General features: G+C 44.4%; 1 protein-coding gene across 4 annotated transcripts; it reads right to left on the bottom strand.

Moving 5' to 3' along the window:
* Positions 1 to 19,341: 19,341 nt before the first annotated feature.
* On the bottom strand, positions 19,342 to 31,214 carry LOC123444547 (small RNA degrading nuclease 5). 4 transcript variants are annotated; one of them, XM_045121309.1, is made up of 16 exons: positions 31,013 to 31,214; positions 30,828 to 30,942; positions 29,999 to 30,055; positions 29,850 to 29,915; positions 29,162 to 29,295; positions 28,920 to 29,023; positions 22,367 to 22,474; positions 22,206 to 22,276; positions 21,939 to 21,998; positions 21,666 to 21,721; positions 21,298 to 21,358; positions 20,943 to 21,210; positions 20,622 to 20,803; positions 20,239 to 20,528; positions 19,965 to 20,090; positions 19,342 to 19,841 (listed from the first exon to the last, which is right to left on the bottom strand). In XM_045121309.1, the coding sequence occupies exons 2-15, from the start codon at positions 30,891 to 30,893 to the stop codon at positions 19,967 to 19,969; spliced, it is 1,647 nt and encodes a 548-aa protein (XP_044977244.1). In that variant the 5' UTR covers positions 30,894 to 30,942; positions 31,013 to 31,214; the 3' UTR covers positions 19,342 to 19,841; positions 19,965 to 19,966. The 4 variants fall into 4 exon arrangements, with proteins under 4 accessions (XP_044977244.1, XP_044977243.1, XP_044977241.1 ...); XM_045121308.1 differs by having other exon boundaries at positions 19,342 to 19,844; XM_045121306.1 differs by having other exon boundaries at positions 19,342 to 20,090.
* Positions 31,215 to 72,089: the final 40,875 nt, after the last annotated feature.

The following is a 72,089-nucleotide window of genomic DNA, read 5'->3' on the forward strand; positions in this document are numbered from 1 at the left end:
GCACGGTATGAACCCAAAACCAAGCACTTCTCCCATTGCAAGAATTATAGATCAAGTTGGCCAAACGAAACCCACAACTCGAAGAGAATTACAAGGATATGAAATCATGCATATAAGAGATCAGAAGAAACTCAAATAAGATTCATAGATAATCTGATCATAAATCCACAATTCATCGGATCTCGACAAACACACCGCAAAAGAGGATTACATCGGATAGATCTCCATGAAGATCATGGAGAACTTTGTGTTGAAGATCCAAGATAGAGAAGAAGCCATCTAGCTACTAGCTATGGACCCGAAGGTCTGTGGTGAACTACTCACACATCATCGGAGAGGCAATGGTGTTGATGAAGAAGCCCTCCGTGTCCGAAACCCCCCTCCGGAAGGGCACCAGAACGTGCCCCAGATGGGATCTTGCGAAGACAGAAGCTTGCAGCAGCGGAAAAGTATTTTCGTGGCTCTATCCCGTGGTTTCAGATTTTTCGGGGATTTATATGCAGAAGAAGTAGGGCAAAGGAGCCATGAGGGGCCCACAAGCCTGCTAGGCGCCCCCAGGCCGCGACTTGGGGGCTTGTGGCCTCCCCTGGGACCCTTTGCCCTGGTTCTCAAGCCTCCTGTGTATCTTCTGTTCCGGAAAAAAATCTTTGCGGAGGTTTTATTCCATTTGGACTCCGTTTGATATTCTCCTCTGAAAAAGGTCAAAAACACGGAAAAAACAGGAACTCGCACTTGGCACCGAGTTAATAAGTTAGTCCCAAAAAATATATAAAATGCATACAAAACATCCAAAGTTTGACAAGATAATAGCATGGAACCATAAAAAATTATGGATATGTTGGAGACGTATCAAGCATACCCAAGCTTAACTCCTGCTCGTCCTCGAGTAGGGAAGTGATAAAGACTGAATTTTTGATGTGGAATGCTACCTAGCATATTTGTCCTTTGTAACTTTTTTCATGTGACATGAATGTTCAGATCCGTAAGATTCAAAATAATAGTTTGCTATTGACATGAAAACAATAATATTTCAAGCAAAGTAGCAAGGTAATCATGAACTTTCGATATAACAAGGCCAAAGAAAGTTATCCCTACAAAATCATATAGTCTGGCTATGCTCCATCATCCCCACACAACGAATTTAAATCATGCACAACCCCGGTATTGGCCAAGTAATTGTTTGCGCACTCTTACTTTCTCAAACTTTTTCAACTCTCACGCAATACATGAGCGTGAGCCATGGATATAACACTATAGGTGGAATAGAGTGTGGTGGAGGTTGTGATGCAAAAAGGAGGAGATGGTCACATTGACTAGGCGTATCAAAGGGCTATGGAGATGCCCATCAATAGATATCAATGTGAATGAGCAGGGATTACCATGCAACGGATGCACTTAGAGCTATAAGTGTGTGAAAGCTCAAAAGGAGAACTAGTGGGTGTGCATCCAACTTGCTTGCTCACGAAGACCTAGGGCAATTTTGAGGAAGCCCATCATTGGAACATATAAGCCAAGTTATATAATGAAGATTCTCACTAGTATATGGTGGTGACAAAACAAGAGACTCTCAATCATGAAGAACTTGGTGCTATTATGAAGCACAAGTGTGGAAAAAGTTAGTAGCATTGTCCCTTCTCTCTTTTTCTCTCTCTTTTTTTTGGGCTCTTCGGCCTCTTTTTTTTTTTTTTGTTGGTGGGAAACTTTGGCCTCTTTTCATTTTTATTTCCTCACGTTGAACAATGCTCTAATAATGATGATCATCACACTTTTATTTACTCCGACAGTGTACCGAGATGTGCAACGATCTAGCTTAGCGTATGACGTTGAAACATCTCGCTAGCTATCTTACGATCATGCAATGGCAATATGAAAGTGACGGCGCAAGTCATGAGACGGAACGGTCGGAGTTGCATGGTAATATATCTCGGAATGGCTATGAAAATGCCATAATAGGTAGGTATGGTGGCTGTTTTGAGGAAGGTATATGGTGGGTTTACGCACCGGCGAAAGTTGCGCGACACTAGAGAGGTTAGCGATGGTGGAAGGTGAAAGTGCATCTATACCATGGACTCACATTAGTCATGAAGAACTCACATACTTATTGCGAAAGTTTTTATTAGTAATCGAAACAAAGTGCTAAACGCATACTCCTAGGGGAAGGGTTGGTAGGTGTTAACCATCGTGCGATCCCGACCGCAACACAAAGGATGACAATCAATAAATCAATTATGCTCCGACTTCCTAACATAGCGGCTCACCATACATGCATGCTACGGGAATCACTAACTTTAACACAAGTATTTCTAGATTCACAACACCCTACTAACATAACTCTTATATTACCATATCCATGTCTCAAAACTAATTGAGAGGAATCAAACTTCAATTTACTAATCAATGCACATGATTATGGAAGTTTTATTATATCCTCTTTGGATGCCTATCATATTTAGGACTACTTTCATAGCACAAGCAAACTACCAAGTTACTCAGAGAGAGCACTCTCAAAAAGATATAAGTGAAGATCGAGAGTTCTTATTTCTCCAAAATATGACACCACCATGCTCTAAAAAGATCTAAATGAAGCACTAGAGCAAAGTTATCTAGCTCAAAAGATATAAGTGAAGCACATGTGAGCTAAATTGCCTAACTCAAAATAATAACAGCGAAGCTCAATGAGTATTCTAGCAAATTCACGATGAGTGCATGTATCTTTCAAAAAGTGTGCAGCAAGGATGATTATGACACAACAAAAAGAAAAGACTCCTATAATACACGACGCTCCAAGCAAAACACACATCATGTGGTGAATAAAAATATAGCTCCAAGTACTGTTACCGATGGATTGAAGACGAAAGAGGGGATGCCTTCCCGGGGCATCCTCAAGCTTAGGATTTTTGGTGTCCTTGGATTTGGATTGGGATGCCTTGGGCATCCCCAAGCTTGAGATCTTTCCACTCTTTATCCCATTGTCCATGAGAACATCACCCAAAACATGGAAACTTCACAACACAAAACTTAAACAGAAATTCATGATATCATTAGCATAAGAAAACAAACTACCACCTCTTTTAGGTACTGTAGAAAACTTGATTTCTATTTAAATTGGTGTTATATTACTGTATTCTCACTTTTCCATGGCTAGTACCCCCAATACGATCCATAGTTTCATCAAAATAAGCAATCAACACAACAAAAACAGAATATGTTAAAAAACAGACTAGTTTGTAGCAATCTGTATACTTCGTATACTTCTGGTATCTCAAAACTTCTGAAAAATTACGAACATTTGGGAAATTGGCATATCAACCAGCAGCAAAAAAAATCAACTCAAAATCTCTTTCTGGATAAGAATGAAAAATAATTTCGTGAGCGAAAAGTTTCTGTCATTTTCAGCACGGTCAAACAACCATCACTGTCACGCCCAAGATGCGACCCTATCCTCAATTTGGCACGAAGGCCTCGTCAGGGATAGAAGCGCATCTCGTCATGTCGCAAGAATGGATATCGTTACAAGTACATGTACTGAAAAGAAGAGATATATAAAGAGTTGGCTTACACTCGCCACAAGCTACATCAGAGTCACATCAGTACATTACATAATCATCAAGAGTAAGAGCAGTGTCCGACTACGGACGAAAACAAACGAGAAAAGAAAGAACGACGTCCATCCTTGCTATCCCAGGCTGCCGACCTGGAACCCATCCTAGATCGATGAAGAAGAAGAAGAAGCAACTCCAAATGAACAACCAACGCGCTCGCGTCAAGTAACCTTTACCTGTACCTGTAACTGGTGTTGTAGTAATCTGTGAGCCACAGGGGACTCAGCAATCTCATTTCCAAAGGTATCAAGACTAGCAAAGCTTAATGGGTGAGGTATGGTTAAGTGGTGAGGTTGCAGCAGCGGCTAAGCATATATCTGGTGGCTAACTTACGAGTACAAGAAATAAGAGGGGGAAGATCTACGCATAACGGACGTGAACTAGTGATGATCAAATGAATGATCCTGAACCCCTACCTACGTCAATCATAACCCCACCGTGTCCTCGATCGGAGAAGGAACTCACGAAAGAGACAGTCACGGTTACGCACACAGTTGGCATATTTTATTTAAGTTAACTTCAAGTTATCTAGAACCAGTGTTAAACAAAATATCCACGTTGCCACATAACCGCGGGCACGGCTTTCCGAAAGATTTAACCCTGCAGGGGTGCTCCAACTAGTCCATCACAAATTACCACAAGCCGCATAGAAATCCTCAATCACGAAGCTCGCGATCTCGTCAGATTCCCTAGTGGAAAAACCTCAACTCTGAGATTACCCAAAGCATCACCGGAATCCCGATGCACAAGATATTTCGTCAAAGGTAAAACTAATCCAGCAAGGCCGCCCGACGTGTCGACGATCCCGATAGGAGTCGCGTACCTCGTTCTCAGGACACGACGGATGGGTCACACTAGGAGAACCAAACCTCGGGTTGCCCCGCGGTGGCCCCGTAGTCTGCCAATTTGGACCAACACTCATGAGGAGCACTGGCCCGGGGGTTGATTAAATTATCCTCGGGGTCCGGAAAGTCCCTATGCAATTTTTATTAGGTGTTTAGGCAAATGTAGTACCAAAGTTGGGCCTTGCCAGACCAGTCTTAGTCTAAAACGAATTATCAAGGGGGTCCCCATAACAATCCCGATCGTGTTAGGAGCGCTCATTTATGGAACATAACACCGGTAGCCGGAAACTAAGGGGGCAAAGGTGGAACAAAACACCAGGCTAGAAAGGCCGAGCTTCCACCTTTTACCAAGTATATAGGTCCATTATATTTAATAGCATTAATATGGTGATATAACAAGGAACCCATGCTTTCACATGGAAGCATCTGCACCTGCAACTAGCAATGCTATAAACAGGGTTAAGCAAGCAGTAACATAGCCAATTAGTGGTTTGCTAGGTTGAACAGGTTGAAGGTATTCATGGCATCGTTGAGAGGCTGATATTTAACATGTGGTAGGCAACGAGACATAAACGACAGCAGCGGTAAAACTAGCATGGCAATGATAGTAATGGTATCTGGGGAAATGATCATCTTGCCTGAGATCTCGCTTGGAAGAAGAATGCCTCCGTGAAGCAGACGAACCGACGTAGTCGAACGGGTCCTCACAATCCGACACGCTGCGGAACTCTAACGAGATGAAGCAAACCGAAAACACAAATCAACACACGATATTCACCACACGATGCATGAACAGCTGAATACATGCAATACACGGCAAGACAATTCACACAATCAAATACTACACATTAAGTGAAGTCCAATATGCAACGAGCTGCATATTGACGAAACTCCACATATGAATTATTTAGTTCACTCCCGGTTATTTACACGGTAATATTAATGTTGTCAAACATGGAAAGAGGTGAAGCGCAATTAAACTACCTATCTAGGCATCTTAAATGAGGTCAGAAATGACATATAGCATCTCCGAGACGGCCTCACATGTTAATTTACAATTCTGTCCAGATCTGAATTAACACATTTAATTGGTTGTTAAACAGCAAAACAAATAGGTTCACGTGATTCTACGCATCAAGGCAAGCAATCTACACATAAAGAACATCTCCAAAGGAGCTACGGATCAAAAGATACAAGCACCGCAAGATATGATGACATGAATGCAAAATGTGTGCAACGGCGGCTACGAGCACTTCAACATATGCAACCAGCAAGAGAAAATGAAACTACACGAGATTCTAGCAAGTTTCATGTAGGACACGAGCAAAACGGAGCTACGGTTCAAAAACTACGAGCAAAACAAGAATTAACTACAATCTGCCAAAATCAGCCACATAGCATTTTCTACACCCCACAATTACGGCTACACAACTCCGATATGCACAAGCAAGGCATGGCACGGAAGAGGGCAATAAACACTACTACAAGCAACTAACAACTACTAGCATGGCAGCAAGGAACACTAGGGAAAGCAGTCACAAAATGGCTTCCCACACACTATTTCAGACTTAGTGAAAATTACACCTCATGAAAGTGCAGTTTTCAGCCTGAAGGCATATTGACAGCAGCAAAACCATAAGCTATAGGGCTCCAAATGGCATGAAAATTTACAGCATGCTAGAGAAACACAAGGGATACAACTAACTCCATTGGACCAACCTCAAAAGAGCTACAGACCACAAGATGCAAGCAAGACAAGACAGCAACAAAATAATAACAGATTCCAGACTTAGAAATATTTCAGCTCCTCTAAAACAGCACTATTTCTAGCAACTTGAGAGCAAGCAAAACACACCTAAACATGCATTTCTATTGCAACCAAAAATACCAGGGGCTAAACAAAACATCCAAGATCAACTCTCTAGTTGACAACTCCGTCAAACGACGCACGGAATAAATCCTACGAGTTAAACAAAAGGGCAACATAGCAAAATATCTCGCGAACTAACTTACTCAAAAGCTAAAACTAATTGCACAGAAAAATCACATGGATTTTTCTACCCCGGAAACATATAAAATATGTCGGGTTTGCAACACAAATAACGCCACACATTAATGCGAGAAAATAACCTATATACGGGAAAATAATCTAGCGGCAATCCCTACACGCCAAAATACGAGTGACCGTTCTAAAATACACGGAAAAATAGCTCCTAAAACGTAGGCATTTAATCTAAGGCATGCGGGCTATCCGGATACGCACGAAAATTAAACACGGGCAATATACTATTGGGTCAGCACGTAAATCTAGGCATACGACACGTCAAACAACGTCAAATAAATATGCAAGTCTTATAATCGGGTTCTACGTGAGAAAATACACGTTTTACATATATAATACTCTCCGATCCGACACTCGGATTAAAGACTACACGTGTTTGAAAATATGCTCCTTTCTGAAAAAGAATTAAATAGCCGAAATTAATAAAATCCTACGCGGGCCAGATCTGACTATTGGGCCGAAATAAAGCATTGGCGCCACATACTAATACTACGCACAGGTGAACACAATAAAGGGGCGCATCGGGGGCTCACCTAGCTGGGCCGAAAGGAGGAGGCCGGCCAGGGAGGCGCTGCGGTGCTGGGCCTCGTCTGGCGAACGAGGCGGCCCAGGTGGCCTGCGCTCGGACGGGGGCGCTGGCGCACGTTGCCTACCTCCCGTGCTGGAACCTGGCGGCGGCCAGGCAGCACTCCGGCGAAGGAGCGCCGACGGCGAGGGGGGATCCTGCGAGGACTAGGCGGCACGGGCGGATCCGGCCACCGGGGCTCCATTCCCGGTGGTGCCGGCGCGAGGAGGAAGCCGGGCAGGGAGATCGACGGCGGCCGGGATCTGGCGACGGTAGTTCACTGCAGGGAACCTCCTCGCGCGACGGCGGCAAGGCGCAGGGCACGGGCAGGGGAAGGCCGGCGGCGGCGTCGCGGGCAGGCGGCGCCCAGCGGCTGGAGGGATGGCGGCGACCCCCGGCGAGGCGACGGGAACGGCGGGGCGCCACGGGAGGCAGGAGGAGCTGCGGAAACGCGGGGAGGCGGCACGCAGATGGGCTGCTCCGGGCCCAGATGGGCTCGGGCGGGGCCCGAACTGGGCTAGGAGGGCCGCACAAGGAAGGAGACATGGAAGGAGGCGGCGGGGAGCTGGTTGGCTGGGCGCGGATCCCAAGGAGGCTAGGGTTAGGCCATATTAGGAAGGGGAGTGTGTCTATTTATAGACACGGGGCTAGGGTTGTCCGAATCCGGCCCCGTTTTCGCCCACGCGAACGGAATCGAACGAACTCGAGCGCGGGGTCGGCTAAGTGACCGTGTAGAGTAGGCTAGCCGGGGAAGAGAGGGAAACAGTGCGGCACGGCAGCGCGATTTGAAACACCGATAACCGTCCGACGGTAGACCGAATACGGTGCCGCTACGGTCGACCGTTCGGGTACCAGACGGACTCCGATTGCGACGAAACTTGACAGGCGGCCTACCTATATTAAAATAACACCGGACGTCAAATTCCAGCTCAATCGGAGAAAGTTTTATACACGCTTTGAAAACAGAGTTACGACGGTGCCGCAGGCGCATGCGTGTGCGGTCAGGCTCGGAACGAACAACGACGTTAATCGGCAACTAACAATGGATGCAACGTTAGAAAACTGGCGGCAACGGAGATGCCGATGCAATGCAGATGATGCGAATGATGCGATGATGAATGCGACAAACAAACGAACCACACGACGAAAAACGGAATAAAAGGGGAATCTTCTGGAACGTCGGCATCGGGCTGTCACAATCACCAAACTAGTCATAAAGGTTTTACTTGGCTCAAACACAAAAAGAAACACAAAAAACACAATCATAACAGAATTATGATGGTGTGGACGCAACAAAACAGAAAGCAAAAAGCAAAGATAAATTCATTGGGTTGCCTCCCAACAAACGCTATTGTTTAACGCCCTTAGCTAGGCATAAGGCGATAGAATCACGTATCGTCGTCTTTGGTACTCAAACCATAAGTAGCCCTCATCATGGATTCATAAGGCAATCTTATTTTCTTTCTAGGAAAATGTTCCATGCCCTTATTTAATGGAAATTTAAATCTAATATTCCCTTCCTTCATATCGATGACAACACCAATAGTCCTTAGGAAAGGTCTACCAAGAATGATAGGACATGTCGGATTGCAATCAATATCAAGCACAATGAAATCTACGGGTACATAGTTCCTGTTTGAAATAATAAGAACATCATTGATCCTTCCCATAGGTTTCTTAATAGTAGAATCCGCAAGATGCAAATTAAGAGAGCACTCATCAATCTCATTGAAGCCTAGAACATCACATAAAGACTTTGGAATAGCGGAAACACTAGCACCCAAATCACACAAAGCATTGCATTCATAGTTTTTGATCTTGATTTTGATAGTAGGTTCCCACTCATCATGAAGTTTTCTAGGGATAGAAACTTCCAATTCAAGTTTCTCTTCAAGAGATTTCATCATAGCATCGACGATATGATCGGTAAAGGCCTTGTTTTGGCTATAAGCGTGTGGATAGTTTAACATGGATTGCATCAAAGAAATACATTCAATCAAAGAGCAACTATCATAATTGAATTCCTTGAAATCCAAAGTATTAAATTCATTACTACTCAAAGTTTTGATATCCTCTACTCCACTTTTAATGCTTTTAGCATCAAGATAGATAGACTCCGAATCATTGGGGCGTTTTTCAACCAAAGTGGATTCATATCCAGCCTCATCTTCATTAGGTTTGACATTATAAAACAAGGATTCAATGGGAGTCACACCAAGCACTTAAAGATCTTCGTGATTCTCATAACGAGAACACACCTTTTTAAGCCATTCATGTCTAGCACGAATTTGGGCGGTTCTTTCTTTACTCTCATTCATGGAAATACACATAGCTCTCAAAGTTTCATCCATATTGATCTTGGGAGGAGCACATCTCAATTTCAAAGCATCAATATCAAGAGACATTCTATGAACGCTCCTAGCCAAATCATCAATTTTGAGCAGTTTTTCTTCTATGGACGCATTGAAAATCTTTTGTGAGTTGATAAACTCTTTAATATTACTCTCTAGATCAGAGGGTAATTTATTGTAATTTCCATGAGCATTGTTGTAGGAATTGCCAAAGTTATTCCTACCAACAAAATTAACATCCAAGATCTCATTGCTACTCTCAATCAAGGAAGACAAGGGCATATCATTTGGATCTAAAGGAGCACCTTTACTAGCAAACAATTTCATTAACTCATCCATCTTAGCACTCAAATAGTTAACTTCTTCTATAACGTGCACTTTTTTACTAGTAGGTGACCTTTCAGTGTGCCACTGAGAATAGTTTGTCATGATACTTTCTAGGAGTTTTGTGGCTTCTCCTAATGTGATTTCCATGAAAGTTCCACCGGACGCGAAGTCCAATATATTTCTAGAAGCAAAATTCAAACCAACATAGAAGATTTGTATAATCATCCAAAGACTCAAGCCATGGGCGGGACAATTTCTAATCATCAATTTCATTCTCTCCCAAGATTGTGCAACATATTCATGATCTAGTTGCTTAAAATTCATGATATCATTACGGATAGAGATAATCTTAGACAATGGAAAATACTTGGATATATAAGCATCTTTGCACTTGTTCCAAGAATCAATACTATTTTGGGGCAAAGATGAAAACCAAGTTTTTGCTCGATCTCGCAATGAGAACGGAAATAGCTTCAATTTAATCACATCATTATCCACATCTTTCTTCTTTTGCATATCGCATAACTCAATGAAGGTATTAAGATGGGATGCGGCATCTTCACTAGGAAGGCCGGACAATTGCTCTTTCATAACAAGATTCAGCAAAGCAGCATTGAATTCATATGATTCCGCACTAGTGGCGGGAGCAATCGGAGTACTAATAAAATCATTATTATTAGTATTCGAGAAGTCACAAAGTTTGGTGTTTTCAGTCATTGTGACTTCAGCAAGCAGACAAGCACACAAGCGAACAGAAAGCAAGCGAAAGAAAAGGGCGAACGAAAAAGGCAAATATTTTTGTAAACTTATGTTATTGAGAAGTGGGGGAGAGGAAAACGAGAGGCAAAAAAGTATATGCAAGAGATGAGTTTGCAACGGTTACTTGGATAAGCTTCACTTAGAACAGTCCCCACTGCCATAAATTGACACGTTGGAGGAAGACTATTCTTGACTTGATGCTCTCCGGCAACGGCGCCAGAAATTCTTCTTGCTACCTCTTGAGCTTGCGTTGGTTTTCCCTTGAAGAGGAAAGGGTGATGCAGCACAGTAGCAGTAAGTATTTCCCTCAGTTTGAGAACCAAGGTATCAATCCAGTAGAAGTATCAAGCCAAGTCTCCAAAGTACCTGCGCGAAAATAGCAAACTTGCACCCAACGCTACAAAGGGGTTGTCAATCCCTTCACGATTGATTGCAAGGTGAGATCTGAAGGTGGAAAGTGCAACAAAGTAAAAGTTAGGGCTGAAAATATGATGTGAAGTAGACCCGGGGGCCATAGTGTTCACTAGAGGCTTCTCTCATGATAGCAAGTATTACAGTGGGTGAACGAATTACTGTCGAGCAATTGATAGAACCGCGCAAAGTCATGACGATATCTAAGGCAATGATCATACATATAGGCATCACGTCCGTGACAAATAGACCGATACTTTCTACATCTACTACTATTACTCCACACATCGACCGCTATCCAGCATGCATCTAGTGTAATGAGTTCATAACAAACAGAGTAACGCCTTAAGCAAGATGACATGATGTAGAGGGATAAATTCATGCAATAGATATAAACCCCATCTTTTTACCCTTGATGGCAACAACACGATGCGTGCCTCGCTACCCCTTCTGTCATTGGGTGAGGTCACCGCACGGTATGAACCCAAAACCAAGCACTTCTCCCATTGCAAGAATTATATATCAAGTTGGCCAAACGAAACCCACAACTCAAAGAGAATTACAAGGATATGAAATCATGCATATAAGAGATCAGAAGAAAATCAAATAAGATTCATAGATAATCTGATCATAAATCCACAATTCATCGGATCTCGACAAAACACCGCAAAATAGGATTACATCAGATAGACCTCCATGAAGATCATGGAGAACTTTGTATTGAAGATCCAAGAGAGAGAAGAAGCCATCTCGCTACTAGCTATGGACCCGAAGGTCTGTGGTGAACTACTCACGCATCATCGGAGAGGCAATGGTGTTGATGAAGAAGACCTCCGTGTACGAATCCCCCCTCCGGCAGGGCACCAGAACGTGCCCCAGATGGGATCTTGCGGAGACAGAAGCTTCCGGCGGTGGAAAAGTATTTTCATGGCTCTCTCCCGTGGTTTCAGATTTTTCGGGGATTTATAGGCGGAAGAAGTAGGGCAAAGGAGCCATGGGGGGCCCACAAGCCTGCTAGGCGCGGCCCCCACGCCGCGGCTAGGGGGCTTGTGGCCTCCCCCGGGACCCTTTGCCTTGGTTCTCAAGCCTCCAGCGTATCTTCTGTTCCGGAAAAAAATCTTTTCGGAGGTTTTATTCCGTTTGGACTCCGTTTGATATTCTCCTCTGAAAAGGTCAAAAACACGAAAAAATAGGAACTGGCACTTGGGACTGAGTTAATAAGTTAGTCCCAGAAAAGATATAAAATGCATACAAAACATCTAAAGTTTGACAAGATAATAGCATGGAACCATAAAAAATTATATATACATTGGAGACGTATCACCTTGCAGGAATAGATCATCACCATCACCGGCGCGCCGTCACGCTGTCAGAGAACTCATCTACTTCCCCGTCTCTCTTGCTGGATCAAGAAGGCGGAGATCGTCATCGAGCTGTACGTGTGGTGAACGCGGAGGTGCCGTCCGTTTAGCGCAAGATCGGAACGGATCGTGGGACGACGGTGATTTGAATCACGAAGTTGTACCACTACATCAACCGTGTTTCTGAACGCTTCCCACTTAGCGATATACAAGGGTATGTGGATCCGATCTCCCTCTCGTAGATGAACATCACCATGATAGGTCTTCGTGTGCGTAGGATTTTTTTTGTTTCCCATGCAACGTTCCCCAACATTAAGTTCATGGGAAAACGGAGTAATGCAATAAGCATGATGACATGATGTAAACAAGATCTATTTATGTAGAAATAGACCCCATCTTGTTATCCTTAATAGCAACGATACATACATGTTGTTTCCCTTTCTGACACTGGGATCAAGCACCGCAAGATCGAACCCATCACAAAGCACCTCTTCCCATTACAAGATAAATAGATCAAGTTGGCCAAACAAGACCCAAATATCGGAGAAAAATACGAGGCTATAATCAATCACGCATATAAGAGATCAAAGAAGGATCAAATAACTTTCATGGATAAAAACATAGATCTGATCATAAACTCAAAGTTCATCGGATCCCAACAAACACACCGCAAAAATACTTACATCATATGGATCTCCGCAGAAAGAGGAAGCCATCTAGCTACTAACTACGGACCCTTAGGTCTACAAAGAACTACTCACGCATCATCGAAGAGGCACCAATGGACATGATGAATCCCTCCGTGATGGTGTCTATATTGGATCTGGTGTTTCTTGACTCTACGGCGGCTGGAATTGATTTTCCGCCCCCCTTCTTAGGGTTTCTGGAATATTTGGGTATTTATAGAGCAAAGAGGCGGTGCGGGAGGCCAACGAGGAGGGCACAACCCATCGGGGCGCATCTGGCCCCCGGGGCGTGCCCTGGTGGGTTGTGCTCCCATCGGAGCTCCCTTGAGGTGCGTTCCTGGCCCACTGGATGTCTTCTGGCCCAAAAAAATCCACAAAAAGTTTCACTGCGTTTGGACTCCGTTTGGTATTGATTTCCTGCGATGTAAAAAACATGCAGAAAACGACAACTGGCACTCGGCACTATGTCAATAGGTTAGTACCAAAAAATGATATAAAATGATTGTAAAACATCCAAGAATGATAATATAACAGCATGGAACAATAAAAATATATAGATACGTTGGATATGTATCAACTTCCTTTGATGTTTTTAGGGTAGATGAGAATTTATAAGCCAAAGAACGGAGTGAGGAGGGCCACGAGGGAGCCACAAGCCATCAGGGTGCCCCACCAAGGTCGCGCCCTGTTGGCTTGTGGGGCCCTTGTGAGGCCTCCACGCTTCGTCCAATGCTCATTGGTCTTTGTTTCGTACAGAAACATTCACCAAAAAATTTCAAGGCAATTGCAATTCGTTTGGTATGGAAAACCTGAAAAGTGAAAAACATGCAGAAAATAGCAACTGGCACTGGGAAGTGGATCAATAGGTTAGTGCTCAAAAATAATATAAATTGGTAAATAAATACCCTAAAAGTATTCTAGAATGATAATATATCAGCATGGAACAATCAAAAATTATAGATACGTTGGAGACGTATTAGTATCGAGTACAGAGTTGATCTATCTCGAGATCGTATGTTGTGGTCCTAACCTTAGGAGTAATGAACGTAATCTGTCCTATGAACTAAAGCCCTCTGGTTTACATAGATACGAGGGGTGCTAGGGTTACACAACGTCGGTTACATCAAGGAGGGAACATGCCGACCACCACATGACCATGGAGTACATGCCAAGTCTTTGGAAGAGTCCGTCTCGAATACAACATCACTTCATTTATTCGGAGTCCAATAATGATGATAGAACGGCCCAGACTCCGACCCATTGAAATAGGTAAGCGGCCCGAGGACCCCTTCGTCCCAGACTCCCTTAGCGGGGCGGGCTGGTGCAGATCCGGTAACGCGGCGGTCGTGGTCTGGCTGGTGGTGCGGGGTGGCGGCATGGTGACCTCCCTTCTCCTGAGTTGGGGCCGGTGGCGTGCGGGGCTGGTCGGCTGCACACACGATGACGACTCCGCTGACCTAGGTTTTGTGCTCGGGTGGGACGGATGTTGGCCCGAGGCGGATCGGAGTGTTCTCCGGGTAGGTGAGGTTTAGGCTCGGTCGGGATGTACCCGTGAGTGTTGTCCTGGCGGGTGCAGTTGATGGTGTTGGTGGTCCTGACTCTGCTTCTTCGTCGTGTCGTGCAACACCGATGATCTCGGATTTGCGTCGTGCAAGCTCAGCTGGGCGACGGTCGTCGGCAGTCCTAGGGTCGTGTCCCCGGGTCCATCGAGGCTGGCTGGGGATACAGGCGTAGGCGCCTCGTATTATGGAGGTGCTGACCCAGATGGACTGATGTCGGGCTAGGTGTGGAAGGGCGGCCTTCTACCCTACCTGTCGGTTTTGGTGTGTTGTGTGGTGGATGGCGGATGGGGTCCTGGGACAGGGATGCCGGGGTAGCGGCCCAGGGAGGTGGTCCCCATGAGTGGCTCTCCGGCGTGGCTCATGGCGGCGATGGTGGCTTCTCCTCTTGGTGGTGTGGGCAGCGAGAGGTCTAGCGGCAGGTGGCTCGGGCACGTCACTCGTGGCGGTGCCCGCATCTAGACCTGGGAGTTGGATTGTGTCATGTATGTCATGGATATCTCCGTGTGACATGGATGAGTTACCGAGCGAAAGCACCGCACTTTGGCACAGACGACGGCAATGCCCGTGGATGCCATTTTCTTCTTGAAGACGTCATTGTGGTTCTCCTCTCTGTATCCAGGCTCCGGGTGAAGACCCTTGTCCATTCCATACTCGGCAGCAGCGATGCTCTGCGCCGTTCTCCCTCATGTGGGCATTGTCGCGGAGCATGGGTGTGCTAGGCGTGGCGTGGCGTTGTACTCTGTCTTTCCTTTGTTCTTATTTGGTAGCGTATTCTATCCGTATAGATCCCAGGATTTGCTCCGTAAGGGGTTACCTCTCCACTTTGTATCATTCGACTGTATACTTTGATTGTTGCTTTATATATAAAGCGGGGCGTGAGCCTATTCCGAGAGGCTTAGCTTTTCTACTGATTGCAACACCAAACTAACAGCCCAACACGAACCAACTTGCGGTTGGATGGTTAGAGTGACTATGGTATCCCCAAGCCACGAGGGTTCAAATCTTGGTGCTCGCATTTATTCCTGAATTTATTTCATATTTTTTGGCGATGTGCATTCAACGGGAGGAAATGTTTCCGTCGACGACAAGGCGCCTATGGTGACTTCGTAAATCTCAAGATCATATGTCGGCTTAGTATCTTGAAATTGCTCATAAAAGTATGGTGTGCGTGTATGCATTCATAAGGATGAGTGTATGTGCATGTATATGAATGCTTGCGTCTGTGATGTGTTAAAAAAACTAACATGCCAACCCAAGCATTTGTAGCACCTAGGGCCAGTCCTTTTTACGTCACAATTCTCCATAATGTGATTCTGGAAACAGCACACAGAATTGTCTGGCCACATAATCAGTTGTCCGGTTCTTTTCTATGATTCTAGTCTGTGATTGTTGTATGTGTTGTATGATGAAATGTCAGAAATGCCCTTAGATTGAACTGATATTTCTCATAGTTTCATGTCTAATATGAACATGGAAGCGGGTTGTAAATTTCATATAACTGGAATGTGCCGCACTATCTCAAGTTGCTTTCAGATGCTTCACTTTCTCCATCTACAACATCCCATGCCAATGTTTTAATGTATACAACATCCATATATGAATGGAACAGTAGCACACAGAAGATCTGTCATCTACAAAATTCACAGCGAAGCGAACAAGCAAAACAACAGCCCACACAGCGAACAAGCAAAACAACAGGCTAGCTGTTGACCGCACACAACGAAGCAGCAGCAGCGCAGGCGTGCTGCATCCCAAAGCGCGGTGGTGGCCTGGTTGTTGGCCACACAACCTGTCCGTCGTAGGGAACCGCTCGCCGACGGATCAGACGGTGCCACGACGGGGCATCCGGCTGGCGGCGCCCTCTCCTCCTCCCGCGGGTAGGTGGCTGGGGATCGAGGAAACCCTATCGGGGTGGTGCCCGGGGAGTCAAGCGACAAAGGCCAACCAGATTTGTTTTCGCTCGTGAGCTGTCATTCGGCCGGAGTGGCATTTTGCATGTAATTCGGTGCTCCAATAGGGGTAGAGACCTAAAACAAACTGTTACCTTTTGCGGGATCGACCAGAATCGTGGTTTTCTGGTGATTTTTGTTTGCATGCCGATTCTCGTATGATTTTGAAGAAGCAAATTGAGTTCTTTTGCGATTTCCGATTCTCCAAACGTGATTGCTGCGAATCACCTCAAAAGAACTGGCCACTAGTAACTTGTATTTTCGTTCTCACTTGACATGGCACTCAATCTCGACGGTGTCCTCTTCTTATGGTGTGTGTGGCCTTGTTGATGCAAGTCCATAGTGTGGCACTTTTATGGACATATTGTAACGGTTTTCGTCCGAATTTTCGTTAGTTAGAGCATCTCCAGCCGTTTGGCCCCCCAGCGCACCCGACGGATGCCTTTTGGCGTTTGCGCCGACGCTTTTTCCACCCTCGGGCGAGCAAATTTCCAACCGCGCCCCCAGTTAGAGCATCTCCAGCCGTCTTTCCTGCTGCCAAAAAAATGTCGCTAGTTCGGCGATCATCATGCCACAAGTTGGCGATCAGCATGCCACAGTTCGGCGATCATCATGCTACAAGTTGACGATCAGCATGCCACAATTCGGCGATCAAACACGCCCATTAGTTCAGTGATCAAAAGGAATGAATCATAGACATGGAACAAATCAAATGGTCGGCTCCTCTGCCGCGGGACTGGCCGGGGTCGGCGTGCGCGTGGGCGTAGTCGGGCTCGGTCTCGGTGTCGGCGTAGTCGGGCTCGGTGTCGGCGTGATTTCTGTGCTCGGGCTCAGGCTGGGCGTCGTCGTTGGTGTTGTCCTCGTGGTCGCCGCCAGCGCGGGCATCTCATTTAAGATGAGGCCGCGCTCCACGAGGTACCACGCCTTCACCTGCTCGTCCATCTGCCGCCATCAAGAATGACAGGTCGGTGTTCCTCTTCTTCGCGACGACGTTGGTTCTCAGAAGGTCGAGCTTGTGTCCTGCTTCGTCATCAACGTCAACCACTGCACGTCGGATTTCTCCTCCCTCTTGGCGGTGTTGTTCTTGGCGTCGGCGTACATTGCTCGATCGAAGATTGCAGCCGTTCGACTACGGGGTCATGCCCCTCGTTGTCTTGGCTCTTTTGTTGCCATCGGGGCGCCCTTCTGCCGCAGCCGGGGAAGGCGTGTCCGGATAGTAGGCCCCCTTGGCCTTGGCGAGAGCGAGCCGAACGTCCCTCCACTTCTCGCGCGACTCTATCCTAGAGAACACGTGAAGGAACTTGAACTCTTGGTCCTTGTTGTCTTGGTGATACATGTTGAACATCCTAACCATCTGCATAGCCGCGGACAAAACGTGTCGGCAAAGTACACGACGACGCAATGAACTGAGGCCGGCAAACTATGTCCATACCTGACCCTCGATGTTGGTGCCGCTTTTCGGGCGACCAGCGGCCTCCTCGACGATCACATGCCACTTGTTGCAGGCCGTATGGATCGCCAACAAGTGGTTCGACATGGCCTTCTCGTCGCGGTCCTTGTGGATGCTGACGAAGTCGGGGTCGACCAGCTTGCGTTCGTCGAGCGCCGTCTTGATTCTCCTCCAGTACATGTCGATGTTCTGATTCGTGCCGGTAATCGAGTCGGTGCTGACGGTCTTCCTTGGACGTCCACTTTACGTGAGGTTCGCCCGTCCCGGCTTCGACGCCCGCTTCTTCTTTCTCCTTTCAGCGCTGGTTCTGGATCCGCCTCCGCGCGTTGTTCCTCCCCATCCTCATCCTCCTCGGCGTCGTCGAGCTCGTCGTCCATGTCGACGGCAATGTCCATCCTTTCATCTTGCACGTCGAACCCCAGACATGACACGGTGGCGACGAAGCCGCTCATGATGATCTCGTCCATGTCGGCGTCGGTGTAGCTAAATTGTGGCGCCAAGCCAAGTACAAAGGGTAGGGCAACCCGGCGCGGGCGGGGCTGATGAGTACGCCAGCGGCGAGTAGTTGTACTTGGTGTTGAGACCAACGTTGAACGCATGGGAGGGAGTAACTGGTCGGGGTTGAAACCGGAGGGGGAGGAACGCTGCGGCGCGCCATGCGGGAAGGTGATGTTGGGGTTGAAACCGCCATGTGTGTCGCTGTCAGAGTAGCCACACGAGGGTGCGTACCCCTAGGAGGGCGGCAACGACAGAGAGAAGTTGGCCGACGACGCGACGCTCGCTCCCCCACGCGACCTGCGGGTAGTGGTCAGGCTGATTCATCATCTCCGTGCAAGGCACCCTGTCCGTGCTCGGCCGTCGCCGTCGCGTCGCTAGCCTTCTTGGCGATGAGACTGTTCCGCCGGTCGGTTGTGATCGCCTCCCGACGCTGGACATTCGTATTCCACACGATGTTCGACACGCCGGCGGTCTTACATCGACATCCTCAACTTTGGCTGGGTGGAATCGACAGCAGCAGCGAGGCAAGGGGCAGAATACCTCTTCGATGGCATGACAGCCGAATGAAGGGAGCAGGAAGAGAATGACGGGAGCGACCAGGGAGAAGGGGAAGCAATGAGGAAAATGGAGGGAAGGTGGAAAAAGCGACAGGAATAGGCCCATCTATCGCCGACAACACGAGCCTTTTCACTTCGGCCGATGCCCTAGACAACCACCGACAGGCTGGGTTCGGCTCGAGTTCACCGGTCATCATTTCGACCCAAATCAGCGATAAACGAGGAATTGGGGGCTTGGCTGGAACGATTTTTCACCATCGACACTAAAAAAGACGCACTACGAGGCCTGTTGGGGGCGAGTGGAGATGCTCTTAACCAGGCAACTCCATTCCACCTTTTTTTTAACGAATCAAGCCTTAAAAGACCGCATTTAAATAAAAAATGGTTAGCCCGAATCTTGTGCCACAAAAACCAAAATGGGCTGATTACATAAACGTTACCGCAGATTATTCTGAAGAAGGCACGGGTGCTTGTGCCTACGAGAATGTCTTGCCCTTCCTTGCAGGCGGCGGATGCTATGAACTTGGCGGGACGAAACTGCTAGAATTAATAATTACCATCCGGGCCCACTAAATTATCATCCCATCCCAGCCAACCAAAAAACTCTACAGTACAACTTATCATCCCAGCCCACCAAAAAAATCGTAAGGCATGCCCCCGCCTTCGAAGCCGTGCTTCAAAGCTAAATCCCTGGATTAGCCTCAAGTTTTCATGTCAGTCGGTTAGGATCAAATCCATGCATAACTCCATCCTTCATAAAATTAAAGAAGCCGTTTGCAGGTACATCATCAATCTTCAAAAGTGACAGTGTCAGTCAGGATGCACACCTGAATCCATCCTTCCAGCAAGGCTGCAACTACTGAAGGGTGTGTTTGTAAGTTACATCAATCTTGAAAAATGGTTGTTAACAGTGCAAGCTCAGAATGGTGCATCGAGTTCTATCTCCGGAACATGCGGGGGAAAAGGTCAAGTCGCTTACAGCTAATGCTTGACACAACAGAAGCATAGAGCAACTTCTGCTTGGGCCTGTAAATCTTCCAATGCATGGACAATATTTTCCCGGCTATCGACTGTTTTTTCTCCGTGGTTGAGCATTTTCTTTAATCTGCATGCCATACCACGATAAGTAAAGGTAGTACTAGGTAACATGGCACAGCAGTTTTCCAACTCAAGTAATAGCCTATAAGCCAGCTGAAGGACAAACTCAAACTAGAATGGAATACAAGAAATGCCTTTTCTGAATATAAATTTACCTTTGTACCAAAGGAGTATCCCCATGACCGGTACATATAATGAACATTGCATTTTCAGGCAGTGTATCATGTAGTTTTCTAATTTTCTTGTCCAATTCACTCAAAATTCCCTTCAGCTCTGGACAAATTTGTTTTGCTCTTTTCCGGGCAGTTTTTCTATCACATGTTTTCAATGCAATAGCCTCTGCAACACAAGATTTCAATTTTACAGGATCTTCGGCTCTTTTACGTAGATAAGAGATCAATCCTGAAAACTGGGTCCAGACAAAGCTGATTTTGTCATTCTTTACCTGCAGTATATTTTAGCAACTAATGAGAACTTGTAAAAAATTACTGAAAGCAATGCTACCGCTAACAAAGAAACAATAGTATTAACTATTAACCTCTTTCATTGATCTGGAGAGGGCATTATCATCTGAGAAAACTGCAATTGAATTGCTGGAAGCATCTGAATAGCGGTCAAGAACAAACACTTCATCAATGAGTGAACTCCTTTTCCCACATTCATGCAGAATGGAAGCCAACTTTCTCCGTGAAAACGATGGTGGAGAGCCAAAATCAGGACCTGGAAAATAAGATGATAAACATTACCACAGAAAGGCAACAAATCAGACAAATCGAATACCAAAAACCATGTGCTTGTAATAACCTATCCATGCCTAACCGGAAAAGCAATAAAAACAGTACTGAAAAGTATGATTTACCATATTTGATTTTCAAAAAGGCAAGATCCAGAGCAGCTCTTGCATCTTCCACACTGTCATGCCCAGACCCAGTGTTCTGGATCACCCGGCTAAGATATTTGTTTGCCAGGACACGTAAAGCAATTTTGCAGCGTGGGCCACGATTATATTTGTACAAAACTGCAGTATCAATGACCAAGTCATGAGATATCCGTAATGCCAAAAGGTCATTTTCCAAAGAATGCCCAACAAGAATAGTTTCTTTGTACACAAGCCCAACAAACTCTTCCTGAAAAGAGACAAAATGGTATCAGCTAAAGTAGGATGAAATGGTGACAAAAACTAAAAGATCATGCGAAAATTAGAAACAGCTGACCTGAATCTCCTGGAGGGTTGTTGTCACATCGGATAGCATCTCAGCAGTGATTCCACTAAACCTGCACTATTAAGAATAATTATACTCAAAGCTATCATTCAGCACCTAAGAATATTATGAACAGAATCATGTACAGGAATATAAAGGCATAAACTAGGAAAGTGGAATTTCAATTAAAAAAGATATTGATAATAATATTACTAATATACATGTGCTTCGAATAGAAGCACCAAATCCTAGCATCCTCATCAATCACAACCAAGTTATTATAACCTAAATACGCTGAGGAAAACTGGCTGAAAAATATAGCATAGTTCCGGTTCAGGCTAGCTAGCCCTACAAGAAAGGAAAGTGAAGGCATCATATACCTTGTATTGTAATCAGTGATTGGATTGGTAGGCTTGACTAGTTTATCCAGTATCACCTGAAGAGATTACAAAAAAAATAGTATGGGCACTGAAGTGTGAAGAAAAATAATGGTTCATGCCAGCACATATTATAGAGAAGAAATATGTTTTTTGTCAAATTATTAAGATCACTTTGATAAAAAGAAGACAGAAATCTGAGTCCAGGATTATTGTGATAGGGACGATTTTTCTTAGAATGCTCTAACCAAGCTTTGGGGAGGGAATTACACATACCTCTCCTTTAATATCGACTAATGTTACTCTCGTAAGTTCAAATCCAGCTGCTGTCACACACTGAAAAGTGAAAAAATTATAAAGTACATGAAATATATTTTTAATGAATATCAGAATAAGAATTAAAAAGTGGCATAAGTGTACCTATGAACCTATCAACTAGATAAACCTAATATTTCAAATTTTTTTCTTGGATGAACAAATCAAATAAGGGCTTCAAAATGTACAGCAGTATTTTAAAATTCAAGAATCAGAAAATCTTATCACCATCTCACAATCAAGTCCGAGGATTTCGTATGGGGAAGAGCCTGAAGGAGCTGCAACCGTAGGGACAAAACCTGAAAATTTTGGCAGAAAAGAACAAACACCCATTTTAACGTCAGGGCATAAAATTGGAAGGCAGAGTCAATAAATAAATAAAAACTAACCTGGTAAACTGAGTGGGTAGCCATTATCTTCCAAGTCCTTTTTAGAAAGTGTGTAATATTTAACAGAAAATGGTATATCTTTTAGGTCTGCCAGACTCGATAATTTACCTGAAACAAAAAAAAAAGGTTAACAAATCGCCCAAAATATATTACAAAATTGATTTGGTTCAGGAATTAGTAGTGCCCACTTGTCACAGAGAAGGAACCAATACACTGCTTTTAGTAAATGACTAAATGAACATAAACAACAAATAAATAGAAGAACCGAGCTTAGGGAAATAAATGATAGATACTCAGCAAGAAATATATCCAGTTGGCTAAACTGTCAACTCCAGCCCGGTGAGAAACTTCTGATGTGACATGACTTTAGATTATGCTAGCTGCCATGTGACAATTAAAATAGAGGTAATAGCACCAGGGGTCCTAGAACTTGCACCGAATGTGATGGTTGAGTCCTAAAAGTTGAAAAATGACCCTACCCACTCCCAGAACTTGCAGGCAATGTGCAAACCCAGTCCAAACTCACCACCGGCCAATAGCAACGTGCCAACTGGACAGGGCGGGCCAGCTCGTGACACTTTGCATGTAGCTCCCTCCGGTTCTGCCTAATTATTCAGCCACCGTCGGCAGGGCAAAGACATTTTTCAGCTGTACTGCAAATGCTGTTGCCTAGAAAAGGGCAAAGATATTTTTCAACTGATGACAGAGCGAGATACTGCTACATATAACACATTGGCTTCTTCTTTGGGAAAGCATGGCCACGAAGATCAAGCCATAATGGTTTGGGCGGACATGAAAATGAAAGAGGTAATAGCACCCCAGATCCTACAACTTGCACACAATGTGATGGTTTGATCCTAAAACTTGCAAAGTGAACCTATTTGATCCTAGAACTTGCTCCTCTTGTGCAGTTTTAGTCCACAGCGAATCACAGGGCGCCAAGTGGACAGAGTGGGGCAGGGTTGGTGGTTTTGCAAAGTAGCCCTTCCATTTGTCAGTTATTAGGGTATGGATGGTGAAAACATAGTTTTTATTATTTGGAAAGACTTGGTGAGTTGAGTACCTGCTTTAAAAAATAATAATGCAGAGGTTGGAGACCTTTTTCCTTTTTTTTTGCAAGTAGCTGGTGAGCATTGCGTCATTTGCCTAGCATGCTAATATTGCTACAGTCGTACTTCTTTTTGCTTTCGAATAAAATGAGCTTCTTGGCCCTAGATCACCCCCAACCACAAGTCTTATAGTTTAGGACCTAGCTTACGCAAAAACTACTACAGCGGCTGACACTAAAATGACAGTTTCAAAAACCATCATTACAAATTACTCAAAATTAACACTTCAGGCTTCATAAGACCTGTGGATACCCGAAGCACTCAACTCATAACTCATAAGTCAGAACATTGCCAAGAAATCAACCATGAATTATGTCGTCCTTCGTTTTCCATACCCACACCACTATATGTGAAAGGATAATATGATGAAATGCAACTTAATCTCCCCGAATGGATGAGCAAATTTAGTCGAAGTCACCACTTCATTCACTGTTTTGTCTACTGTCTGCAAACGTAATATATTGAAACTTCCCTTGATATACTTGGTTATTCCGTATATGGAGGATAACCAGGCTGGGCACATTAATCTTGCACCAGAAACGTATTGTATGTCATTTTTCTTCACTTTTCAGGCATATTGAAAATAATGTTTCTCTGATTTTATTTATAAAATAGCAATTTGTGTCGGGCAAGAGTTGTGCTCTTCCTGTTATTACTCATCAGGTCACAATTCATTTGGAATCAAAGAAGTGGTCTCTCCTGACTTCAGATTAATCAACCGCCGCGATAACATGAGAACGCATGATCTCAACAAAAGGCTCATAGTTGATAGTTCTTATTAAGCAATTAAAATAGAATGCCATCAGCTTGGTTGCCACTACAATTCATCACTTCTGTTGGTGCTTTAATATGAAGATTGGACTTGAATAAATTTATTTGTTGTTTGCAGTGGTTTCATACTAGGAAAAATATTGTTTTAGCTGGATAGTGAAAACACAATTTTCTACTATTTGAAAAGACTTACTGAGTTGAGTACATGCCTTTTAAAAAATTAATGCAGAGGCTGGAGACCTTTTTCCTTTTTTTAAGCAAGTAGGTGGTGAGTCTTGCATCATTTGGCTCGCATGTTAAAATTGCTATAGTCCCTACTTATTTCCAAATAAAATGATTTTCTTCGCCCCAGATCAGCCTCCGATCACAAGCCTTACAGTCAAGGACTGAGCTTACAAAAAAACTACTACAACAGCTTAAACTAAAACGACATGTTCAGAAACCATCATTACAAAGTACTTGCTCATTACAAAGACCAGCATCAGCTGAACACTGAGAAACAGACCAAACTAACTTAACAATAGCATAGAAGTATGACTGACTTCCATCAGCCATTCTCCAGCCGGAGCATCGTAGCTCCCCATCCTTATTAGTCATATTATTTTTGACAACACCTTCTTTTGTCAGTAAAAACATACATCTGTGAAGATGGCCCACAGTGGAAACGTGACTTGTGTAACTGTTATGCCTGGATCCACATTTTTTGGATATGATGATTGATGATCTTCACAATCACGATTTCTTAAGCTATCCATTACTTCTGTGCTTCTCTTGCTTGTTCAAAATCCAAAATCGTAATTGCATGGTTCTGTTTTACACATGCGACATAAGAGTGTATGTATGTTTATTTTTGGATATGATGATCTTCACAATCATGAGTATGTAGGCATGGCTTGCAATGTTAAATATCTAGTTAAATTTTATGTTTATGCAGGCTCATGAGGATGTCGTTGAAGATGTTGCTTGGCACCTTAAGGATGAAAACCTATTTGGATCTGTTGGCGATGACTGCAAGTTCATGATGTGGTACTTGCGTACAAACAAACCAGAACAATCTATAGTTGCGCACCAAAAGGAAGTAAGCATGCTTTAATTGATAGTTGTTGAGCTAAATGTTTTTTCTGTGTTGACGGGAACATAGCTGCAGTACTACAGTTTGTTCTATGCTCACTTTTTTGCTCAGCTAAATGTTTTTCTGTGTCTGAGTGGAGTATAGCTGCAGTACTAGAGTTTGTTCTAAGCTCAACTTTTACCATACTGGGAAGATCTTTTCTTTGTGCAAGCATCCTTACTGAAAAAGATGGAACCTATTTGGGTCCGTTAGTGATGACTGCAAGCTCATGATGTGGGACTTGCATATGAACAAACAGGAACAATCTATAGGTGCTCATTAAAAGGAAGTTAGCATGCTTTGAGCAAGAGCTACTGAGCTAAATGTTTTTCTGTGTCGAGGGGAACATAGCTGCACTATACTCATTTTTTTGTGAGCAAGACCTTTGCTTTATGTACCGGAGTGGTATGTGAAGCCTGTTTTCTGAAGTTGCAATGATATACTTATTCCTTGTGTCTCGCTTCTTTCAAAAATTTCACCATCAGATTTTTTTTTGGTGGGGCACCATCAGTTTCCTTGTGTGACTGTCCCTGATCTGGCTTGAGCGGAACATACCCTAATAACTGACAAATGGAAGGGCTACTTTGCAAAACCACCAACCCTGCCCCACTCTGTCCACTTGGCGCGCTGTGATTCGCTGTGGACTAAAACTGCACAAGAGGAGCAAGTTCTAGGATGAAATAGGTGCACTTTGCAAGTTCCAGGATCAAACCATCACATTCTGTGCAAGTTGTAGGATCTGGGGTGCTATTACCTCAAAATGAAATGAAAACTGACATGGCAGTCCGTCAGGTTATCATGCTCCACGCTTGACTGAAACTTTTCAAGCAACTTGCTTCTCAGCTCAGACCACGCGCGGTGGGCGGTGCCGAAAGCTTCCGTCGATGCTCTCCGCCGTCAGGCACGGGCTCAAACCGCGGCCACGGTTCCCTCCTCCTCCTCCTGCCTCGCCAGCGAAGGCTCCCGCTTCCCCTTCCGGCGCACATCGCCGCGGCTCTCACGCAGACGCCTCGCCCGTCTCGTACGCGTCACTGCTCCTCCGGCTGCGGTCGGGCCCCGCTCTCGTCGAGGCCCGGCAGCTGCAGCCGCGGTGCTCGTCGGCGGCCACCGCCACGGCGCGGTCCTGTCCGCTCAGCTGGTGCAAGTGTATGCTAGGCTCAGGCAGATCCGGCACGCGCTCCGCGTGCTCGACGGAATGCCCAGGAGGAACTCCTTCGCGTAGAACACCGCGATCAATGGCCTCGTCGACGCAGGGCGGTTCTCTGAGGCGCCGGAGACGTACCGGGCAATGGACGATGATGGTTCAGTCGCCGCGGATGATTTCACGTACCCTCCCATCATCAAGGCGTGTGCCGCGCTCGGAGCGGTTGAACAGGGTCGGGCGATCAGAGAGCATGTGGAGGAAGGCGTTGCCCGTGGCGATGCGGTGCCCAATGTGTTTGTGCAGTGCGCGCTCGTCGACATGTTTGCCAAGTGTGGGTGCTTGGGCGAGGCGAGGAGTGTGTTCGAGAGCATGCAAGAGAAGGATGTGGTTGCATGGACTGCGATGATCGGATTTGCCGTGCATGCAGGAGATTGGCTCGACACGATGTGTTTGTTCAATAGGATGAGGTCGGAAGGGTTCTCGGCTGATTCGGTGATCATTGCCACTGTTATCCCAGCATGTGGCAGGGTGAAAGAATTGCTAGCTGGAACGGCGTTGCATGGATGCGCGGTGAGATGTGGAGTTGCTGATGGTAACTGTGTTTCCAATGCTCTGGTTGATATGTACTGCAAGTGTGGCTGCCTGGAGATGGCTGATTATCTGTTCCGTTCTATCGATTTCAAGAATGTTGTCTCTTGGAGTACATTGATTGCAAGGTATTTGCAGAACAGAATGTATCATGTGAGTATCAGTTTGTTTATCAAAATGGTTGCTTCAGGGTTAAAACCAAATTCCAATACCATGGCAAGTATACTTCCGAGTCTTTCTGGCCTGAAATTGTTCAGGCATGGAAAAGAGGTCCATGGCTTCTCCTTAAGATATGGACTTGACCAGAGCAAGTTTCTAGGGAGCGCATTTATTGACTTCTACAGTAGACAAGGATTCCTAAGGGAGGCAGCAACTGTATTTGAGCTCATTCCAAAGAAAGATTTGGTTATATGGAATTCAGTGGTTGCAGGTATGGCATGAATGGGGATACAGATTCTGCACTGTGTGCATTTAGGGCGCTACAGAAAGCAGGATTTAAACCTGATCATGGTTCTGGAGCTTGTTCGCCACAGACGCGGCAAATAGATCACGCGATACATAGACCAGGCATCTAAATGTTGTTTCTCTGCTCGCAAGGCTCAGCATACTACAAAGCATGCCTGTGCTTAAATCTCTTCATCTGTTGCTGTCATACAGCAGCGACAATGTTTCCATCAAAGAGTGCCAAAAGCGGAAAGAATAAAGTGGATTATGTAAAGCATTCAGATTTCTCTTCTGATTCAAGGTACGAATACATGCACAAGGATAGTCAATCGGTGGAATTGTTAATCCTGGTCTGAATGCCACAGTACGTAGTTTGTTTTCTGTTCTGCAGTGGTATATGTTGTGGTCGGGGTGAGCTGGGTGGCTGGGTTGATGGTGGTTTTAGCATATGGGTCGGTTGATGCCCTACACAAACTGAACTAGCCAAGACCTGCCTGTAAACTGGTACTGCTAAAAGCAACGCCACTTCTTTCTCTCAGTCCTGCAGGCAAGGCATCTACCCCTAAGACTTTTGGGTTAGAGAACACGTGAACAGAAATGTGGAAGCACATGTTAGTTTAGTCTTAACTGAAATCTTAACTGAATTTTGAAATGAATTTTTAACAGAAGTCTTAACTGAATTATTAACTGAATGTTTAGTTTAGTCTGAGCATTAGTAGTACATATGCTGCTGCTGTTTGCAGTATTAAAAAACTGAATTTTTAACTGAATTCTTAACTCTGTTGATGCAGTGTGTGATTCATTGTTGGGAAAAACTGTAGACACATTCAGGTGTTTCCCCCCTGTTGACGGTGGCTGAATAATTAGGCAGAACCGGAGGGAGCTACATGCAAAGTGTCACGAGCTGGCCCGCCCTGTCCAGTTGGCGCGTTGCTATTGGCCGGTGGTGAGTTTGGACTGGGTTTGCACATTGCCTGCAAGTTCTGGGAGCGGGTAGGGTCATTTTTCAACTTTTAGGACTCAACCATCACATTCGGTGCAAGTTCTAGGACCCCTGGTCCTGTTACCTAACTTGCCTAAAAATTCAGTTAATAAGGAATATGACTGGGAAATGCACAAGTAGACGACAGTAAAAAAGTGTATTGATGAACATGTAACAACTGTTCATATTACAAGTTAGAATGGCATTTTTCTAGGAAATAAACGCCATCAAAAAGGATGGGAATAGTCAAATGATGTGATCTTCCAAACTAGAATCTTCACCATAAATCGAACATGAGATCTTTTCAGTGCCTAGTGACTACTCCCATAATAGCAGACCAAATCACATAGTGCGGGGCCGAAAAGGTGCAATAGACACAATTTTTAGGAGTCATGATCTCATACCTCCATCAGATTCATTTGACTGGTTTGATGTTTGTGACTGCCGCTTTCGCTTTACTCTGCATGTCAGGAGTGCGTCAATGGTATGCCTTTCATCTGGTATACAGCTGCCAAAAGAAAATTAAGTTGGCCATAATGAGTGTAGTGAATTGATATGAGAACAGTGTCGCTATTATACTGATAATACACCAGAATACAAAAAACTGTGGACAACAAATTCAAAGTCTTCTGTTTAAAGCACAAACCTTGAAGCTAGAACAGGTTTTGGATTGCCACACAATTCTTTCAAAGAAGAAAGGAGGCGTGACTGAGACATGTATAAAGCTGCATCGAGGCCAGGAACATAGAGAAGGACAACTTTTGTGATAAGAGGCTTGTTCTGAACACCAAAGAAAACATAGTTTTAGAGCTAAGCACAGGTAGGGATTCTAAAGCAGCAAATAGAACTCACGGAAGTCACATTACGTGTACATATCGATGCTTACTGCAAATCGGCATCTATAATTCACTTATTGTCATCACGAGTTGCCAGTAATTATTATTCTATGATTTTCACTAGGTTAAAAAATGCTGCAAATGTTTTTGAGATACTCCCTCTGTAAACAAATGTAAGACGTTTTAGGTCACCAGGTCGACCTAAAATGTGACCTAGTGACCTAAAACGTCTTACATTTGTTTACAGAGGGAATACTTTTGTAATTACTCCCTCTGTCGACTAATATAAGAGCGTTTAGGTCACTGTAGTGATCTAAACGATCTTATATTAGTTGACAGAGGGAATACAAAACAGGTTGTTCTCAGTCCAAAGTGCAGTTATGAAAATTATGGAACAGAAAAACTTGGTTATTCTTCATTGATAATGACTAAAACAGTGGGGAAAAAAAGAAAATCATGTTCTCCACAAAGTAAGAAGGGAAAGGGAACATGATTTACTTTAACAAACACCCATGAAGGCGGCATGCCTTCACCAATAACCCAAGTTACTAGCCCCTGGACATCCTGTGTTACAACCAAATGGTGTGTTAAAACAAAGAAAGAAAAGTCAGTGGTCAATTTGCATCGTGTTTTTGCTATGGAAGGACCTGCAAATTCAATGTGGAATCTGACGTGGCCTCCTTAAAAATAACATCAGGTTTAGCCTGGATAGAATGCAGAAAAAAGAAAGAGACAAGAATTAGTTCTGTAAGAAATAAGGCATAGCTTCGAGTAGCAAATGTATTAATCAGTAAAGTAAGCAGCACGAGAGTACTCTGACCAACTAACAAATAAGCAAATATCCACATGTCCAACTAGACACACATCTGTGATAAAATTGTTGAATATAACCAATACTTACATGCTTCTTCACCTAATAGTCCATTTATACCATGTAGACGTAATTCAAAAAGTTGATCACAGAGAAAACATAGAAGGTTTCTAGTGTTCAGAGAAAACTCTGATAACAAAATAAACGACGTATTCATCGAATTCTAGGTGGGGCGACTTCCTTTTATTTGATGGAAGAAACACTCTTCTGCCCAACAAGGAATTAGTCTAGGTTTTTGCCTCACAGAAGTTCAGTGGAAAAATCCAATATCTCTGTCGCATTTGTACCATATACCTATAGGTAACCACATTTCAACCCTTTAAAAAATCTCTCCCAGAATATGGAGTGAGGCCTCATACATATTTTGGCTCAGCTCCACTAGCAAAAGTCACCCACAAATGCCATCTTCACCATGAGTCACCATAAAATTAAATGATAAGTGTAATGTTGCAATGACACGACCCTCTATTCCAACAAACTAAAACTCCAAAACTTATTTTGGGGTTTCCTAGCAGCAGACTAACACAGCTCCAGGTGGTTATAAACTTCCATGGTTCTGCCTCTCTGAAACAGTGAAGAGAAAAGGGCGGCAATAAAGCACGTACGTCGGGACCGAAGACGTCGTAGTACGTAGAGGCAGCGGGGGCGGCTCCGTCGGAGGGCGTCGACATGTCGGGCGCCGCCGAGGGGGCGAATCTAGAAGTTCTGCCGGGTGCGCACCTGCACGGCCAGAACTTGTGAAGGTCAGTGGGACTTAACTAATCGCTGGATGGGGAAAAAATACTCATACCTCAAAACTCAACTGCGGACGGGGTGGAGACGGCAGGAACGCGATGTCCCGACGAGGAAGAACGGGAGCGGCGATGGCGGCAGCGCGCGTGAGAGGCCGTGGTGGGTGGGGGCGAGGGGCATGAGGGGTGGGATTGAGGCGCCGGCGGTGACGCCGCTAAGGGACGGCACGGCGGCAGCTGTAGGGCTTGGTGGTAGAACAGGGGACAGGAATTTAGGGCGCGTTTGGATCCCTATCGAGTTCGATCGTGGGCCTTCCTGGGCTGGGGAATTTGAGGATTTGCCACAGGTTTGTTTGTACTGGGCACCGCTAGGCATCATATTACATATGTTTGCTACCTATATCAGACTAGTAGAAGACCGTCCGATCAGATGCAGGTAAGTCATCCGATCAGATGGTCAGTAACCCACGAGATTTGTTGGGTTCGCTCATTAATAGGCCAGCATTAAATTTTTTTGGCAGCAACTAATATCTTGAAAAATAAAATTGTCCTTCCATTATTGCTTCTCCGTTGGAAAATAAACCATGCTTTCATAGTATTATTATTGAGTTTATGTCGAAAATAATATTTGATTCAAATATGTTTCTGTCCGAATAATTTTTTTGCTTCCACCCAAAATAAGATTTGTTTCTATCTAACAAAAATTGCATCCAACATATTTGCTTCCAATGTGTTTCGGTCAAATACAAATTTTGCTTCCACCCAAAACGTGATTTGTTTCTACTATCTAACAAAAAAATGCATCCAGTGTATTTGCTTCCAATGTGTTTCTGTCTTATAAAACAATTGCTTCCGCGCAAGATGAGATTTGTTTCTATCCAACAAAAAATTGCATCCAGTGTCAAGCTAATTTTTTTACAATGATGCAAAAGTTTATTCAAGTCTACTCGAATCCAATGGCCCATATATTTGTTTCGGTTAAACATAAAAAATGCTACTTTTCCATTTGATTATTACATATGTTTTCAAGGTAATGGAAATTACAATTCAGAGTGCGCCTTATCGAGTTCAAGCAACATCTTGCCCAACTTCTTTTTGGCTGCCTTCACTCCCCCTTACTGTAGATTCCTAGGATGTCTCGCAAACGCCTTCGTGAACTGGGCTTCAACTGCTGCATACCGCCAATGCATAGCCTTCACTGGGAATACAACAAGAAGTCATCATCTACACCGGAAATTTGCACACATAAGTTCACCAAACACAGCAATCGGCTTGAAGCATAAACAAGATTATTATGAAGGCAATAACAGGTTTGGTTGGTAGCATAGAAGCATACGTATGTTTGATGAAACAATATGGAAAACATATGTATGGTCAAAGCAAAAAAAACTGGCATTTTAAAAGAAAATATGAAGTAGCATGGTATCATAGAATTACATCAACTAGCAGATGGCTTGGAAAACATGTTCGGCTTAATTTTGTTAGGAAGCATGAGAGTATATAATGGAAGGAGCATGAAAAACATAAATAATGAAAGCATAAACTTACATACATGCATACAACCATGGAGAGAGTGCGGGGAGAGGATCTTCAACCTAAAATAAACATGCAAGCACTTCGTATCATGATGTCCACAGTGAATATATACATTACTACTCTATCCATCCGAAATTATTTGTCGCAGAAATAGATAAAAATGAATGTATCTAGAGGATATTCACATTCATCAGGACATGCATCCTTTGCATAAAATGAGAAAAATATGAAGTGGGCTAATTTAAATTCAAAAGGACATATATATATGCTCTCGAAGCAAAAATACTAAATCAAGAAGCACAATTATGGTGTCGTATTGCATCATTACATAAGAAACGCACATATGACACCTAGAAAGCATGGTGCTTTGAAGCAAAAAAAATTAGTAGAACAATATATATGATACTTATTGGAAGCATAGAAATTTGAAAAATGCAAAATAGCATGCTTGCATCAAAGATCTGGGTGCAAAAATTTGTGACACGCAAACAAATTTCATAAAACCAAATTGGGAGTTATGTGGGCATACATCAAAGAAAAGTGTACAAAGAGATGAAATCAACATAGTTATCAATTTATATAACAATACACTGAGCATATTTAAACTTCGCTACTACAATATCAATTGCTATCTATCTGAATATGTACTTCAAGATTGCAAAAGGAACTTAAGCAAAGAACAAGTTGAGGATACACCATGGTCAAACAAAAGTGTGCAAAGTACGAATTCGAAGTATGAAAATGTTTCTCTGGAAACACGACTAATGTCACTCTGGAGCAGGGGGAAAGTGAAAATTTAAGAAAATAATATCGTCGCCAACTGGCGATGCGTATTGTGATGTACGCACATAATTCTCATAATAGATTAATAATTCAGTAATCCAATAGGCAGTACATGGTGAAAATCAAACCCAACATACTTATCGATCAATGTATCAAGACAAGGTGAATTAAAACCTAGGTCCAATGAAGACATGGTGGAGGCTTCGTTTACGAACTGGGACTCTGAAGAAGATGTGGATGTGAGTGGAGAAAAAACCTCCACTCCTGCTACAAGACGTCTAGTTATACTCCACGAAGCAAGGTGAGGCAAGCACTTCCCTGGTGATGGCAAGCACGGGCATGACAGACTTACTCAGGTTGGAGCATCGAGGGAGGGGGGAGGACGCATCGGATTGTGGTGCGGGGCAGGGGATCCTAACCTGGGTAGTTTTGGCAGAGAGGTCAGAGGGGGCGGGGAGGATGGCGAGCTTGACAGTTCGGTGTGTCGGAAGACGACCATGGAGCGTGACTGTGTGAGCTTGGCAATGGTGGAGGAGAACTAGTGCGGCGGAGATGGGTCGTCGTTGATGGCGTTGGTAGGAAAGAGAAATGAGAAAGGCGAGATTTGGGGATAGAGATAGAGATGGGTGAGTTAATCGAGTGTCCTTGACTTTTTTTTTGAGTGAGCTGTTGCCCGTGGGATGGTGCAGGATCAACGTCAAGCAATTAGTCTGAAGTTTTCTTTCTATCAGCCATATAATAGATAGTGTTTCCCTTGAGGATTTGTCCTTGTTTTCCTTGTCATCGGTTATTAGCCATATCTTTTTCAGCTTTTTGATGATTTGCCCCAGTCGGTACGGACCCATTGGAAAATGTCTAGAATGCCCCTCGTGACACCCAGGGTCGTCCTCCTTCCCTTCATCCTCATCTCGTCCAAATGCGGGGCAGATGGATGCGGCTCCGCCTGCTCGCTCGTAGTTGTCCAGACATGTCAAGATGTGAGGACGAGAGCTTAGGCAGGGGCAGGAGCCGATGCTTAGTTCCTTCCAAGTTATTGCATGGGAGGATCATCTCGAGTCGACCAAGGAGCAATGCGGCGGGCAGCGAGAGCGAGCTCACACATGATGTGTGCGTGTCATAGTCGATGTCCGGCTAAGAGGAGGGGCGGTCTTCCTCGTCCCTCCACTTGGCGAAGCGGCCCAACGGGTCAGCGATGCAAAGACAACCAAGCACCAACGCGAGTACGCTAGCATGTTGTCGGTGAGCGCGGTGGTGGTCTTTGTCGCGGTCGAGGAGGACGGGCGATAGGGAGCAGCGCGGGAGGAGGGGAAGGTGGCGGCAGCCGTTGCTATGGCCCGGGAGGGGATACATGCGGGTGGTGGGGTTATACCGGAAGCTTTCTCCTATTTGCATGGGAGGCGAACTTGATGAAATCGTAGTGGTTGACAACGGCGGATACTTGGGCCTGGCACATGAATCAACAATGCTAGCTTATCTTTTCTGTTGTCGACTTCGGCATGCTTGGTCTGGATCGGTCAGCACAACAAGGCAGGTTCGCAACGAGAGGCACGACTGCGAGTCATGGCGAGCAGCCGGGATACGAACAAACAGAGAAATGAGAACGGTCAAACGGTAAGCTAGCTAATTTGGACCACGACAGTTTGGTCACTGACTTTGTGTTATAGTTCCATACCGTGCATAATGGGCAAATCATCAAGACTCTCGAAAAGGTGTGGCAAATTATCAGTGACAAGGAAAACAGGGGCAAATCCTCAAATTGTAAGCAAATTTGTGGCAAATCCTCTAATTCCCCTCATGGACTAGGCTCGGTTTTTGGAACGGTATAAAGAATATCTCCAAAATCCTATTACCACACCATCTCTAGCACATCCAGCAAACCGGGTCTCTTCATCTAAAAAAAGCAAATCAGATATCTTCCGGTAAAATAACCGCTAGTTTTCGCGACGAAGGGTTTTTTGCCTGGCCTGAATAAATCTTTCAAATTCCGCCTTCTCTGATTTTTTTTGTGGGATCCCGAATCCGCGGTCTTATTTCCTTCATATCTATGGGACTTGTCTCTTTTTCCCGACTCCTATTTTGTTTGACGTGGACGCATTTCTGTTCGCACCTCCACTACCCGTCATCGTCACCGCACATTCCCGCCTGTTCTTGCTGCCCCCGGCTGCCCCCGCGCCGCCCGAGAGCTCTGCCGCCCACACCACATCCATTCAACCAAGATTCAGCGTCGTGGTGCCAATTTGTGTCCAGGGCTGCAGCCACCGTCGGCGCCATGGATTCAGCCCGGAGCTTGGCAGGCGGCCTTACAACAGACGAATCCGGTTGGTTAGCCTCGGAATCGATGGGACTCGCTCGTGCACGTCAAAGGAAGGAGCATCACGACTTTGCTTCGGTCGGCGGGGAGAAGAAAGGGGCAGCACGACGCGGCTTTGCTTCTGCTGAACGGGGCGAAAAAAGGGGCGGCAAGGCTTTGCTTTGCCCGGCTTCAAGCAAGGTATGTCCAACACCCACGAGTTTGTTCGTGATTTGGCCCAGAGTAAGTTCGGGTAAAATTCATGGGCATTTCGTGTGCATTATGTAGATGGACTGGAGTTCGTCATCGTCTTCTTCATCCGATGATTCAGATATAGAAGAGATAATCCTCGACGACGATGTCGATGAAAGCACAATTGCTCCCTAAAGTGGTTTTGGTATTTAATAACAACATATGTATCATTGAACTAATGAGCTTATCCAAGTATATTTCAAAAAAGTTCAAAGATACATTGGCTAAAGGATTGTGAGGATAAGCCCCTTGATGCAAGGAAAGGACTAGGATTGGCTCAAGCTTCAAGCAAGAAGACTCTACATTTTACATTTATGAGAAATCACTTTCGAGTCCATAGGAAAGTCAATACTATTAAAAGGGGGTGAGGTATTATGATGAATTGGTTGCTCCAGTGCTTAGAGATAGCCACCAAAAATATTCAGTCATTCTCCCACAAATATCTCTGTCCCAAGCCAAAATAGCAAAATCGGTGCCACCAAGTTTTCCACTAGGCCCTACCAATTTTCCCAGTGACACATCCTTTGCCAAAACCCTAATCTCTCGGTACCACCAACTTTCATATCGGTGCCACCAAAAGTCAGTGACCAACTCTCTAGTATCTCTATTTCAAGAATAGGAATTTCCGAGTTTGGAATTGGTACCACCGAGATTTGGAAGCTGCCCTAGGTCATCACATCGGTACCACCGAGATTTTTATATCGGTTTCACCGAGAATTCAAAAGTTGCCACATTTAGTGCAACTCAGTATCATCGAGATTCATTTCGGTGTCACTGAGTTGGGCAATAATGTTGTAACGGTTGGATTTTGGGGGATGCCTATATATATATCCCGCCACCTCCTCTCATTCGCACAGGAAGCACTCAGAACACACACACACACACACACTTGACAGATCCATATTTCTGAGAGAGAGTCACCTACTCATATGTTGAGATCAAGAGATTCCAATCCAACCATTTGAAACTTGGTCTCTAGCCTCCCCAAGTTGCTTTCCACAAAATCAATCTCTCCTACCCATGCCAAATCTGTGAGAGAGTGATTGAGTGTTAAGGAGACTATCTTTTGAAGCACAAGAGCAAGGAGTTCATCATTCTACTGCATCTATTACCTTTTGGAGGGTCGTGCCTCCTAGATTGGTTAGTTGTCACTTGGGAGCATCCTACTTCGTGTTGTGGAGTTGAACCAAGAAAGTTTGTACGGGCAAGGAGATCGCCTACTTCGTGAAGATCTCCGTGAGTGAGGCTAGCCCTGTGTGGACGTAAGCCATGGTGGAATAGACAAGGCCGCTTCTTCGTGGACCCCTTGTGGGTGGATCTCTCCATGAACTCTCGCAGTCATTACCCTCCGTGGGTTGAAGTCTCTACTAACTTGGGCATACGATAGCACCACCTATCGGAACCATGCAAAAAATCGTCGTGTCAACCTTTGCGTTTGATCTTCCTTCCCTACCCTCTACATTACATTTGCACATCTTTACTTTCTGCTGCTATACTCTCAGATATGCATGTGTAGGGTGAACTTGAATAGTCATAATTGCTAAAACTGGCCCACAACTAAATTGGGAAAAGGCTAGTTTTTTGGTCAATTAGTCTAAACACCCCCTCTAGACATACTTTGGATCCTACAAGTGGTATCATAGCTTTGGTCTCCATTGTATTGGTTTCACAACCTATGAGAGTATGTGTCTAGTGAGGGAAATTACCACCGTAGAGGTCCATATTTTGATGGTACAAACTTTGCTAGTTGGAAGCAAAAGATGAAAATGCATATTCTTGGTCATAACCTTGCCGTTTGGGCTGTTGTTCGTGTTGGTGCGCAAGGTGATTTCTTCGGAGAATGAAGAGAATTGGATCGCTGTTAGAGCATATATCTCCATATGTGGTTTTGGTAATTGATGACAATTCCTATGGACTAATGGTTGCCTTAAGTTATATTTATAGGATTTGTCCATAGGCACTTCTTGAAGTCCATCTGTTGGGTTCAAGGAGTTTATATGATGACCATGGTGGTATTCAAGGTATTATCCAAATAATTGTCATAGAGACATAAGGTTGATCAAGATCTCAGACAAAGAGTAAATCAAGATGATCAACACACAAAGCGTACAAGATGTACCGAGACGGATCAAGTGATCCCATGGTATGGTAAGCATTGTCCATTACGTGTTTGTGTACTAACCCATGGTCTTCGTGGGAGTTCTATGTGGGGGTTAGGTGTGTTTCCATGGGCTTGCGTCAAAGAGAAGATCTCATACAACCCATGAAGTATGACGTCAAGTTGTGATCATCATCAAGATTGCGATGTGCAAGTTCAAGTGGATCAACACGAAGATATCATGCTTGAAGCTTGCCGTCCATTGTGGTGGTAATGGGCTTGTGAACATATGCTGAAGAGTGGCTCACCCATAGTGAGTATGGGGAGCAATCAACTAGTCTTCATCAAGCCAACGCAATCAAGAAAGGTGGTCCATCTTGAGGAAGCCAAGATCATCATCATCTAGCTCAAGAGGACGAGGTGCAAGGTATAGGTTTGCCCTTGATAGGTTTTCTGTTTAGGATAGATTGATGTACTATCAAGGGGGGCTCTCAAGTGAGTAGCTTGATCGTATCGTTCGTTGAGAGCTCAAACCATTTGCATCCTTGCATCATACTTCTTGGTTCTTGTTTGGTGTTTCTCTTTGTGAGTTTTAGAGCTTATGGTCATCTTCGTGATAAGCTCGAGTTCATCGAAAACGGAGTCCATATGCATCTACTATGATGTTTTCGATGTTGGAGTTTTTGCCGGTTCTTCATTCATAGAGGACTCACATCTCTATATCGCTGTTTGGATAGCTCTTGTCGTCCTGAATCCAACAAGCTTGGGTTTGCTCGATTCGGAGCTCGTATGCGAAAGTTATGGCTGTTTCAGTGGCGAGCGGTAGTACCGCAGGCCCTAGCGGTAGTACCGCTAGAGCTGGCGGTAGTACCGCCCTTGGCCAGCGGTAGTACCGCTCCAAGTTTTTAGTACCGTCATCTTTGCGGTTGTACTGCGTCGAACCTTTTTGCAAAGACTTTCTTGGCGGTGGTAGTGCCTTTGCACTACGAGGGGCCCAGCGGTAGTACCGCTGGGACGAGCGGTAGTACCGCTGGAGTGCCCGCGGTAGTACCGCTGCAGCCAGCGGTAGTACCACTAGCTGGCAGTAGTACCGCCCCTGGTCAGCGGTAGTACCGCTGGAGTGCCAGCGGTAGTACCGCTGCAGCCAGCGGTAGTACCGATGGGCTCGGCCTGTAAGTGGGGGTAACGGTCTGATTCCTTCCCCCACTATATAAAGGGGGTCTTCTTCCCCCTTGGCCTTATCTATCTGTTGAGCTCTTGTTCTACCTCCATTGTTGACATTCTTAGAGCCTGCTTACTCTCAATCCCTCCAATGATTCTTGCTTGTTCTTGAGGGAAAAGAGAGAGGAGATCTAGATCCACATCTCCACCAATCACTTTCTCCTCTATGTGAGGGGAACCCCTTGGATCTTGATCTTGGAGTTCTTTGTGAGCTCCTTGTTCTTCCTCTCATATTTCTCCATAGCTTTCGTTGTTGTGGAGGGATTTGAGTGTGAGGGACTTGACCACTTCGTGTGTTCTTGCCATTGCATTAGTTGCATCGGTTTGAGTTCTCCACGGTGATACGTGGAAGTGAAGTTTGAGAAGCTTATTACCTTTGGTACTTAGTACCCTAGATATTGTTCTTCGCGGATGCTTTGGCGTCCTAGAAGCTTGGTGGTGTCTCGGAGCTCAATCATTGTGGTGTGAAGCTCCGGGCAAGCATCGGGGTCTCCAATTAGGTTGTGGAGATTGCCCCGAGCAATTTGTACGGGTACCGGTAACCGACCCCAAGGGTTGCCACGTGTACGGGTTCGGTGACCGCCCCCAAGGTTTGCCATTTGTACGGGTTCGGTGACCGCCCTCAAGGGTCCCTGAGTGGAATCACGACATCTTGCATTGTGCGAGGGCGTGAGGAGATTACGGTGGCCTTAGTGGCATCTTGGGGAGCATTGTGCCTCCAGACCGCTCTAAAGGAGATTAGCATCCGCAAGGGTGTGAACTTCGGGATACATCATCGTCTCCCCGTGTTTAGTTATCTCTTACCCGAACCCTTTACTTATGCACTTTACTTTGTGATAGACATATTGTTTATTGTAATATATCTTGCTATCACTTAGTTGTTTATCTTGCTTAGCATAAGTTGTTGGTGCACATAGGTGAGCCTAGTTGTTTGTAGGTTTTGTGCTTGACATATTAAACATTAGTTTTATTCCGCATTTGTTCAAGCCTAAACCTTAATTATTTTAAAGCGCCTATTCACCCCCCCCCTCTAGGCGACATCCACGTCCTTTCAATCGCGATGCGGGAGGAGTAGAATTGAAGATGTTGCAATACAATGCTCAAGCCCGCGACATCCTGTTCAACTGCTTGTGTCCCAAGAATTCAACAAAATCAGCCGCCTTGAGAATGCAACGGAAATTTGGGATACTTTGGTTGATATGCACGAAGGTACTGAATCTGTGAGGGAATCTAAGTTGGATGTGCTACAAAGTCAGCTTGATAAGTTCAAGATGTAGGATGGTGAAGGATTCACTAAGATTTACTCTAGGATAGCTCTCATCACAAATGATATTGTCGTCTTAGGAAGCAAAGAGATGGCCGACAAATTTAACATCAATAAGATACTTAGAGCTTTGTATGGAAGATACGATACCGTGTGCACGTTGATCCAGATGATGCCAAACTACAAGGATCTCAAGCCAAGGGAAGTCGTTGGAATGATTATTGCTCATGAAATGTCACTCAAGGGCAAAGATGAGTTGCAAACAAGTCAAGCAGTGCTTACAAAGCTTCAAGTGATGCTCCCTCTACTTCAAATGACAACCTTGTTACCAATGAAGAGATAAGCCTCATGGTCAGAAAATTCAACAAGTTTTACAAGAGTAGAGGCAAAGAGAGAAGCTCAAGTTCAAGATATGAAGAGAAGCGTTCATCTAGCCGTGACTGAAACTACTACAATTGTGGAAAGCCCGGACAATATTCTAATGAGTGATCGTCTCCCCACAAACGAAGAGAAGAGTCACCTCGAAGACAAAGCTCAAGAGATGAGTCACCACAGAGAGAGAGAAGGAGTAGAGAAGATTGTTATGAACGAAGACACTCCTGGAGAGGCAAGGAATCAAATAAGAAGGACAAGTACACCAAGAGCAGCTCAAGAAGAAGACATCAAGCTCACGTTGGTGAATGGGTATCCGACGTTGAGTCCGACAACCAATCGGAGAGAAACTGACACTCCAACTCCGACTATAGTCAAGATGAAGGTGTTGCCGGTCTTACACTCGTTTACTCCAACTCCTATGACTTATTTGATTCACGAAATGAAGGGATTGGAAACTGCTTCGTGGCAAAAGGCCCAAGGTATCACACCCTGAGTACTTTGATTTTGATAGTGATGAGGATGAATTGTTAGGAGAGGATGATTTGCTCTTTGATAGGACTAGTGATAACATTGAAAATGAACTTGATAATAATCACGCTAGTCAAGGGAAGTCGAATGATGATGATAAAGAGATTGAATGATTAACTAAAGAATTAAACACTCTTAAGCTACCTTATGAAACTACTCTAGAAGATCATAGAGAGCTTGCAAGAACTCGTGAGAAGCTACGCTTCGAGAAGCTAAATTAAGAGTAAGAAAATGTGTTTCTAAAAGCAATCAATAATGATCTTCGAAAGAATAGTTCTTATTATCTAGCCAAACGATTACTCTTGTCTACTTTTGTTCCCCAAGTTAAACCTAAGAACACTAGTAACAAAGGCAAGAAAGTTTCTTCATCTAGTAACAACAATGCTAAAGTTAAATCAAATGATGTTATTGCTAGTAGCTCTCTTGATTCCACCAATGATTCTCTTAGCCAAGTTACACTTGAGAAAGAAAATGATTTATTGTAAGGAATTATAAAGAGAGGTGTCTTCAAGAATCTTGCCGGAAGTAAGCAATTCGAGTAAATTATGCGCAAGCAAGGAGGACATGGGAAGAAGCAAGGTGTTGGCTGCTTCAATGCAAACATAGTTGAATGGGAAGAAGGTCAATATCCCATCCTAATGTTTGTTCCCCAAAAGGAGAAATATGATCCTACTTTCCCCGAGGTCACAAGCTCTCAAGATGACCCTCTACCACAAGACCACAAGGGCAAGGGCAAGCTTCAATATGAGATTGACCCATTTGAGGAAGAACCCCAAGCCAAGGTCAAGTAGACTCCCGTGGACACTACTAGCTCTACTTCATCTAGTGCTACCACAACTCCAAGGATCCCCATCAAGTTGACGTGGGTACCCAAGAAGAAGAACTAGAGAAGTTCTTGAGGGGTGACTCCACCAGTGAAATTCACTCTTATTCATTTTGGCAAGAACTAAATGCAATCAACTCCAACTTTATGCATTAGTTCAAGGAGTCACACATTCCCCCAAATCTAAGAAAGGGACAAGGTAATTAATGTATCTTTGGACATCATATCACATGCATTTCATTCCATGTCCATATATATCCTTGCATATGTTCCTTGTGCTTTGGGACTAACCCATGTAGGCTAGAAGAGTATGAAACAACAAGGATTGCTCCCAACTCAATATGATCTTCATCAACAATGAGCATCCACCACTACTACACCTACATGAAGTCTTCTACGACAAAACCCAAGGTTAGTTTATCCCTCTTAAGGGGGATGTCACACCAAGGGGGAGATTTACTCTAAGACTCGAGTATAAACATATATTAAAGATGTGAACACATTGAAAGCTTTATGTAAAAGTGAAACCCCACTTGTGCTTAAACGATGAGTATGACCTATGATCAAGTATTCTTGCTTGGCTCCTGAGTCAATATACTCATATATAGGTGACTTTGTCATCGCCAAAGTGCTTGGTAGATACTAGAGTGTTTATGAATGTTGACCATGTTTTATTTGACATCTTATTGTGTGAGCATGTTGGTATGCATATTTTGCTCATTCGAGGATATCCAGTTGTTCTTATTTGGCTTTCTATTTTATTTGGCCAATTGGATATACAAGAATGCCTAAGTACCTCTCTCTAGCTATCTATGCTTTCTCGTCTCAAATTCTATTCATGCTACATCACAAAATTTTGAGCGAGCACTTTAGGGACACTCTGTGTGAGGAGCACTCTCTCACATCCTCGACTTTTGCTACGGTGATGATTGTAATTAAGCGACAGTGATCCCGCGCTAATGATGCCACGTCACCGTTAATTATATCAATGATCTCATGTTAGTTGAAACCGAATTAAAAATTCGAAACTAAAAATTTAAGTCGAACGAGAAAGGTTTTATGTTGTTAAAATAAAAACGTCGGGGAGTTATTACAATTTCCTAATAAGTTATAAATGTGAATCGGGCACGTTTGAAATTATTGGAGATCTCTATATATTTAAAACAAGAGCTTTAAATAAAAGAAAGTATTAAGAATATATATAATAAATTTAAAAGAAAGTAAATAAAATTAAATAATAAAAAGAATAGTAAAAATAAATAATAATAAGAAAGAAAAAAAAGAAAAAAGGAAAAGAACCCCACTGGCCAAAAGTGGCCAAGTCAAACCCCCCATCCGGCCCATCACCCCTTGGGGTATAAAGCCCCCCACGGAGGGCAAACCCTAGCAGGCCGACCCCCTCTCCCCGTCCCCCCTGGACGCCGCCGCCACCCCCCTCTCCCGCTCGCTAGCACCCCCCTCGGCCTCCCCTTCTCTCGGTACTCCACCTACCCCCCCCCCCCCCCGCGAGACACCCAGCAACCCCCACCAACCCACGAGATCGAGGTCTCTTCTCCCGGTTAGCCCCCCACCAGGATCCCTGCCTAATCCCCACGAGAGAAACTCACCTCTCTCTCTCTCGGTCCCAAAACCAGAGCCCCACCTACCGAGCCCCCCTGCTACCCACCACGAGACCCCATCCACCCGAACCCCCCCATCGAGCCCCTGCCCACTCGCTCCATCCCACCTACCCCCACCGAGCCCACGGATTGAGAGCCCCAGATCCTCGATCCCTCCTCGACCACTCCCTCCCCACGGCAACTCCCCACGGCAGCCCCTCCCTCGGTCTCCCATCGAGACCAAGCCCCATCTCCCCATCGGCCACAACCCCATCTCCCGTCGGGCTCCTACTCCAGCGATCGACCCCCCGTGCGTTTCCTCCCACCGGCGACCCCTACCTCGACCCCGCCGGCCCCAGGAACCCCATCTCGCCGGCCTCACCCCTCTCGGCGGCTCCATCCCCCGGGGGCCCTCCTCACCGGGGCCCCTCTCGGTGACCCTCGAGCCGGCTCTCCTCGCCGGCACCATCCTCACCGGAACCGCGCCACCGTCACCGCCTCCTCCTCCTCGCCGTCTCCTCCGCCTCCCGTGAACTCCGGCTTCACCGGGCCCTCTCGTCAACGTCGGTGAGCCCCTGTTCGGGCTCCTCCCACCGTCTCCTTCCTCGCGCCGTCCCGGTTCCATTCCGGCAAACGGCGCTCCGTTCCGACGTCGTTAGGATCGAATAGGCGATGTTGGAGTTGTTCCTCTCTCTGTGTGAGGTTGAGAGTTTGAGAGTTTGTGTTAAGCACACAGAGTTAGGAGATGAGATGAGAAAAGGAAAAATAAATGAAAAGGCGTATGTATGTATGTATTAGATGCCGTACGTATTTTGTATGTATGAGATGCACATATGTATGTAGGTATGTGGAGAATACGTATATGTAGACAAATGTATATGAGGCCTAAGCCACTTACCGGTGGGGCCAACCCACTGTCTATGACACGGAGGCCCCACACCCTCTCTTTAGAAAAGTAAAAATGAAAATATAAAAATAAAAATATGTTTTTATTAAGTAAATAAATAGATATATTAATTAATTGGTTAATTAAATAATTGGGTAATTAAAATAATTAGAGTATGACACATGGGTCCCTCACTAAATTAATCTGATTAATTACTGTTTAATCTTAATTAAAAAGGTATGTCTATGACGCACGGGACCCACTGGTCAGTTGACCAGTCAACTGTTGATGTGAGCGTGACATCATGTTGATGTCATAATAGCTTTTAATTAAATTATTTAAATCTGTTTTTAATTCCTATTTTTTTAATAAAAACTTTAAAAATTAATATAAAATAATCCGTAAGTGAGATCGAAATATTCTCAACATGAAAGTTGAACAGCAGAACGAGACGAACCCGGATACACGGTCCATTCGTCTGTCACGCGTCCCTAGCATAGCAAACATGGAAATTTTCCATCGTTTTCCGTCTGACCGGTAGTAGTCGGAGACCCGGAAAATATCGTCAGATATTCTTCCGACCCGTCTATGACGAATGTTGCTGCGTTAGCTCATGTCTAGCCTGCATCTTGCCATGTCATGCATTGTGTTGCACCGTTGCTATTATTTATTGTTTCTTCCCCCTCTTCTTACCGGTAGACCCCGAGACTGACGCTGCTCCCGGGTACATCTACGACCGTGCCGATCAGTCCTTTGCCGCAGAGCAACAAGGCAAGCAAACCCCCCTTGATCATTCCTATATCGCCTATGTCTTTCTTCCTACTGCTTGCATTAGTATTTTGCTACGGTTGTAGTTAGCTCCTATATCTGATGCATAGCCTGTTTTGATGAACTGCTACTTTCAGCATTGTACTTTAATCTGCTTAGTATAGGTGGAGCAGTCATCCCCTCTGACCCTGTAGTCCAGTTGCCCCGCTTGTTTTAAATCTCGATCCCTGATCGACGAGCCATACCCGACACAGCACATACACCCCCCTTAGTTGTACGACGCTACAGATATACTATCGGGTATCGAGGGTGACACCTCGCTAAGTACTCCTGATGATATATTTGTAGTATAGCTAATCGGTCGTGGTTATCGAGGGTGATTCCTCTTTCACCATTCCCAACGATGCCTCTATCATGCAACCCTCAAGTGTGGGACCCCCGAGGGTGGTTCCTCTAAGCCCACCTTGACGGATACATTGTTCGGAATCCAACGAGGGTGATACCTCAGATTCCCCCCGATGTTACATCCACACAGTTACTCGACCATGTTACTGGGATCATTGGTGATTAGTTGTTAAAATGGGTGGATTCCCGCGAGACTGTGTCGATGGCCTAATTAAAATGTTAATGGATTTGGGTATTTGGTCTGGGTTGGTTGGAGACCTTTTCGCACTAACCGTCTGCATGGGAAGAATTATGGGTACTCGACGTCGCGGTATCAACCGAAGCTCTTCAGACGTCAGCGATGTAGCGGCGCGCGCCCGAGTGGTCCCGAGATGCATCGCGCTTGTGATTAAGGGGTGCTAGGACTGACGTCGGCCGCCCTCACATCGTGCAGGAGCACGGAGGGGAACTGGGCCCATGAACCCTTTGCGCTTAGGATTTAGACCGGCGGGCTGTCCTCTCTGCTGAGCTTAGGTGGGGCTACGACGTGTCGATATTCCGAGGCCGGGCAGGACCCAGAAAAGTGTGTCCGGCCAGAGTGTTATCGAGTGCGTCGGGACATGTGGTGCACCCCTGCAGGGATGAAAATTAACTATTCGAATAGTCGTGTCCATGGTTACAGGACGACTTGGAGTTGTGCCCTGATCTTATACAACTACAATTGTTACTTCACTGGATCACTAGTTTGCCTCGGGATTGCTTCCTTGCAGGGAGTCGAGGGAGGATCTGTGGGCGTGACCTCACTTTAATATTGCTGCAACAATATGACTATTAATTGTGTTACACCTATTCTACTCTCGTCTATTGCTGCAAGACTCTGAAGATGCTAGTCTTCGATAGGACTAGGCATTCTCTCTCTTTTCTCGCATTGTTGCAGTCAGTCCACATATAACCCCCCCTTCTTTGATACTGATGCATACTTAGAATAGTTCTGATGTAAGACTTGCGAGTACTTTGGATAAGTACTCATCGCTGCTTTGCTCCCCCTTTGTCCCCTTGATCCGTTGCTGCGACCAGATGATGGATCCCAGGAGATGGAGGTCCCCGCCGACGACGACTTCTACCCCGACGATGCCTACTACTACGTGGAGGCCGCTGATGACCAGGAGTAGTTAGGAGGTTCCCAGGCAGGAGGCCTCGCCTCGTTCGATCGTTGTATCTTTTGTGCTAGCCTTCTCTAAGGCACCCCATGTTTTATGCTTGTACTCAGATATTGTTGCTTCCGCTAACTCGTGTGTTTATCGAGCTTCCGTATTCTAGCCCTCGAGGCCCCTGGCTTGTAATATGAAGCTGATGTTGTTTTATTTGTGTCTAGAGTTGTGTTGTGATATCTTCCCGTGAGTCCTTGGGTTTGATCGTACGCATTTGCGTGTATGATTAGCGTACGATTAAACCGAGGGCGTCACAAGTTGGTATCAGAGCCGACTGCCTGTAGGTAGCCCCCTTTCCAACTCCTTGGCCGAAGTTGAGTCTAGTGTTTGAAAAACTTTACTAACACTGATGTTCTGGCTTACGGGCCCACATCTCAATTGGGTGGTATTAGTATCTTTTACTCCTTTCCTATACTCTGGGCTCTACTCTCTCTTCTCTTTCGGGTCAAAGATTTTACTAACTCTAACATTAGGTTATCGTAATCACATCGAACCAGAGCGCTGGACTATCTACTCTTTTCTCCTGAATATATATTACACACATTGTCATTTGACATCCGTCAATCTTATTTTCAGATGCGTCCCGCAAGACAGCACGTGCGCCTCACCCAGGCCACTGAGACGACTGGGTTCCCGACCATTTTGGTCGACCTCCTGACCAGGCTGGGATATCGTTGGTACCCCGAGTACACTGTGTACGAGGACTTCCGCGAGTACAACCAGTACCAGTACCAGGCCGAGGTTCGCATCTTCGACCAGATGGGCGGCGAGACCCTCGAGTGCCACGTCTTCTGTGGTATTGGAGTGTCGGTCGAGATGGGCGTCCATGATGCGGCCTACATCGCTATCACCCGTCTCCGTGGAGCGTACCCTCACCTGGAGGAGAGCCCTTTCAGATACACCCCGCATGCTTCTGCTGGGGATGAGACTGGGTCTGATCTCACGGCCTACACTGCTGACATTCGGTAGCGCAGCGACCGATCCTATGTCACTGTGTGCGCCCCCTACGTGATGCGTCACTACGACGCGCGGGTTCTGGTGCAGTACACTGAGGCACTAGATTGTGCTTTTCGAGCTCTGACTGTGGAGCTGTATGCTACGCGCGCTCGTCTTTACGACGCGTTGACAGAGCTGCAACCATCACACTGCCCGAGGGTTCCCCCTATGCACATCCGCGAGCCGAGCAGGACAGAGCTACCATCAGGTCTCGAGTGCACTGATGTTGGGGGTAGAACCCCTGCACTTGGACCTCAGATTCTCGAGTGGATGCGGTACCCTCACCAAAGTCACAACGGGATGCAGGGTCTTGTCCCTACCTTCTATCACCGCCAGCTACGAGGACTCGTTCGTCCTCTCCGATGTTGATATAGCCTTATCGCTATATCTCGTTGTGGTACTCTTCCACCACGTGCCTGCGTGCCGCCTAGTGAGTCCAGGGTATCGTCTGATGCGTCCAGGCTATCGCCAAATTTCGATTTGTAATCGTTAGTCTGTAATAAAACTTATGTATGGGTCTGTATGTCGAACTCAACTACTATGAAGTATCTATCGCATTTCCCTTCCATCATGCTTGATTACTTCATGAATGTGTGCGATGCCTTTGCAATTACTTTAAGCTAAACTACCCCTGTTGAATATTTAACAGGATGGTTAGACCAGCTGGCCGCCCGCATGCCCCTGCCAACAATGCACCACCCCCGCCTCCTGAGTATATGGCGGGGATGCTCCAACAGTTTGAGCTGAACTGCCAGTTTATGCAAGGGCTCATGGATCAGTTCCAAAGGCCGAACATGAACCAACAGCAAGGCGTGACACTGCAAGATTTCTGCCGCCTGAACCCTACGATCTACCGCAGCTCAACTCAGCCTCTTGATGCTGATGACTGGCTCCGTGACATTGCTTACGAGCTGGAATCTGCCAATGTGCCCCTGGCGAGCTATGTCAACTTTGCCGCCTACTTCTTGAAGGGTCCCGCTGCTCAATGGTGGGACAACCACAAGCGCTCTCAGCCCGATGTAACTGCCATCACTTGGACAGAGTTCAAGGCTGCTTTCCGTGCTCGCTACATTCCTCAGGGAATCATGGACCGGAAGAAGCGTGAGTTCCGCAACCTGGTCCAGGGCAACAAGACCGTGGATGCTTATCAACGGGAATTTCTGGACTTATCTCGCTATGCTAAAGAAGACATTGCAACTGATGCACACAGACATGAGAAGTTCCGTGAAGGCCTTCATCCTGATATCAAGCTGACACTCCTCGTTCAGGACTATGGTGATTTCGCCACCCTCGTGAACAAGGCTATTCAGGTTGAGACTGGTCTGCAAGAATACAAGGATAGCAGCAAGCGCAACCATGACATGGGCTCATCTTCGGAATCATCTATACAGAAGCGGAAGATCTGGATTCCCAAAAACATGTACCATGCACCTGCTCCTGCTCCGAGGCCGTCCTATGCTGCACCTCGCCTGCCTCCTCCACCACCTAGGCAACCGAGGCTTCCATCTCCACCGCCTCGAGTTCGTCCTTCCCGTCCTGAGGACGGGCTGTGCTTCAAGTGTGGCCGTCCAGGTCACCGTGCTAGAGACTGCAGGCAGAATCTGAATCAGCTGACACTTCTCTCAACTGGCAGTGGCAACAACCAGAACCGCAACTTCAATGCTAAGCCTACTTATGTTCGTGGTCAGGCCAACAACATTGATATGGGTCAAGCTCAAGACCAGCCTGCTATCGTGATGGGTACACTTCTCGTTAACTCGGTACCTGCTTCTGTATTGTTTGATACAAGAGCATCGCATTCCTTTATGTCGGAAAATTTTGCATTCATGCATGGCATTAAGTACGAAGAGATGGACGTCCCAATAGTTGTAAGCACCCCCTCGGGCCAATGCCGACCCTCCATGGTCTGCCCCAATGTCTCCATTGAAATTGAAGGATTGGAATTCCTTGCCGCTCCCATGTTATTGAGTTCTTCCAACATTGATCTCATACTTGGGATGGACTGGTTGAAGGCTCATACGGCACCGGTCATTTGTGCCATCAAGACCGTCCACCTCCTACACCCTTCAGATGAATTAATAAGCTACCATGCCCATCTCGTCCGAAATGCTGAGGCACGGCTATATGCCTTGATGCATTAAATGCGTCGCCTCTTGAAGGGATTGAAAACGTTCCAGTGGTCCGAGAATTCCAAGATGTCTTTCCAGAAGAACTTCCGGGGATTCCCCTGATCGAGCGGTCGAGTTTGTCATTGACTTGGTACCCGGTACCACTCCTATTGCTAAGCGTCCTTATAAAATGCCACCACATGAACTCCTTGAACTTAAGCAAGAAATTGACAACTCACTTCATCTGGGTTTCATTCGCCCAAGTTCCTCTGCTTGGGGAGCACCTTCTCTCCTTGTTAAGAAGAAGGATGGGACAAATCGGTTGGTTCAAGACTATCGGCCTATCAACCAGGCCACTATTCAAAACAAATGTCCTCTCCCTCGGATAAATGATTTGTATGATCAACTTGCTGGTTCCACCGTCTTCTCTAAGCTCGACTTGAGATTGGGATACCACCAGATCTGTGTTCGCAAAGAGGATATTCCAAAGACCGCCTTTGTTACTCGTTATGGATCATACGAGTACACCGTCATGTCCTTAGGCTTAACCAATGCACCGGCAACCTTCTCTCGATTGATGAACTATATATTCATGGACTACCTCGAAAAATTCGTCGTGGTATATTTGGATGATATTCTGGTATTTTCGAAGAATAAAGAGGAACATGTCGAACATCTTCGTCTTATACTGGATAAGCTTCGGGAGCATAAACGCTATGCGAAGTATTCCAAATGTGAGTTCTGGCTAGACGAAGTGACTTACCTTGGTCATGTGATTTCCAAGGATGGTATTGCAGTCAACCCCGAACGAATTCAAGCTATTCTTGACTGGACTCCCCGGAAGAATGTCAAGCAAGTCAGAAGTTTTCTCGGACTCGCCAGCTATTGCCGTCAATTCGTCGAGAACTTCTCCAAGATTGTGAAGCTCTTAACCAACCTGCTTCACAAAGGTGTTAAGTATGAGCGGACTAATAAATGTCAGGAAAGTTTCCAGACACTCAAGGACAAACTGACGTCCGCTCCAGTACTTGCTCCTCCGAATACGAAAAGGGATTTCGTCATATACTGTGACGCTTCTCGTCAAGGAATAGGTTGTGTCCTGATGCAGGATCGCAAGGTGATTGCTTATGCTTCATGTAAACTGCGTGCTCATGAAGAGAACTACCCAGTTCATGATCTCGAGCTTGCCGCAGTTATACATGCACTGAAAGAATGGAGACAATACCTTGTCGGTAATCGCTGTGAAATCTACACCGACCATCAAAGTCTGAAGTACTTGTTCACTCAGCCTGAGCTGAATCTACGTAACAAAGATGGATGGAGCGTATAGCAGATTTTGACTGTAGTATATCATATACCCATGGCAAGGCTAACGTAATGGCTGATGCCTTGAGTCGCAAGTCATACTGCAACCACCTCCAGGTTCATAAGGTTCACGATCGTGTGCAAGAGGAATTCCGTAAGCTGAACCTCCATATTGTTCCTCAGGGTTACCTTGTTCCCCCTCCTGAAGAGTGTCAAAAGATGAACCTTCGTGTTGTTAATCAGGGTTCTCTCAGTAACCTAGTTGTTGAACCAGATCTTGTCGGCTCCATAAAGAACCTGTAAGGCTTTGACGATGATGTCGACATGATTAAGAGCTATATTGTGAAGGGTAAACCCTCCTTTTTCACTATTGCTCAAGATGGCGCCTTGTACTTCAAGGGTCGCCTATTCGTCCCAAATAAGAAGGAAAATCTCGGGATGACCGGAGAGGTGATGAAAGAAGCTCACGACACACCATTGTCTATTCACCCAGGTAGTACCAAGATGTACGAAGACATCCAACAAAGATTCTGGTGGCCCAATGTGAAACAAGACATTGCATGATATGTGGCAGAATGTGATATATGCCGGCGTATCAAAGCAGAACATCAAAAGCCTCCTGGAACTCTGCAACCTATCTCTATTCCTGAGTGGAAATGGGACCATGTTGAAATGGACTTTTGATACGTCTCCAACGTATCTATAATTTTTCATGGTTTCATGCTATTATCTTGTCAAACTTTGGATGTTTTGCATGCCTTTTATTTATTTTTGGGACTAACTTATTAAATCAGTGCCAAGTGCCATTTCCTGTTTTTTCCATTTTTTGACCCCTTTTAGAGGAGATTTTGAAACAGGGTCCAAACGGAAGAAAATCCCCGAAAAGATTTTTTCTGGAACGGAAGAAGACCGGGGAGCTTGGGAGCCAAGGCAGGGGAGCCCCAGGGGCCCCACAAGCCCCCACCCCGCGCCCAGGGGGGAGGGCGCGCCATCCAGGCTTGTGGGCCCCTTGAGCGTCCCTTGACCTAGGGGTTGTGCCTATATATTCCCAAAAATTTCCAAAAAATCAAGAGATCATCAAAAGTACTTTTCCACCGCCGCAAGCTTGTGTCTCCGCAAGATCCCATCTGGGGCACGTTCTGGTGCCCTGCCGGAGGGGGGATTCGGACATGGAGGGCTTCTTCATCAACACCATGACCTCTCCGATGATGCGTGAGTAGTTCACCATAGACCTACGGGTCCATAGCTAGTAACTAGATGGCTTCTTCTCTCTCTTTGATCTTCAATACAAAGTTCTCCATGATCTTCATGGAGATCTATCCGATGTAATCTTCTTTTGCGGTGTGTTTGTCGAGATCCGATCAATTGTGGATTTATGATCAGATTATCTATGAATCTTATTTGAGTTTCTTCTGATCTCTGTTATGCATGATTTCATATCCTTGTAATTCTATTCGAGTTGTGGGTTTTGTCTGGCCAACTAGATCTATGATTCTTGCAATGGGAGAAGTGCTTGGTTTTGCGTTCATACCGTGCGGTGACCTCACCCAGTGACAGAAGGGGTAGCGAGGCACGCATCGTATTGTTGCCATCAAGGGTAAAAAGATGGGGTTTTCATCATTGGTTTGAGATTATCCCTCTACATCATGTCATCTTGCTTAAAGCGTTACTCTGTTCGTCATGAACTCAATACACTAGATGCATGCTGGATAGTGATGTCCCACAAGCGTATGGGATCGCAGCAGTTTTCGAGGGTAGAGTATTCAACCCAAATTTATTGATTCGCTCACAAGGGGAAGCTAAAGGATATTCTCAAGTATTAGCAGCTGAGTTGTCAGTTCAACCACACCTGAAAGATTAGTGTCTGCAAGCAAAGTATCAGTAGCAAGGTGGTATGATAGCAACGACACCAGGAAAAGCTTTGGCAATTCCCAGCAGTGGCGCCAGAAAAGGCCTTGTTGACGGGATGTTCGTGCCAACAAAGTCTTGCAACAAGTAACAGCGGAGCAGCAAGGAACAGTAGTAGCAGCAGCAGCAAAGTAACAAGTAACAATAGTAGCAACAGTAGCAGCAAAGTGGACAAATCCCTCTTGTAGCAAGGGACAAGCCTAGGCAAAGTAACGTAGCGAGAACCAGTAGTAAAAGACTCGTAGGCAGTGGATCGGTGATGGATGAGTGTGACGGATGTGATTCATCATGTAACAGCTATAACACGGAGAGATATGTGACTAGCTCCCGTTCATCAATCTAATGTAGGCATGTATTATGTAACATCCCAAAATTATAAATTTTGGAATGTTAATATAATTATTAGATTGATTGTTTGTTTGTTTGTTTGAGTGATTGAAACTTGAGTGGAATTTGAAACTTCTCAAAAAAATGTGAGGGAATAAAATGACTTTCCCAAAATTTTCTATGTTGAATCCCTTTTCAATTTTGAGTTTGAATATTTTCAAAACCCTTTGATTAAAAAAAAATCAAACGACAGGAGGAAAATGACCCTCCAAAATCTGAGACAATGTCTTGATTCAAATTTTAAGTATTTGCAATTTATTGGAAATTCAAATTCCTTTTCATTTTAAAGTTATTGCAAAAAAAAAAAATTTTAAAAAGATTTTTTTTGGTTTTGAAAATATGTTCATGTTTTAGAAAATTTTATTCTGAAAATTTTGATATATAATATGTCTATATAAAATGTTCTCTCTTTTTCATTTATACGTTTTTTCTTTGTTTTTTTTTAAAAATTGTTCGTTCGCAAAAAAAAAAGAAAAAAAAAGAAAGGCCACGGCTTGCCGGACCGCTCGCTGCGGCTGGCCGAACTATTGGCCCATGCGGCACATCTTACCTCCTTTCTATTTTCTCCTCTTTCGTATATGTTTAGTCCCACATTGCCTATCTATGGACCATTAGACCTCCCTTCCACCTATAAATATAGATCCATAGGAGCATCCAAAAATCATCTATTTCGGGTTAAATCAATCTTTTAGTTTAACTAGATTTATTAAATAAAAATATTTTTTCTTCTCTTCGGCGGGATTTCTCGAAGTCGTCTCCTCATTGGAATTAATTCTTACTCTGCATTCTAAAGGTATTTCTCTTCGTATTTTTTTTATACTTCCGTAGTTTATTATTTCTAGACTAGTATTCCTACACTAGTATACGGTAGAGTAATTAGATATATTATTTAGTCTTCGTATTTACACATTAGTACTAGAATTCTTTTAGACATAGCACTTTTCTTCCGTAAAACAGCTTGGCCCTGATTTTTCAAATAGACATAACTTTTTACTCGTTTATCCGAATTAGATGAAACCAACGCCTAGAGTTTCGTCGTGATCCCACCTATCCTGTGAACCTATCATATCAACTTTCTGAAATTTTCAAATTTCGAAATTTGTTCATATTCATATTCAAACTTCTTTTGATCATATCTTTTTATCCGTAGCTCCGTTTTGGATGAATTCAATTGCGTCGGATTCGTATCAAAGTAATATTTCCATTTGTATCATTAGTTTTAACTTTTCAACTTATAATTTTGATCAAATCAGATTTATCTATTAGTGCCCAAAAGTGTTCACATCGTTCTAAGCCGATTCAATGTTAAATTGAAGTATTTGTATCTTTTGATCCGCTAGTTCAAATCTAGTAATTCTTTTTTCTACACGCTCATATTGATCTCCTATATCCAGTAGCATCATTAGTTTCGACCTTTGAACCTTACAAATTTGAGCGATTCAAATTTGTATTCGAACATTCATTTGATCTTATCTTGCAAATCGTACCACCTTTTCAATTGATTCCTTTTACCCCTAAACACGCATGTCATATATTTTTGTACGTAACCATCGTACTTCAGTTCAACTTCTCTTGTCCTTTTGAATGCAAATTCAATTCATACTTCAATTCGCTATAACTTGCGTTGTAGTGCTCCATTTCAAGAAATTCTTTCTACAAATAAATTATTATGTCTTATACTATTTGTCAAACAACATTCATGTTGTTCTCCCAATATTTTTGATCATCTCCCATAGTGTATGCAAGTCGAGCTTATATAGCAATAGTTCATCGTCCATTAACTCTTTTGATCTCATTCATGCACCTTCACTTTACAACACACTTAGGACCTTTTTATTAAACCTTAGTACGTTGTTATTTTGCACCAAGACATGCTTTGTTATTATGTTCTCTTGGTTCTTCCTTTTTGGCATGAATGTTTATTGAATGCTATTTGTTTACGATAGATTGCTCGGAGTGTGGCGAGTAGAATTATCAAGATTTTGAGAGCGACTATCTTCATCAAGTAATACCAGGCAAGTCATTTGATCATGTATCACCTATCTTTTATGCATCGTAGTTCTACCATCCTATGCCCAATTTGCATGCTGACTAGGTACTTGGAAATTATGGTTACATAATGTAGTATCATGTGGTAGGCACCCAACAACCCCGTTACTTGGCCCCGGGACGACAAATTTCATATTGCTATGCTTGAGTAGACGGGATTTCGGTTGAGTGCATAACACGAGTGATGCGAGGTTGATTAAGTAATCAAGACCGGTTAAGACAAGATTTTCAAGACCTCGGACGCAATGCAACTCTGGGTGAAGGACGGTTGATCGGCTCCCTGGAGAACCGAGTGGATGACCCGGGATGCTGGAGAGGCCATGACATCCTGCGGAAAGCTTCACCCAGGCTCAAAGAGACGGACGGATATTTTCAAGACCCAAGGCTTACCTGCACAGCCACAAGAAATTATGGGCTCTGGCTTGGTTGGACAACGCGGCGACTCTGGACAGGAGGTGCTAGCAGATGTAGAAGAACGGTAGGAATGGATGGGCACCGACAGGGATTCAAAGGGACCCGTTGAAAGACCATGTTTTGATCATCCGGTCTTCAAACACCCTGAAGTGCGAGGACATACTCGGAGGCGATCAAATCTTGTGGGGAACGTGTGCAAAACTCTGCAGAGTACTCAAACCTAATCGATTAGCCGTGTCCACGGTCATGGACAACTTGAGCCAAAGGAACTGAAGTTATCTGAAATTATCAACACAAATAACAATATTGATGTGGGTATTAATGACAACATGGGTACGAGAATTGGTTGGTGGAACCACCTCGTTAACAACCAACAGCGTAGTAACATTTTTGCTTTTAGCCCCCCTCTTGTTGTAGGAGAAAATTTGCTTTACGCTAAAACTTACAACACCACCTGCCATATATGCATATAGTATAGATGATTACTTTTTCCCCCTCTCATATGTGACTTGCCGGCATATTCAATATGCTGACCTACACGGCTGCAACGTCTTACGTTGCAGATATTTTTCTTCGACGAGTAAGAGTACGATTCAGGGTTACGGTCTACACTCAACCTGCCGTTGGTGTTTATTGGGACTCCACTCCCTTGACTGCTTCCGCTGAGATATTTAAGGTATATATATCAGTTTTACGCTATTTACATGTGATTGCACTTTGATATATACATTGATGTACTGTGTGTGCCAGCATACTGATCCAGGGATGGCATAGAAACACACAGGCTTGACTCGTCTTGAGTCGGGTCGCTACATATTCCGTATGTAGTCATACGTGCTTAGGGAAAAGAACTTGCATGAAATCTATTGTCCATCCCTCCCGTGGCAACGGGGTCCTAATGGAAACTACGGGATATTAAGGTTCTCCTTTTAATAAAGAACTGGACCAACGCATTAACACGCGGTGAATACATGAACTCCTCATACTATGGTCATCTCCGGGAGTGGTTCCGGCTATTGTCACTCCGGGGTTGCCGGGTCATAACACATAGTAGGTGACTACAACTTGCAAGATAGGATCTAACACACACATATATTGGCGACAACATAATAGGTTTAGATCTGAAATCATGGCACTCGGGCCCTAGTGACAAGCATTAAGCATAGCCAAGTAGTAGCAACATCAATCTAGAACATAGTGGATACTAGGGATCAATCCCCGTCAAAAACTAACTCGATTACATGATAGATTTCATCCCACTCATCACCGTCCGGCAAGCCTACGATGAGATTACTCACGAACGATGAAGAGCATCATGGAATTGTCAATGGAGAAAGGTTGATGATGATGATGGCGACGATTTCCCCTCTCCGGAGCCCGAAACGGACTCCAGATCTGCCCTCCAGATGAAGAACAGGATGTGGCGGCGCCTCCGTATTGCAAAACGCGATGAAACCTTCTCTTTGATTTTTTTCCAGGCGAAACGGAAGATATAGGACCGAGATTGGGGGCGGTGGTGCCACGTGGGCCCCACAAGCCCTCATGGCGCGACCATCGGGGGTGGCCGTGACCCGGGGGCTTGTGGCCCACTGGCACGCCCCCTCACGTGGAACTTTGCGCAGGTATTTTTCTTTTATTCCAAAAAAAATCTCCGTAAATTTTCAGGACGTTCCGAGAACTTTCATTTGTGCACAAAAACAACACCATGGCAATTCTGCTGAAAAACAGCGTCAATCCGGGTTAGTTCCATTCAAATCATGCAAATTAGAGTCCAAAACAAGGGCAAAAGAGTTAGGAAAAGTAGATACGACGGAGACGTATCAACTCCCCCAAGCTTAAAGCCTTGCTTGTCCTCAAGCAACTCAGTTGACAAACTGAGAGAGACAAAAGAAAAACTTTGACGAACTTTGTTTGATCTTGTTGTTGCAACTATGTCTAACTCACAACCAGAATTTCAGCAACATCATAAGCAAACCACATAAGCAAATGACATCTACGTCTCATGGTAAACTCATATCAATAGCATAATCAACTATCGAGCAAATTATAATAAGCCTCAAGTGTCAACACTTCAATCAAAACAACATGAAGCAATACGAATAGATGGTATCTCGCTAGCTCTTTCTGAGACCGCAAAACATAAATGCAGAGCACCTTAAAAGACCAAGGGTTGACTAAATATTGTAATTAAAGGCAATGAAGATCCAGTCATAGTCACACTCAACACGGTTAAAAGCAAAGCATAAAAATGACAGAGATGCTCTCTAATTGGTGCTTTTATAAGAGGAGAATGACTCAACAGGAACATAAATAGACAGACCCTTCGTAGAGGGAAGCATTGATTTGCAGAGGTGCCAGAGCTCAAGCTTTTCAAACAGAGATAATAATTTTGGGTGGCATGCTTTCATTGTCAACGCAATGACTAAGTGTTCTCAACATCTTCCACGCTACACATGCTATAGGCGGTTCCCAAACAGAAAAGTAAAGTTTTGACTCCCCCACCACCAATCAATCACACTCCACGGCTAGCTGAATCCTCGGGTACCGTCCAAACCAACATCAATCCTAGGGGAGTTTTGTTTGCAATTATCTTTTTGATTTGAGCATGGGACTGGGAATTCCAATTACCGGCCCCTTTATCGTGAATGATAGTGAATAAACACATATCGAGGATAACACGCCTATCATGGAAGATACCAATAGCCCCCTGTCACCACATGAGCGGTTCGGGCATGCAAAACAGATTATTTCTTGAAGATTTAGAGAGTGGCACATGCAAATTTACTTGGAACGACAGGTAGATACCGCACATAGGTAGGTATGGTGGACTCATATGGCACAACTTTGGGTTTATGGGAGTGGATGCACAAGCAGTATTCCCGCTTAGTACAAGTGAAGGCTAGCAAAAGACTGGGAAGCGACCAACTAGAGAGCAACAACAGTCATCAAAATGCATTGAGAGTAACTAATATTGAGTGCAAGAATGAGTAGGACATAAATCACCATGAACATGAACATCATAGAGGCTATGTTGATTTTGTTTCAACTACATGCGTGAACATGCGCCAAGTCAAGCCACTTAAAACATTCAAAGGAGGATACCATCCTATCATACTACATCATAGTCATCTCAACATTCATGTTGGCCACCAAGACAAACCATTATAAGCTCCTAGCTAAATAAGCATGGCATAAGCAACTATGATCTCTAAGTTGTCATTGCAAACATGTTTCTCTCACAACAAAGCTGAATCAGGCATGATGAGCTATTCATATTTACAAAAACAAAGTAGATCGAGTTCATACCAGCTTTTCCAGGCTCAGTCACTTAATCATATATCGTCATTATTGCCTTTCACTTGCACGACCGAATGATGTGAACAATAATAAGAGTGATCGTGCATTGGACTAAAGCTGGAATCTGCAGGCAAACACAAAGGAGAAACAAAGTAATATGGCTCTTTGAAAGCTAAACAGGTATGCATGCAAGAGCCACTACACATTGTAACCAATATCTTCTACTTTTACCCAAAGAAAAAGAAAACTATCTACACGGGAAAACTCCCAACAAGCAAAAGAAGAAAAGAAAATCTTTTTGGGTTTTCTCAAACTAGACAGACACACGAAAATAAAACGAGAAAAAGAAAATAAACTAGCATGGATGATACAGTGGCGAAGTGTGAACACCGGCTAACAAGGTGAAAGCATAAGCAAGAATGTAAAGTCGGTGAGAACACATACTCCCCCAAGCTTAGGCTTTTGGCCTAACTTGGTCTACTCCCAAGGACGGTCCTGGCGAAACCCAAAATCATAATCAGGGTATACGGGAGCGCTGCAGCCACTGCCTGAATAGCTGCCTCACGGAGACGAGCAGCCGTCGCCTCGCTCTCATACTCCTCTGCCTCTTCTCTGGTTATGTAATATCTTCGTTTTACCTAAAAGTCAAAGAAAGCAGGAGCAGGAAGGGTAATATGGAAAACACGCTGCCGGTTAAATATCAGTCGGTATAGGAGGGATTCATCATCCCTCTCAAGGAACTGGTAGCGTGTCATAGCGACGCGGTCAAGGAAAGCTGTATGGAGCGGGGGATCTCCTGCGCGGATGGGTACTCCAAGAAAATTTGCTATGCGAGTGGCATAGATGCCGCCAAAGAAATCCCCATCAATAGCATTCTTATTCATCCTCCTTGCTATAATAGCTCCCATGTTGAAGCTTTTGTCACCCGTCACTGCGCTCTTAAGGATACTAAGACTAGGTGCGCACAAGTGACAATGCTCAATCTTGCTATTAATGCATCTCCCTATGAAGAGAACAAAGTAATGCAAGGCAAGAAAATGAATACTCCCCATGGTAGCTTGCGTAATGTCTCTAGTTTCTCCAACCGTAATACCCGCGCAAAAATCTCTAACCGAAGATTTAGGAGGATCATTGAGGTTACCCCAAATAGGTATTTTGCATATTCTACTGAAATCCTCTAAATCCATGGTATAAGATTTATCATAGAGATCAAACAGTACCGATGGCTCACGGCCAGCTGAAAATTTGAATCTAGGAACAAAAGAGGCAGTGAGAGCAACATACTGTTCACATTTATCGGAGATGAATTCTTCAAGTCCTACGTTGCGAACAAATGCATCAAACTCATCTTTGAAGCCTGCCTCAATCATAAATTCATCGAGTGGCCATTCAAATGGTTGTACTGGCGCGTCTCTAGGTTGGTAAGGATCAGGCTCCCTAATCGCCAGACGAGGACCTCTCTTGCTTGAAGAACCACCATGATAGTTTCTCTTGAACATGTTCCTTTTTCCGAAATTTTCAGTGACCCAAAGGAAAGGTGAACAAGGTTCAACTAAACTTGTAGCAACTACTCCCACTAGTGCGTAGAGACCATATTACGCATCAAAACTACTTGGGACCAGCTAGAATCAGCATACAAAGCTCAAGAACATGGTCACCAAGGCAGCAAAAATACGCGGAGTATAAGGCACTAGAGCAAAAACTAATTGGACCAATGGAGGAGTCACTTATCAAGGAGTAATTTCCCCAAAACAGTTCGGAGAACGGTGATTTGAGCAAAGAGATCAAAAATCCCAGCAAGAGGAGCAAGAACATGGGTTTGAGCTGCGAAACAATTTTTTCTAGAGGTAGGAGAACTGGATGGGAGCAAGAATGAGTGGAGGGGGTGCCTGTGGGCCCCACAAGCCTTGGTGGCGCGTCCAGGGGGGTGCCCGCGCCCCTAGGGCTTGTGGCCCACTGGTGTGGCCCCCAGACAGACTCTTTGTCCCAGAATTTTTCAAATATTCTAGAAAAAATCATACTAGATTTTCACAGCGTTCGGAGAACTTTGATTTTCGGGGTACTTTTCTACGGGACGCTAAAACAGAAAACAGGGAAAACTAAACTAAATCTATCATTTTTCTTCTAAGCAACCTAAAGTGAAAGCTTGGAACAGAGGTTTGTGACTCCTTGATTCATCCATCTCATGGTCATCGAAATAAATCCGTCAATGGGGTTGATCAAATCCCCTCGACAAAACTTTCTTGAATCGCAAAAGAAGACGGAGAATTTTCGAATAGTCACTAGGTCACCTCAATGGGGATGTGAATCTCCCCAACAAGCAAATCATACTTCATCTTGACACGAGGAATAGGGCATTCAAAGCTCCCAATAAGAATCGATGAAGTTTTTTGATAGCATTGATGCAATGTACTCGATATTGTTTCTTCGGAAAGTGCACCGTATGCTCATTACCGTTGACATGGAAAGTGACATTGCCTTTGTTGCAATCTATAACAGCTCCTGCGGTGTTTAAAAAGGGTCTTCCGAGGATGACAGCCATGGCATCGTCCTCGGGAATATCCAAGATAACAAAGTCTGTTAAGATAGTGGTGTTAGCAACCACAACAGGCACATCCTTGCAAATGCCGATAGGGAAAGCAGTTGATTTGTCGTCCATTTGCAGAGAGATTTTAGTGGGTGTCAACTTATCCAGTTCAAGTCTATGATAAAGAGAGAGAGGCATAACACTAACACCGGCTCCAAGGTCGCATAACGCAGTTCTAACGTAGTTGCCTTTAATGGAGCAAGGTATAGTGGGCACACCGGGATCACCTACTTTCTTCGGAGTTCCACCCTTGAAAGTGTAATTGGAAAGCATGGCGGAGATCTCAAGATCAGGTATCCTCCTCTTATTAATCACAATATCTTTCATGTACTTAGCACACGGAGACATCTTGAGCATATCAGTCAAACGCATCTGCAGAAAGACAGGTCTGATCATTTCAACGAATTGCTCAAAATCCTCATCATCCTTTTTCTTGGATGGTTTGGGAGGAAAGGGCATAGGTTTCTGAACCCATGGTTCCCTTTATTTACCGTGCTTCCTAGCAGCGAAGTCATTCTACCGCCTCTAGTGACGACTCTAACGGAATTGTCATTCAACTCATTGAGCAAGTCATTTTGAGATTTAAGTACTTGTTCTACCTGAGTAGTAACCATAGAGGCATGTTTACTCAGAAGTTTAAGATCATTGACGTTTCTGTCCACACAAACACTTAAATGACTAAGCATACGAGCATTCTGTTCGAATTGTATGCTAACATAATCGTTGAAACTCTGTTGTTTGGCAACCAAGTTATCAAATTCATCCATGCATAAGCTAGCAGGTTTATCAAAAGGAATATCACTCTCATCAAACCTACGCAGAGAATTTACTTCTACTACCTGTATCGGGTTATAGAGACCATGGATCTCTTCGATAGGTGGTAGATTTTTGACATCTTCAGATTTAATGCCTTTCTCTCGCATAGATTTCTTGGCTTCTTGCATATCTTCAGGACTGAGGAATAGAATACCTCTTTTCTTCGGAGTTGGCTTAGGAGGTGGTTCGGGAATAGCCCAAGCATTCTCATTGCACAAGATGTTATTCAATAGAATCTTAGCTTTTTCTACGGTTCATTCCCTAAAAACACTATCGGCACATCTATCTAGGTGGTCTTTGGAAGCATCGGTAAGTCCATTATAGAAGATATCAAGTATTTCATTCTTCTAAAGAGGGTGATCAGGCAAAGCATTCAGTAGCTGGATAAGCTCCCCCAAGCTTGTGGGAGACTCTCTTCTTTAGCTTGAGCAAAGTTGTATATTTCCTGCAAGGCAGCTTGCTTCTTATGGGCAGGGAAATATTTTCCAGAGAAGTAGTAGACCATATCTTGGGGGCTACGCACACAACCAGGAGCAAGAGAAGTGAACCAGGTCTTAGCATCATCCTTTAGCGAGAAAGGAAACAACTTGAGCATATAGTAGTGGCGGATTGAAAGGACGTGGATGTCGCCTAGAGGGGGGGGGGGTGAATAGGCGCTTTAAAATAATTAAGGTTTAGGCTTGAACAAATGCGGAATAAAACTAACGTTTAATATGTCAAGCACAAAACCTACAAACAACTAGGCTCACCTATGTGTACCAACACCTTATGCTAAGCAAGATAAACAACTAAGTGATAGCAAGATATATTACAATAAACAATATGTCTATCACAAAGTAAAGTGCATAAGTAAAGGGTTCGGGTAAGAGATAACCGAGGCACGGGGAGACGATGATGTATCCCGAAGTTCACACCCTTGCGGATGCTAATCTCCGTTAGAGCGGTGTGGAGGCACAATGCTCCCCAAGATGCCACTAAGGCCACCGTAATCTCCTCACGCCCTCGCACAATGCAAGATGCCGTGATTCCACTAAGGGACCCTTGGGGGCGGTCACCGAACCCGTACAAATGGCAAACCTTGGGGGCGGTCACCGAACCCGTACACGTGGCAACCCTTGGGGGCGGTTACCGGTACCCGTACAAATTTCTCGGGGCTATCTCCACAACCTAATTGGAGGCCCCGACGCTTGCCCGGAGCTTCACACCACAATGATTGAGCTCCGAGACACCACCAAGCTTCTAGGATGCCAAAGCATCCACGAAGAACAATATCTAGGGTACTAAGTACCAAAGGTAGTAAGCTTCTCAACTTCTCACTTCCACGTATCACCGTAGAGAACTCAAACCGATGCAACTAATGCAATGGCAAGAACACACGAAGTGGTCAAGTCCCTCACACTCAAATCCCTCCACAACAAAAAAAGCTATGGAGAAATATGAGAGGAAGAACAAGGAGCTCACAAAGAACTCCAAGATCTAGATCCAAGGGGTTCCCCTCACATAGAGGAGAAAGTGATTGGTGGAGATGTGGATCTAGATCTCCTCTCTCTTTTCCCTCAAGAACAAGCAAGAATCATTGGAGGGATTGAGAGTTAGCAAGCTCTAAGAATGTCAACAATGGAGGTAGAAGAAGAGCTCAACGGATGGATAAGGCCAAGGGGGAAGAAGACCCCCTTTATATAGTGGGGGAAGGAATAAGACCGTTACCCCCACTCTCTGCCCGAGCTCCAGCGGTACTACCGCTGGCTGCAGCGGTAGTACCGCTGGACTGCCAGCGGTAGTACCGCTGGCCTCAGTGGTACTACCGTTGGGCCCCTGGTAGTGCCTGCAAAGGCACTACCACCGCCAAGGAAGTCTTCGCAAAAAGGTCCGTCCACGAACAACCGCTAGGCATGCGGTACTAAGCTCTTGGGGCGGTACTACCGCTGACCAGGGGCGGTACTACCGCCAGCCAGCGGTACTACCGCCAACTCTAGCGGTACTACCGCTCGCCACTGAAACAGCCATAACTTTCGCATACGAGCTCCGAATCGAGCAAACCCAAGCTTGTTGGATTCAGGAAGACATCGAAAACATCATAGTAGATGCATATGGACTCCGTTTTCGATGAACTCGAGCTTGTCACGAAGATGACCATAAGCTCTAAAACTCACAAAGAGAAACACCAAACAAGAACCAAGAAGTATGATGCAAGGATGCAAATGGTTTGAGCTCTCAACGAACGATACGATCAAGCTACTCACTTGAGAGCCCCCCTTGATAGTACACCAATCTATCCTAACCAGAAAACCTATCAAGGGCAAACCTATACCTTGCACCTCGTCCTCTTGAGCTAGATGATGATGATCTTGACTTCCTCAAGATGGACCACCTTTCTTGATTGCGTTGGCTTGATGAAGACTAGTTGATTGCTCCCCCATACTCACTATGGGTGAGCCACTCTTCAGCATATCTTCACAAGTCCATTTCCACCACAATGGACGGCAAGCTTCAAGCATGATATCTTCGTGCTGATCCACTTGAACTTGCACATCGCAATCTTGATGACAATCACAACTTGACGTCATACTTCATGGGTTGTATGAGATCTTCTCTTTGACGCAAGCCCATGGAAACACACCTAACCCCCACATAGAACTCTCACGAAGACCATGGGTTAGTACACAAACACGTAATGGACAATTCTTACCATACCATGGGATCACTTGATCCCTCTCGGTACATCTTGTACGCTTTGTGTGTTGATCATCTTGATTTACTCTTTGTCTGAGATCTTGATCAACCTTGTGTCTCTATGACCATTCTTTGGATAATACTCAAGCCCATGGAAACGCACCTAACCCCCACATAGAACTCTCACGAAGACCATGGGTTAGTACACAAATACGTAATGGACAATGCTTACCATACCATGGGATCACTTGATCCCTCTCGGTACATCTTGTACGCTTTGTGTGTTGATCATCTTGATTTACTCTTTATCTGAGATCTTGATCAACCTTGTGTCTCTATGACCATTCTTTGGATAATACCTTGAATACCACCTTGGTCATCATATAAACTCCTTGAACCCAACAGATGGACTTCAAGAAGTGCCTATGGACAAATCCTATAAATATAACTTAAGGCAACCATTAGTCCATAGGAATTGTAATGGACAATGCTTACCATACCATGGGATCACTTGATCCCTCTCGGTACATCTTGTACGCTTTGTGTGTTGATCATCTTGATTTACTCTTTGTCTGAGATCTTGATCAACCTTGTGTCTCTATGACCATTCTTTGGATAATACCTTGAATACCACCTTGGTCATCATATAAACTCCTTGAACCCAACAGATGGACTTCAAGAAGTGCCTATGGACAAATCCTATAAATATAACTTAAGGCAACCATTAGTCCATAGGAATTGTCATCAATTACCAAAACCATATATGGAGATATATGCTCTAACACGGATCTTTTCCTCACTAGTGAATAGGGTGGCTATATCGTGCAGTTTGGTAAGATGGGCTACAACCATTTCAGACTCATAACCGTGAAAAGGATCACATTCGACCAGAGTGATTAACTCAGGGTCGACAGAGAATTCATAATCCTTATCGGTCACAAAGATAGGTCAAGTGGCAAACTTTGGGTCGTATTTCATCCTAGCGTTCACAGATTTTTCTTTCCACTTGCGCAGAAGTTTCTCAACATCATAGCTATCCTTACACGCAAGAAAATCCTCAGCTATCTCTCCCTCCATAACATAGCGCGTATCAGGCATAACAGACAATTCAGGCATAGTAGCAGGTTCTACTTCAATAGTATTAGCAGTTTCAGAAGTATCATCACATCTAGCCGCAACTCTAGCAATATGTGCATCAAGGGCACCAAGTGGAAAAGCAGTATAAAGCATAGCATCATCAGGCATAATATCTAGCATAGCATCATCAGGCATAGTATCAAGTATAGCATCATCAGGCATAGTATCAAGCATAGCATCATCAGGCATAGTATCTAGCATAGCATCATCATAAGCATCATGGATAGCAGAAGTAGCATCATCAAGCACAGGCGACATATCAAGATTTCTAGCAGGAGGTGACGTCGCAAACTTACTCATAACTGAAGGTGAATCAAGTGCAGAGCTAGATGGCAGTTCCTTACCTCTCCTCGTAGTGGAAGGTAGGATTTTAGTTCTTGGATCTTTCAGATTCCTCATTGTGATTAGAAAACGTCAATCCCAAGTGACTCAGAGAATATAGCTGTGCTTCCCCGGCAACGGCGCCAGAAAAAGCCTTGATGTCCCACAAGCGTATGGGATCGCAACAGTTTTTGAGGGTAGAGTATTCAACCCAAATTTATTGATTCGCTCACAAGGGGAAGCTAAAGGATATTCTCAAGTATTAGCAGTTGAATTGTCAATTCAACCACACCTGAAAGATTAGTGTCTGCAAGCAAAGTATCAGTAGCAAGGTGGTATGATAGCAATGACACCAGGAAAAGCTTTGGCAATTCCCAGCAGTGGCGCCAGAAAAGGCCTTGTTGACGGGATGTTTGTGCCAACATAGTCTTGCAACAAGTAACAGCGGAGCAGCAAGGAACAGTAGTAGCAGCAACAACAAAGTAACAATTAACAAGAGTAGCAACAGTAGCGGCAAAGTGGCCCAATCCCTCTTGTAGCAAGGGACAAGCCTAGGCAAAGTAACGTAGCGAGAACCAGTAGTAAAAGACTCGTAGGCAGTGGATCGGTAATGGATGAGTGTGACGGATGTGATTCATCATGTAAAAACTATAACACGGAGAGATATGTGACTAGCTCCCGTTCATCAATCTAATGTAGGCATGTATTCCGTATGTAGTCATACGTGCTTAGGGAAAAGAACTTGCATGACATCTATTGTCCATCCCTCCCGTGGCAGCGGGTCCTAATGGAAACTATGGGATATTAAGGTTCTCCTTTTAATAAAGAACCGGACCAACGCATTACCACGCGGTGAATACATGAACTCCTCATACTATGGTCATCTCCGGGAGTGGTTCCGGCTATTGTCACTCCGGGGTTGCCGGGTCATAACACATAGTAGGTGAATACAACTTGCAAGATAGGATCTAAAACACACATATATTGGCGACAACATAATAGGTTCAGATCTGAAATCATGGCACTCGGGCCCTAGTGACAAGCATTAAGCATAGCCAAGTAGTAGCAACATCAATCTAGAACATAGTGGATACTAGGGATCAATCCCCGTCAAAAACTAACTCGATTACATGATAGATCTCATCCCACTCTTCACCGTCCAGCAAGCCTATGATGAGATTACTCACGAACGATGAAGAACATCATGGAATTGTCAATGGAGAAAGGTTGATGATGACGATGGCGACGATTTCCCCTCTCCGGAGCCCAAAACGGACTCCAGATCTGCCCTCCAGATGAAGAACAGGATGTGGCGGCGCCTCCGTATCACAAAACGCGATGAAACCTTCTCTCTGATTTTTTTCCAGGCGAAACGGAAGATATAGGACTGAGATTGGGGGCGGTGGTGCCACATGGGCCCCACAAGCCCTCATGGCGCGACCATAGGGGGTGGCCGCGGCCCAGGGGCTTGTGGCCCACTCGCACGCCCCCTCACGTGGAACTTTGCGTAGGTATTTTTCTTTTATTGCAGAAAAAATATTCGTAAATTTTCAGGACGTTCCGAGAACTTTCATTTCTGCACAAAAACAACACCATGGCAATTCTGCTGAAAACAGCGTCAGTCCGGGTTAGTTCCATTCAAATCATGCAAATTAGAGTCCAAAACAAGGGCAAAAGAGTTCGGAAAAGTAGATACGACGGAGACATATCAGATAGCGGTCGATGTGTGGAGTAATAGTAGTAGATGCAGAAAGTATCGGTCTACTTGTCTCGGACGTGATGCCTATATGTATGATCATTGCCTTAGATATCGTCATGACTTTGCGCGGTTCTATCAATTGCTCGACAGTAATTTGTTCACCCAGCGTAATACTTGCTATTTTGAGAGAAGCCTCTAGTGAACACTATGCCCCCGAGGGTCTACTCCACACCATATTTTCAGCCTTACACTTTTTACTTCGTTGCACTTTCCGCCTTCACATCTCACTTTGCAAACAATCTTGAAGGGATTGACAACCCCTTTGAAGCGTCGGGTGCAAGCTTGTTTGTGTTTGCGCAGGTACTTTGGACTTGACGAGGCCCTCCTTCTGGATCGATACCTTGGTTCTCAAACTAAGGGAAATACTTACTGCTCTTGTGCTGCATCACCCTTTGCTCTTCAAGGGAAAAACCGATGCAAACCAAAGAAGTAACAAGAAGAATTCCTAAGCGCCAGGGAAGGACTTTTGTTGCCACAGCAGATGAATTTCTAGCGTTGTTGCCGGGGAGGAAGATCAAGTCAAGAACTCATCCAAGTAGGTGTCACAAACTCATCTCTTGCATTTACTTTGTTTGCGTGTTGCCTCTCGTTTTCCTCTCCCCCACTTCACCAATTTGCCTTTTTCGTTCGCCCCTTTTTCTCTCCTGCTTTTTGTTTGCTTGTGTGCTTGCTTGTTGAAGTCACCATGAATGAAAACACCAAACTTTGTGACTTCTCGAATACTAATAATAATGATTTTATTAGTACTCCGATTGCTCGCGCCACTAGTGCGGAGTCATACGAAATCAACGTCGCTTTGCTGAATCTTGTTATGAAAGAGCAATTCTCTGACTTTCCTAGTGAAGATGCCGCATGCCATCTCAATACCTTCATTGAGCTTTGCGATATGCAAAAGTAAAAAGATGTGGATAATGACGTGATTAAATGGAAGCTTTTTTCCTTTCTTGTTGCGAGATCGCGCAAAAACTTGGTTTTCTTCTTTGCCCAAAAATAGTATCGATTCTTGGGATAAGTGCAAAGATGCTTATATATCCAAGTATTTTCTGCTGGCTAAGATCATCTCTCTCCGTAATGATATCATGAATTTCAAGCAACTTGATCATGAACAAGTTGCACAAGCTTGGGAGAGAATGAAGTTAATGATTAGAAATTGTCCCGCTCATGGCTTGAGCCTTTGGATGATTATTCAAATCTTTTACGCTGGCTTGAATTTCGCTTCTAGAAATATCTTGGACTCCGCCTCAGGTGGAACATTCATGGAAATCACGTGAGGGTAAGCCACAAAGCTCTTAGACAATATCATGACAAACTACTCTGAATGGCACACTGAAAGGTCACCTACTAGTAAGAAGGTACACACTATAGAAGAAATTAACTCGTTGAGTGCTAAGATGGATGAGTTAATGAATTTGGTTGCTAGTAGAAGTGCTCCTTTGGATCCTAATGATATGCCTTTGTCTTCTTTGATTGAGAGTAGCAACGCTAGCTTGGACGTTAATTTTGTTGGTAGGAATAACTATGGCAACAACAATGCTTTTAGAGGAAACTATGTTCCTAGGCCTTTTCCTAGTAACTCCTCTAATAACTTTGGCAACTCCTACAACAATACCCATGGAAATTACAATAGATTACCCTCTGATCTAGAGAGTAATATCAAAAAGTTCATCAACTCTCAAAAGATTTTCAATGCGTCCATAGAGGAAAAACGACTCAAAATTGACGATTTGGCTAAGAGCGTGGATAGTATTTCTTGTGATGTTGATGCTTTGAAAGTTAGATGTGCTCCTCCCAAAATAAACATGGATGAAACTTTGAAAGCTATGCGTGTTTCCATGATTGAGAGCCAAGAAAGAACAACCCAAATTCGTGCTAGACATGAATGGCTTAAAAAGGTGTGTTCTCGTGATGAGAATCACGAAGATCTTAAAGTGCTTGGTGTGACTCCCATTGAATCTTTGTTTTCTTGTGTCAAACCTAATGATTATGGGGCTGGATATGAATCCACTTTGGTTGAAAAGTGCCCCAATGATTCGGAGTCCATCTATCTTGATGCTAAAAGCATTAAAAGCGGAGTAGAAGACTTTAAAACTTTGAGTAGTAATGAAATTACTACCGTGGATTTCAAGGAATTCAATTATGATAGTTGCTCCTTGATTGAATGCATTTCTTTGATGAATCGATGTTGAACTCTCGACACGCTTATAGCCAAAACAAAGCCTTTACCGATCATATCGTCGAAGCTATGATAAAATCTCTTGAAGAGAAACTTGAATTGGAAGTCTCTATCCCTAGAAAGCTTCATGATGAGTGGGAACCTACCATCAAAATCAAAATCAAAAACTATGAGTGCAATGCTTTGTGTGATTTGGGTGCTAGTGTTTGTGCGATTCCAAAGTCTTTATGTGATGTTCTGGGTTTTAATGAGATTGAAGAGTGTTCTCTTAATTTGCATCTTGCTGATTCTACTGTCAAGAAACCCATGGGAAGGATCAATGATGTTTTTATTATTGCAAATAGGGACTATGTACCCGTGGATTTCATTGTGCTTGACATTCATTGCAATCCTACATGCCCTATTATTCTTGGAAGACCTTTCCTAAGGACTATTGGTGCTATCATCGATATGAAGGAAGGGAATATTAGATTTCCATTTCCTTTAAGGAAGGGAATGGAACACTTTCCTAGAAAGAAAATAAGATTGTCTTATGAATCCATGATGATGGCCACTTATGGTTTGAGCACCAAAGACGACGATACGTGATTCTATCGCTTTTATGCCTAGCTAATGGCGTTAAACAATAGCGCTTGTTGGGAGGCAACCCAATGAATTTATCATTTTCTTTCTGTTTTTTTGCGTCCACACTTTCATAATTCTGTTGTGATTGTGTTTTTGTGTTTCTTTTTGTGTTTGAGGCAAGCAAATCCTTTATGATTAGTCTTGGTAATGGTTGTTTGATCCTGCTGGAAAAAGACAGAAACTTTTCGCTCACGAGATGATTTTTCATTTTTGTTCATAAAGAGCTTTTGAGTTGATTCTTTTTGCTGCTGATTGATATACTTTTTTCCCAGGCCGTCGTAAGTTTTCAGATTTTTTGAGGTAACAAAAGTATACGAAGTATACAGATTGCTACAGACTGGTCTGTTTTTGAAAGATTCTGTTTTTGTTGAGTTGGTTGCTTGTTTTGATGAAACTATGGTTAGTATCGGGGGGTACCAGCCATGGAAAAGTGAGAATACAGTAGCCCATCATCAATATAGATGGAATTCAAGTTTGCTACAGTACCAAAAGAAGTGGTAGTTTGTTTTCTTGTACTAATGTTATCACAAGTTTCTGTTTAAGTTTTGTGTTGTCAAGTTTTCAA

Source organism: Hordeum vulgare, chromosome 3H (assembly GCF_904849725.1).
Source record: "Hordeum vulgare subsp. vulgare chromosome 3H, MorexV3_pseudomolecules_assembly, whole genome shotgun sequence".
Lineage (NCBI taxonomy): Eukaryota > Viridiplantae > Streptophyta > Magnoliopsida > Poales > Poaceae > Hordeum > Hordeum vulgare.

Coding starts and splice junctions, on each gene's coding strand:
- LOC123444547 (XM_045121309.1), bottom strand. CDS start 30,893: ATGTCGACGCCCTCCGACGGAGCCGCCCCCGCTGCCTCTACGTACTAC. Junction 29,024..29,161: donor AAACCTGTTCTAGCTTCAAG/GTTTGTGCTTTA, acceptor TTCTTTTGGCAG/CTGTATACCAGATGAAAGGC. Junction 21,211..21,297: donor CAACCCTCCAGGAGATTCAG/GTCAGCTGTTTC, acceptor GTCTCTTTTCAG/GAAGAGTTTGTTGGGCTTGT.